The sequence below is a fragment of the Elaeis guineensis genome, chromosome 12 (assembly GCF_000442705.2).
Source record: "Elaeis guineensis isolate ETL-2024a chromosome 12, EG11, whole genome shotgun sequence".
NCBI classification, from domain to species: Eukaryota; Viridiplantae; Streptophyta; class Magnoliopsida; order Arecales; family Arecaceae; genus Elaeis; species Elaeis guineensis.
Genome location: NC_026004.2, coordinates 18,685,056 through 18,757,144, shown reverse-complemented (window position 1 = coordinate 18,757,144; position 72,089 = coordinate 18,685,056). Strand labels below are relative to the sequence as shown.

General features: G+C 38.0%; 2 protein-coding genes across 6 annotated transcripts; both read right to left on the bottom strand.

Moving 5' to 3' along the window:
• Positions 1-30,437: 30,437 nt before the first annotated feature.
• Positions 30,438-45,043, bottom strand: LOC105033486 (uncharacterized). 3 transcript variants are annotated; one of them, XM_010908317.4, is made up of 13 exons: positions 44,919-45,043; positions 44,648-44,762; positions 44,501-44,579; positions 44,320-44,395; positions 44,158-44,241; positions 43,951-44,055; positions 34,813-34,893; positions 34,646-34,710; positions 33,796-33,865; positions 33,646-33,723; positions 31,765-31,862; positions 31,531-31,666; positions 30,438-30,671 (listed from the first exon to the last, which is right to left on the bottom strand). In XM_010908317.4, exons 1-13 carry the CDS (start codon positions 44,973-44,975, stop codon positions 30,525-30,527), a joined length of 1,191 nt encoding a protein of 396 aa, XP_010906619.1. In that variant the 5' UTR covers positions 44,976-45,043; the 3' UTR covers positions 30,438-30,524. The 3 variants fall into 3 exon arrangements, with proteins under 3 accessions (XP_010906619.1, XP_019702227.1, XP_073103116.1); XM_019846668.3 differs by having other exon boundaries at positions 33,838-33,865; XM_073247015.1 differs by having other exon boundaries at positions 44,320-44,579.
• A 2,670-nt stretch (positions 45,044-47,713) lies between these two features.
• LOC105033485 (uncharacterized) lies at positions 47,714-60,033 on the bottom strand. Of its 3 annotated transcripts, none has more exons than XM_073247008.1 (4): positions 59,679-60,033; positions 51,916-52,135; positions 48,812-48,927; positions 47,714-48,239 (listed from the first exon to the last, which is right to left on the bottom strand). In XM_073247008.1, the coding sequence occupies exons 2-4, from the start codon at positions 52,018-52,020 to the stop codon at positions 47,897-47,899; spliced, it is 564 nt and encodes a 187-aa protein (XP_073103109.1). In that variant the 5' UTR covers positions 52,021-52,135; positions 59,679-60,033; the 3' UTR covers positions 47,714-47,896. The 3 variants fall into 3 exon arrangements, with proteins under 3 accessions (XP_073103109.1, XP_010906617.1, XP_010906616.1); XM_010908315.4 differs by having other exon boundaries at positions 51,916-52,089; XM_010908314.3 differs by lacking the exon at positions 59,679-60,033 and adding an exon at positions 56,950-57,094 and having other exon boundaries at positions 51,916-52,089.
• Between the last annotated feature and the right edge of the window lie 12,056 nt (positions 60,034-72,089).

Genomic DNA, 72,089 nt, shown 5'->3' with positions numbered 1-72,089 from the left:
AAGCGATCTCCATCCGGACTTCTACGGCAACCGGTCTCCATCCGGACTTCTACGGCAACCGATCTCCATCCGGACTTCTACGGCAACCGATCTCCATCCGAGCCTCTACAGTAAGCGACCTTCTTACGGACTCCTACAAGAACCGGACTCCGTCCGAACTTCTACAGCGGTTGGATTCCGGAGGAACTTCTACAATGGACGGGCCCCAGCAATCGAATTTCTACAGCGACCGACTGTCTCCGGTGTTTTCCGTACCTCTCCAGCCACCAACCTTCAACAGTGCCAGCCGACCTTCCACAGTGTCCTCCAGACTCCTCCAGCGGATGACTTCCGTCTGCAGCATCGATGCCTAAAGCACCCAACAACAGTTAACCCGTCAGCAACCTCAGAAACATCCGAGCTTCTCTTAGATTGCTGAGACAGAGAGCTATTCCGCTCCACCAGACGTCCCAACCGAGCTTCAGCCGTCCGGTCCGAACTCCCCAGCAAGTCGCGACAACGGACACCACTCCACTCTCGGTAACAAACTCCTCGTGGCCCCATCACTCTCTGACAAGTCGCGACAATGGACACCACTACTCTCCGCAACAAACTCTACGTGGCCCTACCACTCTCTGGCAAGTCGCGACAACGGACACCACTACTCTCCATAACAAACTCCACGTGGCCCTGAACGGTCCACTACCAGACAGTTACGGACGTCGCTGTCAATTGGTTACGCTCTCCCATCTATAAAAGAGACCCTCCAGATACGTTCTCCTCTAAGCTCTAGACGCTATCTCGAAACTTTGCTAAAATTTCATTCGAGTGCTCCATTTCTGTTGAGGCAGAGTACTGACTTGAGCGTCGGAGGGTCTTGCCGGAGCACCCCCAACTCCAGTTTAGACTTCCCTTGCAGGTCCCGACGGCGGCCGTGATCCCCTCGACTCCAGCTTCTCCGGCATCGGTGGAATTTTGCACCAACAGAATTGGCGCTAAAGGAAGGGTGGCCTGTGTCTTCGTAGGACCCTTGTTCTTAAAGGAGTACTCAACAGGACTATCTCCGGTCATCTTCTTCGACATCTTCTTCTTCTCCGATCAGATCCCAACCTGATGCCTCCATGAAAGGCATCCACCAGGCGATCTACGACCGCCGTGGCCAGATCTCAGCGAGATCCGCAAGCTCCGACCTCATCTTCAGTTTTTCAGGCTCCTCCTCCTCCGACAACAGTAGTCGGCATGGAGCAGTTTGACCTGCTAGTTCAACAGGTCAAGGGCCTCACCGAAGCGGTGCAGGCCATGCAGCAGCAGCAGCCGCAGGCATCTGTGCGACTGGAAAGAGCATCGTCGGAGTTCCAGAATCCGACGATCGGGCGGCCCACTTGGGCCAGTCGCCCCGTATTCTTCGGAAAGGAGAAGTAGAGGGCGGAGAGCCCTCTATCTGATCACGATTTCACCCCCGGAGGGTCCCTACCTCCGTTCTGCCAGAAGACCCTCGAGACTCGTGATCGAGAGGATATCTTGGATCAAAGGAACCGATCCCGTCGAACTTCAAGCTCCCCCAATTAGAGAGCTACGATGGGACCTCGGATTCAATTGACTACCTGGAGGCCTTTCAGACAATGATGCTGCTCCATGGCGCACCAGACGCCATCCTATGCCGAGCTTTTCCATCTACCTTGAAGGGAGCAGCAAAAAATTGGTACTTGGCACTGAAGTCGGGCACTATCTTCTCCTTTGATCAAATGAGCCACCAGTTTGTGGCTCATTTTGTCAGCAGCCGACGTCCCCAGAGAGGTTCGGAGTCCCTCATCAACATCAAGCAAAAAGAGGGAGAATCCATCTGAACTTATGTCAACCATTTTAACGCCGCCGCATTGGAGGTCTGGAACTTGGACCAATCAGTTGCAATGGCCGCCCTGAAGAGCGGTCTTCAAAAGAATGATCTTTTATTTTTCTTAAAAAAGAAGTATCCCAGGGACTTCGCTGATTTGCTGGCTCGGGCTGAAGGATATGCCTGAGCAGAGAAAACCTTCAAACTGAAGGACGAGGAGGCCGCGAAGGAGCGACAGGCGGGTGACTCCAGCAAGCCCGCAGCTGAAAAAGGGTCGAGTGAAGCTCGGCCATGTTCTCGAATTTTCCCCGGACACAAGCGTGTCCGAACTCCTCCCCGAGCTCGTAGGCAGAGAAGCCCAGACCACAGAGTTCGGCAGAGCTCTCTCCCAGGATGATTCTATAGCTACGCCCCTCTCAATGCTCCAAAAACCCAAGTGCTGATAGAGGTCAGGGAGCAGCTGCCAAGGTCGGAAAGGATGCGCCACACCTCGAGAAACGCAACCCTAACAAGTTCTGCCTTTATCATCGTGACCACGGCCACGACACGGAAGAGTGTATTCAGCTTTGAGATGAGATCGAGGAGCTCATCAAACGAGATTGGCTCGACAGATTCATCCGATGTCGGTCGGAAGGTAGGGAAGATCGACCGAGGGCCCTACCACAACCAGAGCCACCAAGGAGGGAAAAATAGCCTGAAGATCGGCCTCCAATCGGGATCATCAATACCATCTCTGGAGGACCCCGATGGGGAGCAGCCAGTGGATCGGTCGGACCGCCCAAGCGGCAGACGACTGAAGAATCTATAACCTTTACTGAAGAAGATGCCCGAAAGATTCAATTCCCCCATAATGATGCGGTTGTAGTTTCTTTAAATATTGCTGACTATGATGTACGCCGCATTCTTGTCGATAGTGGAAGCTCAATCAATATTTTATTTTACGATGCATTCTCAAAAATATCCATTCCGGATGGTCGATTAGGATCGATAAGCTCCCCGTTGGTAGGGTTCACTGACGATACTGTGCCAGTGGAAGGAGTAATAACTTTGATCGTAGTTGCAGGTCGGTACCCGAAACAATCTAGAGCGCAAGTGAATTTTTTGGTAGTAAGGGCACCGTCTGCCTACAATGCAATACTCGGCCGACCTGGCTTCAACGCCCTCCGAGCTGTAATATCGACCTACCATTTAAAATTAAAATTTCCTACTAGCCAAGGGGTCGGAGAGGTCAGAGGAGATTAAGTCCTGGCAAGACACTGCTATAACATAGCCTTACAAAGAAATGGTCAGTCTGACCCCTATCCAGTTGATGGATTAGACACCCGCGATGACCTTGCTGAAGAACGGAGTGAGCCAATTGAAGATCTTGTCTCAATTCCTTTGAATGATGGGAATGAGGAACATGTGGTGAAGATCAGCTCCAACCTGGGAGAAGAGGTACAGACACGGCTCATCAATTTTCTACAAAAGAATACGGATGTTTTTGCTTGAGTTCCGACGGACATGCCGGGGATTGATGCGGAAGTCATCTAATACTGTCTAGCTGTTGATCTCAAACATCGACCGATGAAAGAAAAAATTCGAGGTCATGCACCGGAAAGGCAGAAAGCAATAGCTGAGGAAGTTGATAAACTCCTGAAAGTCGGGTTCATCAGAGAAGTCAACTACTCGAACTGGATCTCCAATGTGGTTCTCGTCAAGAAGGTGAACGGCAAGTGGAGGATGTGCATAGACTTCAAAAAGCTGAACAAAGCCTGCCCGAAGGACAGTTACCCTCTGCCCAGAATTGACCAATTAGTGGATGCAACCTCGGGCCACGAGCTTCTCACTTTTATGGATGCATTTTTCGACTATAGTCAAATCAGGATGGCACTAGAGGATGAAGAAAAAACTGCTTTTATCACTAACCATGGTCTTTATTGTTACAGGGTCATGCCTTTTGACCTAAAAACTACAGGGGCAACCTATCAACGGCTGGTGAACAAGATCTTCAAAGAGTAGATCGGCCGCAACATGGAGGTCTACGTGGACGACATGCTTGTAAAAAGTAAATCCTCAATGAACCACGTCGCCGTCCTTGAGGAGACCTTCAGCACCCTCCAAAAATACAAGATGAAGCTGAACCCAGCCAAGTACGCTTTTGGAGTAACCTCAAAAAAATTCTTGGGCTTTATGGCATCAGGGCGCGGGATCAAAGCAAATCCGAAAAAGATTCGTGCCATCCAAGAAATGACCGCCCCAAAGTAAATAAAGGAAGTTCAGTGCCTTACTGGGAGAGTAGCAGTTCTGAATCGCTTCGTCTCAAGGTCGGCCGAATGGTGCCTACCTTTCTTTCAGAATCTCAAGCAACTGAACAACTTCTGTTGGACCACTAAATGTCAGCAAGCATTCGAAAAATTGAAGAACTACCTCGGCTCACCTCTGCTATTGGCAAAGCTCAAACCCGGAGAGGAGTTGTTCATGTACTTGATGATCTCCCCTGTGGCTCTCGCAATAGTTCTGGTTAAGGAAGAAGCAAAAATTTAACAATCGATCTACTACATAAGTCGAGTATTGAGAGACGCCGAAATCAGGTATACTAAGTTAGAAAAACTAACTTACGCCTTGTTGATTACAGCTCGAAGGCTCCGACCTTACTTTCAAGGGCACACCATAACACTGCTCACCGACCAGCCGATTAAGGCAGTTTTGCATCGAGTGGATGCTTCCAGAAGGAAAGCAAAATAGACAGTCGAGCTCACAGAATTCGATATCAACTATCGACCTCGACCGACGATAAAAGCCCAGATATTAGCAGACTTCATAGTGGAATGCACTATCCCGGAAGAAGTCGAACTTGAACGAGGTGAAGCTGACAACCCCGAGCTCCAGCCAAACTCCCCTGAGGAAAGAACGGATCTCCCTGACGGTTTTTGGGCCCTCTATGTGGATGGTTCCTCCAACATGTCAGGCACGGACGCGGACCTAATCTTGGTCAATCCGGAAGGAATTATCGCAGAGCACGAGCTGCGCTTCGAATTTTCTACGATAAATAACGGAGCAGAATATGAAGCTCTGATTGCAGGACTGAGGATCGCCAAAGAATTAGAAATAAACCAGTTTCAAGTCTACAGTGACTCTCAATTGATGGTGGGACAAATCAGTGGAAGCTATGAAGCTCGGAAAGATAGTATGGCCAAGTATCTCGAAAAGATAAAAGAGATCATCCCTGCTTTTGGCAGCTTTGGCATCAAGCAGATTCCAAGAGCAGAAAATATCAGGGCCGATCTTCTCTCCAAGTTGGATACACTGTCTCCAGCTGAACTACCCAAAGAAGTCTTCTTCGAAGTTCTGAAGTGTCCAAGTACGGAAGAACCGCAGCTTGTAATGGAGATCCGCCATGAACCCAGCTGGATTGACCCACTGGTTGTATACCTCAAAGACAGGATTCTTCCTCATGATGCAAAAGAAGCTCGGAAGCTTAGGAACCAGACCTCTCGATATATCCTTTATGAAGGCAAGCTATATAAGAGATCGTACTCTTTGCCCCTTCTGAAATATCTCCGACCTTCTGAAGCCGACTTTGCCTTGTGGGAGGTACATGAAGGAGTCTGCGGAAGTCACCTGGGGGTCCGATCTTTATCCTACAAACTGCTCCGACAAGGTTATTACCGGCCTACAATATACCATGACTTCATCGAATATGTCAGAAAGTGTGATCGGTGTCAGAGATATGCGAATATCCAAAGACAGCCCGCCTCCGAACTTACACCCTTGAGTACCCCATGGCCGTTTGCACAATGGGGGATGGATATCCTTGGATCTTTTCCTATGGCATCCGGGCAGTGAAAGTTCCTCCTGGTGGCAATTGACTACTTCACCAAGTGGGTCGAAGCCGAACCTTTGATGAAAATTACAGAAGCTAAAGTGCAGGACTTCGTCTAGAAGTCAATCATCTGTAGGTTCAGCTTACCCAGAACTCTCATTACTGATAATGGGCGACAATTTGCTGAAGCAAGATTTACTGAATTTTATGAAGACTTAAACATCTCCTATAATTTTACGTCAGTAGCCCATCCGCAAGCAAACAGCGAAGTCGAGGTGACTAACAGAACTCTGTTGCAAGGAATCAAGACGAGACTTGAAAAAGCAAAGGGAACTTAGGCAGACGAGCTTTATCATATGTTATGGGCATACTGAACTATCCAAAGACTGCCCACAGGGGAGACCTCCTTTGTCTTAGCCTTCGGAATAGAAGCCGTGATCCCGATTGAACTCAAGCTTCCGTCAGTGCGAGTCATGGCATTCGACGAGCAGCACAACTCACAGGATCTCAAGGCCAACCTCGACTTGTTAGAAAAAAAATGAGAGACAGCTCAAGTTCGGATGGCAGCCTACAAGCAGAAAGTAGCCCGCTACTACAACTCCCGGGTCAAGGGCAAAGCCTTCAGAGCGGGGGACTTAGTACTTCGGCGAGCCGCTGTTTCATAACCTCAGAACCAAGAAAAACTTGCCCCTAACTGGAAAGACCCGTATGAAGTCAGGGAGGTAGTACGGCCGGGAACATACTATCTAAAAGAGCTCAGAGGAGCAGACCTTCCGCGACCGTGGAATTCAAAAAATTTACGAATGTATTACCGATAACTTTGCCTTAAATAAAAGTTTCATATTCGCATATCTTTTCTTTTGGCATGAGCTTATAACGACAGGGAGTAGCTCCTTCAGACAATCAAAATTAAACGTGTCAGGAACAAGAGGAGAACCTCATCCCGACATAAACGAATACCCGATTATTTAGAGATCGGATGGAGGGAGAGGCCCTTGCAACGGCCCATATGCACCCCCACAACCATGTTAGGAACAGGAGGAGAACATCGTCCTAACATGAACAAGGTTGAAGGCCCGATTATTTAGAGATCGGATGAGGGGAGAGGCCCTTGCAACGGCCCTTATGCGCCCCCACAGTCATATTAGGAACAGGAGGAGAACCTCATCCTAACATGAGCAAGGTCGAAGGTCCGATTATTTAAAGATCGGATCGGGAGAGAGGCCCTTGCAATGGTCCTTATGTGCCCCCACAGTCATGTTAGGAACAGGAGGAGAACCTCATCCTAACATGAGCAAGATCGAAGGCCCGATTATTTAGAGACCGGATGGGGGGAGAGGCCCTTGCAACGGTCCTTATGCACCCCCACAGCCATGTTAGAAACAGGAGAAGAACCTCGTCCTAACATGAGCAAGATCGAAGGCCCGATTATTTAAAGATCGGATGGGGGGAGAGGCCCTTGCAACGGTCCTTATGTGCCCCCACAGTCCTGTTAGGAACAGGAGGAAAACCTCATCCTAACATGAGCTAAAATTGATTGTGTCGAAAATAGGAGGAGAACCTCATCCTGACACAAACGAAGATCTGATCGTTTAAGATCGGATGAGGGGAAGAGCCCCCTCAGCGGCTCCTCTACACCCCTACAACCCTGTTAGGAGCAGAGGAAAAATCCTCACCCAGACATAAAGAAAGGGAGAGAGAAAAAGAGAAAGCGACGAGCTACACCAGAGATAAGAAAAAAATGAACTATATCTAAGACACAAGGGACCTCGTCTCAATCAGGAAGAAAACTCTTATCAAAAATCTTCAGTCTCTAAGGGGAAACCCAACATTAGCAGAAGAAAATAGACTTCTTCAAAGTAACGAGAAGATCGGGCCCCAAGCTCGAACACCGAAAGAAAGCGTCAAACTCGAATGGCCTCGAAAAGACCTTCGATCATGAACAAAAAAGACGAATCAACACAGCGATGATCAGAAACCTTCAAACAACATCGACATCGAACAAGACAAAAGATAAGAGAAGCTCGATAAACGATAACTCAGAGCAAGAATATACAAGGTAATGAGAAAATTTTATTTTATTTCATTAGTAAAGAATGCATTACAAAAGTCTTTGAAGGCCAAAAAAAAAAAGAAACAACTAGAAAAGAAAAGAATATATGGAACAAAAGGTAAAAAAGCTCTAAGGAAGCTCGACTTCTTCTGACTTCAAACTCTCGATTCCAGCCATTATCAGAGATTGCTTTAAGTTCTCAACTTCTTCTAGTTCCTTCTTTCTTAATAGCATCTCCCGATACATTTGGTGAAACCGCCGGCTTTCGCCCTTCGATTTTCGAAACCTCTTCCTCAGAACTGCGGACTCCACCTCGGCATCCTTGACCGCCTGCTGCTCGTAGGCCAGCTGAATTTTCAGCCACTGTAGTTCGGCCTTCTTCTGCCCAAGGGCCACGGACAGTTCTTCCATGGTCCCCCTCAAGGAGCGGAGCTCGTCGGAGCCTTGAACCGAAATAGCCTAGGCTCTCTCGGACAACAGCTTCTGAAGGCGAGCAACCTCATCGGTCGCCATCTTGAGCCTCCTTCTGTAGTCATCTACTTGCCCGCACCAGCCGACTCGGTAGGCGTTGTAATTCGTCTCTACATCTTGTAGCTGCTTCTGGAGGTCGGAGAATTTCTTCGACCAGTCCCGATCGTAGTCGGTCTGAGTTGTAAGCCAGGACGAGCTCCCTTCCAATTGGTCGATCTTCTCTCGTGTGGCTGCCAATTCGACCTCGAGGGAGCTGATGTTGGAAACCTGAGTCCAAGATCGGTCGCTGGCATGTTTCTGGAGTTTCTCAAGCTCCTTCACGAAGTCGGTCTTTTATTCGGGTGTAGTCCATGAAGCCCTTTTTGTGGAGGTCCCAAAGGCGAGTAACTTCCACGGTGGCTTCCGAATGGCTCTTCCTCAGCCTGTGAAGTTTGTCATCCATCTTCTTTGATTTTTTCATTAGGTGACGAACTTTCCTTCTCAGATCCCAGATCATGGATTTCAGAGAAATCCCCTACGATAGGAGAAGAGCTTCGACAGGGCACTATTGTCGGAAAACAAGAGCGTCACAATGCAAATCATTGCAAAAAAAAAAAAAAAGAAGGAGAAAAAGGAGCTCTCTGTAAAGAGGAATCTGATTTCATTGATTGAATAATTCTTAAGTACAAGAGAAAGAGAAAAAATCGCAACAAAGAAAAAATACCAAATTAGAGATTTCAGATCTCTGGAGCAGAAGTGGAGAAGCTCGGCACCCCAGAAGGTCGGTCGTGGCAGCCGCGGCAGTCGAAGAGGTCCTGATTGGAGGGAGACCGACAGCGGCTTCAGAAGGTCCGGCTTCATCGTCGAACGCTTCATCTAGAAAGCCAAGGTCGAGTTCGAAAAATTTTTCGACCACCTTCTCCTGGCAAAGCTCGAAGCCTTTGATGAAGGCGGCCTGACCGAACTGGATGTTCATATCCCTCATCTCAGAGGAGGTCTTGAACTCCTCCACTGCTTGGGCCCGTGCCTCTGAGACTAGGGTCGGGATCTGCTCCTTCAGCTTGGAGACCTCGGCCTCTGCCTTCTTTCTTTCCTCCTCCAGGACGGCCTTCAGATCTGCTGAGGTTTGTTCCACCTTCTGCAGCGTCTCTTGGAGACTCGCGACTTCGACGACCTTCTCCTTGAGATGGGCAACTTCAGCCTGGCGACCTTCCTCCACCTGAGTTGCTTCCTTCTTGGCATTATTCATCGCCTCGATGTTGGCAATGGGTTGGTGTCCAATCTGCAAGAACAGCCAGGAAGTCAATATGAAAGTTAAGGGATAAGCTAAGTAAAGAAGCGAAAAGAAGGAGAAAGTAAATCGGCCTACCTCAAAAAAGGACCCCAGAGAGTCCCAAACCGGTTGTTCAGGATCGGCGTGGATGATCCTGTGGACGACCTCGGACAGGACGCACCTGTCGATCAATCTTTTTATTAAATCTCTATTGTTGAAAGGATTCTCCCCCGGATCCTCTTCGAAGCCGTTGGCCCCCTCAGTGGCAGCCCTGCTGCTGCGGATCTTGCGGGCCAACATCTTCTTCCTTCTCCTCCTTTCGACCCATGATGCCTCCTCGGGATGAGACTCTGGAGTGGGAACCTCGGCCAGAGGGCTTCTTGAAGAAGCTCGGGGGACTGCGGGCTAGACGTCGGAGGGGGCATCAATAGCAATGGCCGCATGGGCAGGCACGGTCGAGCTTGTCTCTTCTACCCTAGCCCTCTTTGCCGACCCTGAAGTTGCGGCGTCTTTTCTCTTGTGGGCCTTGAGATCTTTGGCTAGTATCCGAGCTGTGTCCGCATCCATATCTGCAACGAAAAAAGATCGGCACAGCTTAGAAATAGAGTAAGAGAAATGAGGAAGCAGCGAATGACTTGAGAAAAAAAAAATATACCGACAGGATTGAGAGGGCTCAAGCCGATATTAAATAAGAATTGCTCCTTTAAAAGGTCGGAGAGGAGAGGAGTTGGATAAGCCTTAAGTTTATTGGAGGCTTCAAGGTCGTCCCTTCCCAGGCTAGAAGTCCGACGGACGGAGTCCCTCAGGGAGCCCCAGGGGGCAATCCCAGCATCAGGGTCGGGCATCGGACGTAAAAGTACCTCTTCTTTCAGTTGTGGATAGAAGAGGGGGCATCTTTCAGCAACCCCTTTCTACCGAACTGGGGGGAGAAGTACCACCAGCCCTTCGTCGAAGGGTGTGCTTGAAGGTATAGAAATTTCTAAACAAGGAAAGAGTTGGCCGGACTTTAGCTAAATGATAGAGGGAAAGAAATCCTATCAAAAATCTAAAAAAATTCGGCACTACAGAAACTAGAGAAATATTTAAAAAGAGAAAAAGAGCAACAACAAAAGGTGAAAGTGGAAGTCGAAGCCCGACGTGGAAAGCTTCCAGGTATAAGCAGAAGCAGCTAGGGGAGGGGCGCTAGCCCGGTCAGTTGGCTCGAAAAGTTTAAATTCATACTCCGGAGGAACCCCGTACTGAATCCTAATCAGTGAGAGTTTGTTCAAAATCAGAGAGCTAGGAATGATGTCTGGTACAAAGACCGGACGAGATCCATCTACAGAACTAGGATTTTGGGGGGCTGGAACGGATGAACTTCTAGAACTACTAGAGGAGGAAGTGTTGGAGGACATTTTGAATCAAGTGAAAATCCCAAAAAATTTTGAAAAAATTGAGAAAAATAAGAAACAAGGCGCTCCTGGAGAAACCAAACGGACGGATCGCGAAGGAGAAAAAATAAAAAACAGCAAGAAAAAGAAGGGTTCCGGAACTAACCAAGGCTGGTCCGAGAGATGCAGAAGGGCAGCGAAGGCGATGGAGGATGACCTGAAAGGTGCCTAAGGTCGAGAGGGATGCTGAAGGAAGACAAAGCTCTCAGGGAAGAAGAGGAGAACGAAGAAAAATCTTAGGCAAAGTGAAACCCCTGAAGGAGGGGGACGGATTTAAATAGACAGCAGGGTCCGGCGCAATAATGATTGCAGATCTTCTTTGGCCAATCTACAACCACCGCGTGTCCCACTCATCGTGGCAAATGACTGACGACTGACAGAATCATTATTGCATCGTACCTGGAGCCACGCTCTAGCAGAAATTCCAAAAAAATCTTTTCGGATCGCCTCGATTTGAAAAGACTCCAGCACCAGCGTGCCAAATACCAAAATATCTGGAAACAATCGAGTACGAAAATCAAGGAGGGCAACTTTGGCTGTGAAAATTTTTCTGTACTTCCTTCATTCGAAACTCGAACTCGAAAGTAGGGGGACTGGTGTTGGGTATAAAATAACCCCAGCCGAAGTTCGTAAGAGGCCAACCCTCCCAGGACTCTTCCGACTTCCGACCTTGTGCGGCGTCTTTCTGATCTCCCCCGGTTGTCCAAGCTTCCATAGTTCCATCCGGACTCCTCCAGCAGTCTACCTTCCATAGTGTCCTCCAGATTCCTCCAACGGACGAACTCCTATCATGCCATCCGGACTTCTCCAATAATGAGCTCTTTCATTCATCTATCGGACCGCTTCAAATGCTCTCTGGACTTCACTATCAGCCGATTTTCTACAGTGATCGACTACTCTCTGAATCTCTTTAAGACTTCCTCCTGTCACGATCGACTATACTCCGAACTTCTTCCTGACTTCGTCAATGTCTGAGCTTCTCCAACAGTAGGACTTCTACAGTAGCCAGACTCCGTTCAAGTTTCTGCGGTGGTCGACCGCCTTTCAAATTTCATCCGAGCTCCTGCAAGAATCGGACTCCATCCGAACTTCTACAATGGATGGGCTCCAGCAGCCGGATTTCTACTTCGAACTTCTATTGCAAGCAGACTTCATCCGAGCTTCTACGATAAGCGGTCTCCATCCGAACTTCTACGGCAATCGGTCTCCATCCGAGCTTCTACGATAAGCAATCTCTATCCGGACTTCTACGGCAACCGGTCTCCATCCGAGTTTCTACAGTAAGCGGCCTTCTTCCAAACTCCTACAAGAATCGGACTCCGTCCGAACTTCTACAGCGGTTGGATTCCGGATGAACTTCTACAATAGACAGGCTCCAACAGTCAGATTTCTACAGTGATCGATTGTCTCCGATGTCTTCCATACCTCTCTAGCCACAAATCTTCAACAGCGCCAGCCGACCTTCCACAGTGTCTTCCAGACTCCTCCAACGGATGACTTTCGTTTGCAACATCGATGCCTAAGGCACCCAGCAACAGTTAACCCGTCAGCAACCTCAGAAACATCCGAGCTTCTCTTAGATTGCTGAGACAGAGAGCTATTCCGCTCCACCAGACGTCCCAACCGAGCTTCAGCCGTCCGACCCGAACTCCTCGGCAAGTCGCGACAACGGACACCACTCTACTCTCGATAATAAACTCCACGTGGCCCCATCACTCTCTGGCAAGTCGCGACAATGGACACCACTACTCTCCGCAACAAACTCCACGTGGCCCCACCACTCTCTGGCAAGTCGCGACAACGGACAACACTACTCTCCGTAACAAACTTCACGTGGCCTTGAACGGCCCACTACCAAGCAGTTACGGACGTCGCTGTCAATCAGTTACGCTCTCCCGTCTATAAAAGAGACCCCCCAGATACATTCTCCTCTAAGCTCTAAATGCTATCTCAAAACTCTGCTAAAATTTCATTCGAGTGCTCCATTTCTATTGAGGCAGAGTACTGACTTGAGCATTGGAGGGTTTTGTCGGAGCACCCCCAACTCCAGTTTAGACTTTCCTTGCAGGTCCCGACGGCGGCCGCGATCCCCTCGACTCCAGCTTCTCCGACATCGACGGAATTCTGCACCAACAATTTGCGATGATTTTTTTCATTGTAAATAATAAAATATTATTTAAATTATAAATTTTTAAATATTATCGATGAAAAATTTTTCATCGTTAATTAATAATACAATTGTTTGCAACAAAAAATATTTTTTTATCATAAATATTTGTTATTTACGACTAAAAATTTTTGTCACCAATATTTGAAGAAAAATAAAAAAATTTAAAATATTGAATATTACAGATTATTCGCGACGTATTCTTCCGTCACAAATAATTAACTTATTTGCGATGAAAATGACTTTTATGTTGCAAATAAATTTTATTAACCACAAAAATTTCATTGGTAATATTTGAAAAAAAATTAAAAATTAAAAAATTAAAAATTATTTGTAACAAAAAAATTGCGTCATGGATAACGAAATATTGACGACAGAAAATCTATTTTCCATCATAAAATACTGATCATTTATGATGAATATTTTTCATCACTAATATGTAAAAAAATAAAAAAAAATTTAAAAATTTAAAAGGTCCACTATTAGTGACGAAACACTTTTCATCATCAATAATTAAACTATTTGCGATGAATAAAAGAATTTCATCGTTAATGCTCAACTTTTTACTACGAAAATTTTCATTGTAAACAATAAAAAAAATAAAAAAATTTAAAATTACAGATTATTTACGATGAAAATTTATGTCGTAAATAATCCCTTATTTGCGATGAAACTTTTATTTTTCTATCATAAATAATAAAAAAATTTTAAAAAAATTAAAAATTTAAAAATTATAGATTATTTACGATAAAAATTTATGTCGTACATAATCTCTTACTTGCGATGGAACTTTTATTTTTCATCGTAAAATCTTTGATGATTTACAATAAATATTTTTCATTATATGTAAAAAATAAAAGATTTTTAATTTTTAAAAACTAGATTATTAGTAATGAAAAATTTTTCATCGTAAATCATCAAGTGCATTGGCGACAAAAAATTGATTTTCGATCGCTATTAAACCTGCTTTTAAAAAATTTTAAAAATTTAAAAATAAAAGATTATTTATGATGAAACGTTGCGCCATAAATAATCTGCTATTTGCGATGGAATACCATTTATCCGTCACAAAATCATTGATGATTTACGATGAATATTTTTCATCGCTAATATATAAAAAATAAAAAATTTTAAAATTTCAAAAACTTGACTATTAACGACGAAAAATTGGAATTTTGTCGCTAATTCTTTTTTTTACGATGAAAAATTTTATCGCTAATATTTAAAAAATTTTAAAAATTTAAAAATAACAGATTAGTTGTGACGAAAGTATTACATCGTAAATAATATGTATTTACGATGAAAATAACAAATTAGATAAGCAAGGACTATACATGAATAATTGAGATACTTATCGTGAAACCTTTAAAGGCCAAGGTAACAAAAATATATAGATCAAATGATTATACGTTACTCTTTCTTTTTCTCTTTTCTCTCATTGCCCAAAGTGATCGAGTTTAAGGCCCTCTACACCTCTATGATCATTGAACAAAAAAAATAGCTAGACTTTTTGTGAGAGGAGGAAGGCTATCTCCATCGAAGCCATAGAGAGTGCGAAGCTGCGTATCTCCATCAAAGCCATAGAGAGGAAGTAAGAACCAAGTTAGGGTTTCGAATAAATATATGCAAGCAAAGGTGTCGAATGAATGGACGTAGGTCTCCCAACTTGACCCAAGTCTGGATTTATATAAACATTTGGATTCATCATATTGCATATTTAGAGTTAAAAGGTTAGCAAGTATAACCATTTTTCATTTTGCTATAATGATCAACAAGATATTGATGCTTTGGTATGAAATTATTAATTATTTTATCGAATATTGTGCTTCTAATCTGAGGGCTAATTTAGCTAGGATATTTCTACCAGATTATCTCCATCCAAATCATATAAACTACCTACTATAAATGCTAAAACAAATTGGTTGACTTTTATGGAAAAAAAAGGGGAAAGCAAGAAAACCATGGCAAGAGTCTTCCACCAAACTAAGTTGGCTATATATATATATATTATGTTTCTATGGAAGACCCCCCAACTAAGGAGTTAAATTGCAGCACATTGCTCATGTTTATTTTCGTCACAAATTTTTTAAAAAAATAAAAAAATCAATAATTATTAGCGACAAAAAAGATTTTTCGTTGCTAATAAAATAATTAACGACGCAAATCTTTTCATTGCAAATAATTTTTTTTACTGAAAAATATTTTTTATTTTTACGATAAAAATTTTTCATCGTTAATAAGATTATTAGCGATGAAATATCCTCTTTCATTGCAAATAATATTTTTTTGGGAGGAAATATTTTTTCAATAAAAATTTTTTTTGGCGGAAACTATTAGTGACGAAAATATTTATTAGCAATGAAATTTTTTACTTCGTCATAAATTATATTTTTCATGCAATTATTAGCGATGAAAATTTATTATTAGTGATAAAAATTTTCGTCGCTAATAGGTCGCATCCTGTCAAGTCCCATTCTAAAACCCATTTTCTTCCCCGATGCCCCCCCAGTTTCGTGCGAAATTGGTCCCCCCTCCTCCTCCCGCTCTCTGCTCTCCCCCCTCTCCTGGCCACCGCATCCATCATCGTTGCCGTCCGCCATTGCCGTTGCCATCCGTCGGTAAGGTAAGGTGTTTTTTTTTTTTGTGTGTTCTCGGGGCATCGGTGGGCCGTCGGGGATGGGGGAGACGCCAGCAGGGATGGGGCTGGGGCCGGCGGGGATGAGGCCAAGGTCGGTGGGGCCTGCATCCGCCGTTGGTAAGTATTTTTTTTTGGTGTTTTGTCAGGCCACCATGGGGCTAGGCCGCGCCGACGTGGATGGGGTCGAGGTCGGCGAGGATGGTCCGGGTCGGCCCAGGCCGACAACGCCTGCATTCGCCGTCGGTATTTTTTTTTGGGTGTTTCCTCGGGCCACTGGGGGGCCGACGGGGATAGGGTCGAGTCGGGCCAGGTCAGCGGCGCCTACGTCCAGAGACTTAGACCAATTTTTTTTTCTTTTTTTTTGATTTTTTCTCGGGCCACTGGGGGTCCAGCGGGGATGGGGCCGGGTCGGGCCAGCGGGGATGGGTCCGGGCCGATAGGGATGGGGCCAGGCCGAGCCGACGGGGATAAGGCCGGGGCTTGTGGGGATGGGGCCAGGTCGAGCCAGGCCGAGGCCTGCGAGGATGGGGCCGAGCCGAGCCGATGAGGATGAGGCCGGGGCCTGGGATGGGGCCGGGTTGGGCTGGGCCGACGGTGCAGGCCGGGGCCTACGGGGATGGGGCCGAGCCAGGCCAGTGGGGATGGGGTCGGGCCGAGCTAGTGGGGATGGGGCCGGGCCTATGGGGATAGGGCCGGATCGGGATGAGCGGACGGTGTGGGTCGGGGCCGGCAGGGATGGGTCCAAGGCGGCGGAGATGGGGCTGGGCTGAGCCGGCGGAGATGAGGCCGGGCCGACAGGGATGGGCTCGAGCCGGCAAGGATGGGGCCAGGCCGAGCCGGTGGGGATGAGGTTGGGTCCTACGGGGATGGGGCCGGGTCAGGCAAGGCCTGCAGCATGGGCCGGGGCCGACAGGGATGGGGCTGGGTCGGCGGGGATGGGGTCGAGCCGAGCCGACGGGGATGAGGCCGGGGCCTATGGGGATGGGTCCGCATCGGGCCGGGCCGGCAGCGCTAGCCGGGACCGACATATTATTTTTTAATATTACTATTAAAAATATTTAATTATTTAATTAATTATTTTTTTCACTAACACAATGCACATTGCTGTTACTTGTTACAATTTAATTGTTTTATGTGCTATTTTGTATACTGCTAAAATTATAAATATAAAAAGTATTTTTATTTTAGAGAAAACTCTATTAAAATTTTTGATAAAAAAATTTTAATATAAAATTATTTTTTTTTATAAATTAAAAATTCATCTTCAAATGCATGTTCGAAGATGGTAGTTAAATTGCATTGAACCGTAGATTTTCGTTCAAGAGTCGATCTTCATCGAGATCGACTTTTAGATATCCCGTATTCGGGCATTTTAAAAAAATAATAATAATATTATTATTATTAATTGATATTTTATTTCATTATGTGGTATTCAGTAGTTATCTGTCCATTGTTCTCCAAGTATATAGTAGATAAGGTGCGTAGGCACCATATTCACATCGTATACTTAGAGAACCATTGGAAGATGCTGTCGAAATTTTTATAAAAATGAGACGAAATATCTACTAATAATAATAATAAAATTATTACTTTTCTGAAAGGGATAGGGCCACACCTGTTAGCAATGATTTGAAATGGATAGGATCGTGCATTTTTACTTCATCTTTTTTGATTAAAGAATATTTTCTGTGCTACTGTTCAGTCTGTATTTTTTAATATGTGTTGTTTTGTATAAAGTGATTCATGCCTGGATTCAGATCAAAATTGTCGTCAAAATTTGGATCGCGTTCTGTTCGAAATTCAGATTGGGATCCGGAATACCACTGAACCTTTTTTTGATTGTTAATGATTTTATGTTTATTGTTAGATGGATATCAACAAAAATTGAATGAATGCTAGAGATATTTTTTTATCTGAATATTGAAAAGGAGTTCGATATTTGATATATCATCATATAATACTTGTTGAAGAGCATATGCTACATTATGGTATGGATAAGAAGAATACGCATTGGATATGACATGGAGAGGGTGATCCGAATGAAGTAGTGCACGATGATGACGGTACTGAAGATGATAGTGATGCTGCTGGACCTGTCGAACATAGTGGTATAGGAGAATTATTAGATGATTTACATCAGAATGTTTGTTCAAATATACGAATGAGTACTACTGCATCTAAAAGCAATTCTGATCATGAACATAATATCCGACTTGAGGTAGAAGAGACTTCTGAACAGTTTGAAAAGCTTGTAAGAGATACACGAGAGCCACTTTATCCAAATTGTATAAAGTTTTTCGGATTAAAATTTTTGATAAAATTGCTTCTTATTAAAATCGTGAACCGATGGAGTCAGAAGTCATTTGATTAAACTTTGATATTGATTAAAGCAGCTCTTCTCGATAAAAAAACTTTCGAAATCATATTCTGAAGCAAAAATATACATACGAAAATTGAAACTTGATTATATTCCTATATATGCATGCAAAAATGATTGTATATTATTTTATAAGGATAACGAATGAGCAACTGAATATCCAAAATGCGATGAGCCTAGATACAAAATCAATAGTAGAAAAGCAAAGAAGATACCTCAAAAGATTTTGAGATTTTTTCTATTGATTCCAAGACTTTAAAGGTTGTATATATCCATAAAGACAGCTGAAGAAATGAGATGGCATTATGAGCAGCGAGTTCCGGAGGAGAACATACTTAGCCACCCGACTGACTTTTTAGTGTGGAAAGACTTCGATGCAAAGCATCCGCACTTTGTGAGTGACCCATGCAATATTCAGCTTGGTCTAGCGATAGATGGATTTAATCTCTTTGGCAATCTGAGTACCTCTTACAGCATGTGGCCTGTGATGCTAGTTGTATATAATGAGTCACCTTGAAAGTGCATGAAAGAATCATTTGTTTTTATGTCACTGTTGATTCTGGATCCGAAAGTATCAGATAATGAAATTGATGTATATCTACGATCTTTAATCGATGATCTGAAGGAGCTATGAAAAAATGAGATACAAACATATGATTCTATGAGTCGAAGTAACTTTAAGTTGCATGCTTCGATTCTATGGACTATAAATGATTTTCTTACATATGAAAATTTGTCTGAATGGAGCACCAAAAGATATCTTGCATGTCCAATATGCAATAGGGATGTATCCTCCTTATATTTAAAGCACGGATGGAAAATATATTTCATGGGTCATCGGTGGCTTCTTCCTACTAATCATTCTTGGAGGATCCGTTATAATCAATATTTTAATGGTAAGTCCGACCAGTGCCTACCCCCTAAGGAGTTAAGTGGAGTAAAAATTTTAGAACAACTTGAAGTCATTGAAAAAGTCTAATTTAAAAAAATATTGGATACTTGCAAGCGGAAGCGTACTGAAGCTGAGCTGAATTGGACGAAGCGAAGCATCTTTTTCGAACTACCGTATTGGAAGCAGCTACTACTTCATCATAATCTGTATGTAATGCATATTGAAAAGAATATTTGTGATAATATCATCGGTACTGTATTGAACATCCCAGAAAAAATAAAAGATGGTACAAAAGCTCGTCTTGATATACAGAAAATGAAAATCCGATCGAAATTGCATTTAGTTCATCAAGATGAGAGATTTTTAATACCACCTACATGTTATTCGTTGTTTAGTAAGAAAAAGAAGAATTTCTATAGATGGTTCAAAATCATAAAGTTTCCTGATGCATATGCTTCAAACGTATCGCGGTGTGTTGGGAACAACGACGGCAATATCTCTAGCATGAAAAGTCATAACTCCCATGTGATGATGCAACGTTTGCTTTCTGTGATTATGCATGGCTATTTGGATAGTGATGTTCTAACTACATTGATTGAGCTAGAAGTATTCTTTCGAGAACTGTGTTATCGAAAATTGAAGTTTAACTTACTTGAGAGATCAGAGAAGGATATCGTACTCATTCTTTGTAAGTTAAAAAAAAAATTTCATCATTATTTTTTGATATTATAGTGCATCTGACTATTCATCTTCCAAAAGAAGCTCTTTTGGTCAGATCAGTACATTATCGATGGATGTATCATATTGAAAAATAAAGAAATTATACAAACTTTGTCATATCAATTATAAGATATAAATATATTTTTAAAATTTAAATTTATTTTTATTTGCAGATTCTTGTGTACCTTAAAAAAATATGTGCGCAATAAAGCAAGACCTGAAGCATCTATAGCGGAAGCATACATAGCTACGAAGTGTGTCACATTTTGCTGATGTATCTTGACGATATCGAAACAAGATGTAATCGTACAGATCATAATACAGGCCGTGAATGGGGTGACAATGAACCGATGTTGTCTATATTTAAACAAATGATTCGACCTATTGGTGTAAGAAGATATGAATTTATGGACTTGAACAAGCTATCCAAGATATATTTTTATATTATAAATAATTATGAAAAAATTAAAAATTTTATTGAGTAAGTACCATCTTACCATACTGTTTAATATTTTAAGTAATTTTTTCATATTGATGTAAAATTAAAAATCATAACTTATTGCAGTGAGCACAAGAGTAATACAGATGCCGATGATCAACATAGGAAAAAATTTGTAAAATAGTTTGATGATCTTGTAAGTTGCATTAGTAATATGTTATTTATTTAATTATAAATAATATTATTTGAATCAATATAATTTTTTATATTATGGTGTAGATGAAATAAAAATATTTCAATAAAGAAGTGGATACGATCGATGAGTTGTATGATTTAGCATGTAGATCCGATCGAAGGGTTAATACTATGCATCCTGTATCATTGGAGGATTGAGATTTCACATAAGGGAGCTTGAGATGCAATGATGGATCTAAAATAGTGGGATTGCTACAATAGGATATGAAGGAGAAGAAGAAATTAATTATTATGGTGTACTGGTAGATATCATAGAACTGAAATATGGGTCCAGTAATTTTATATTTTTATTTTAGTGTGAATGGTGGCATATTAATAATAAAAAGATCGGTATTCATATCGATTCATAATTTATCAGTATAAATTTTGCACAAACATAGTACCAAAATGAACCGTATATATTAGCAACTCAAGCGAAACAAGTAATATATTTGAAGGATCTAAAGTATCAAGGTAATTGGCATGTTGTACAAAAAATAACACCTAGAGTCATATATGACATACCAACCCGATTAGAGATGAATAAAAATTTAAATTTATATAAAGATGAAGCTTTTCAGCAAGAAGAACAAATATTAGCCGAAATTTTGATTGACGAAAAACTTGTAATGGCACCTTTGAATAGGGCTGATTTGTCGTCCAAAGAAGTTGAAGCTGATTTTGTATTTAATCTTGATGAGTCGGAGGGTGACGATCAGTTCATAAATGACGATGAGATAAAAGATAACATATATATCGATTATTGTAATTTGAAGGAGGATCTACACATCGAGAAAGATACGAATATTGATGAGTAAATCTATATTCTTCGTTCAATCTTCTTTTGCAATAATGATATGCGATATAATTATATTCATTAGAATGTTATTTGATTTTTATTATTATTATTCAATATTATATTTATTTATATATTAATTATTGCAGATATGATATCAGGAGACAGATGATGACGTTCGCGTTCATAGTCTACCTCGAAGGTTGAGGCGCTTTCATCGATCTCCATTGCCGTACCGACTCCACTGTCAGAGGGTTCCAATGAGGCGGGTCCCAATGAGACGGGTCCAAGCGGTATTTTATACTTTTTATATAATAAAATTTGATTCTTTATTTTGGATCATACTAATGATTTATTTATTGTTATTTCAGGTCAATCTTCATCGGTAGTGAGGCGAAAGCGAGATCCATCGAAAAACCTCGCTCTAGAGCATTGGAGATGCAAGCACCCGGAACAGCATCTCCAGATCAAGATACCAACAGACTACACCAAACCTATTAGGGGATGGTGCGAGCCATGACAAACTGAGCTGGGCATCATATGTTGCAGTTATGCCTCCGTGACGCTCTTCGATTGGTGTCGCATTCTATCGGCTTTGAGAGAGATTTTCTACACCCACTTACAGATAAAATAAATTATATTGTGAATATTTTAATTTGCATATTATTCTTCTAATATTTGTTATTGGCAGGGTGTATTCCACATCATTGATTTTGAGGAGGATCGTATGAGGCGAGCCATGGACACTCATCTATCGTTGCGTTTCAAGGATTATCGCTATCACATGCATTAGCATTGGTATCGAGTGGTGCAGGATCATGAGGAGAAGGTGGCATGGCAGCAGCCCTATGACAGCATCACTATGGACGATTGGACTGCCATATGCCGGCATTACGAGGATCCGACATATCAGGTTACACATCTAAACTTCTTTTTTTTTAGAGTTTAATGACTGAATCATTTATTCTTAAATTAAATTTGTTATCTACTAATTTGACTGATAATTTTACAGAGACAATGTACCCAGAACGTCGTGAATCAGGTGAGACAGACCGTGCCGCATTGTGAGGACTCGAGATCGTTCGCTCATCACATAGAACACATGATAGGTAATTTTTAATTTTTAATTAGTATATAATTCTCTAGTTATTTAAAAATTTTTTAATTATTTTTTAAATTGTAAAGAGTGTTGAGAGTGGCGAGCTTCTTAGTAAGATCGATATATACTAGCAGACCCACCAGCGATGGTCAGGAGAGTGGACGATGGAGAATCAGAAACTCTTTGTAATATTTTTCAATTATTTTTTCATCACAGTCTGATTTTTATTATAAAATTAAAATAATTTTAATTTTAATTTTCAAGACCGTATGACAGACATGAGATCCCAGCCTATCTTTGAGGGCTTGATCGCACCCACAGATGATAAGATCTGTGATCGAATGCTCGATACGAGATCTTGTTACGTTAGAGGTCTAAGGTATGGGATCACTGCTCCCTTATCCTCATGCTCATCTAGGGCTGACATCCATTCTGTGTGTAAGACTCGACTGACAGAGGTGCAGAGGCAGACTGTCGAGGATCGACAACAGGCTGTCACGAATCGACAGCAGACTGAGCAACGAGCTCAGGAGTTGACTACATGCATCAACGAGTATCAGCACCTTCAGATCCAAATGATGGAGCGAATGACGTAGATGGAGCAGACGATACAGCTGATGAGATAGCAGTAGACCAGTCCGAGCTCCATCACTGATCCGAGCTCCATCGAGCGCTCTCCTTCACCAGCTCATTCTCTAGATGTCGATATTTGACGGCTTCTTCATGTATTTTTTTATTTCAAATCTCTTATAATTTTAATTTAATATAATAAAATAAATTTTTATATAAATTTTTTATTATATAAATTTTTTATTTTAATTTTTTATTTTTAATTTATAAAAAATATAATACATATAAATTAAAAATATATATTCATAAATTATTTTTTTAAAAAATATGATTAAATTATTAGCGATGAAATTATTTCTAACAAAAGATTCATCGCCAAAAATATTTTACTAATATAATTTAATTTTTCAATAAATATCAAAATATTAAAATTTTACATATAATTAATAGCAATAAATAATTTTTTATCATAAATAATTATTAGCGATAAAAATTTTTATTAAAAATTATCTTATTTACGATGTAATATTTTCATCGCTAATATTATTTAATTTTATTTTTTTTAAAAAAAATTATTAAATTAATAGCGATGAAAAATTTTCGTTGTAAAAAATATTTTTTACGATAAAAATTTTTTGTCGCTAAAAATTTTTAAAATTTTATTTCAAAAAATATTTTAATTAAATTAATAGCGATGAAAAAGTTTTCATCACTATTATTTTTTTATTTATTAGCGATGTTATATTCATCACAGATACTTTTTTTTATGATTAAAACTTTTCATCGAAGATTTTTTGACGATAAAAATTATTCATCGTAAATATAATTTATTAGTGATAAAATTTATTTTTTATCATAAAATATTATCAACGATGCGATTATTTACGATGAAAAATTAACGATGAATATTTCGTTGCTAATAACTTTTAGCGATGAAAATTGATTATTAGTGACCAAAACTTTTTATCGCTAATAACCTGTTTTGTTGTAGTGTACCCAGATTGGATATGTGATGGCCGCACACTCTTTAGGGCAAGCCCTAAAGAATATGCAAGGCCTAAAATAATTTATTACAACCTCAACATCTATAATATTTAATTTTAATAATAATTAATAAAATTTACATAATTACAAATTAAATTTCTTCAATTCTCTGATCAGATATCAATGACACTCTATCTATGCATCCGCTCACTCACAAATTTATACTATAGCCAACCATGAACATCCTATAACTCTGAGAAGAAAAAGAGAAATGGAGGAATGTGAGCTTTACAACCCAATAAAAATTCGCATAGCAAACCAATATAATAATATAATCTAAAAATAAGGATAAGCAATAAAACATAAAATCTCATATTCAATATCCGGAATAATACAAATATCCATAATTATCTGTCTTATCAAAAGAGATGCATCATCATATATTAATGGGTGAAATACTTTTGTTCAGCATTAGTTTCATGCATTATTTTCTATTTCTCTTTTCATAATCACATGATTTTTAATCTTTTTCTTTCTGATTTTGAACTAACCAACTCTATACCTCAGTCTCCATCCGAACAAATTTCTATTCATAAGCCTTTCAAAGCTATCCCAGGCATGAGCTCCTGACCGACTGTCCCACGTACGAAAGCCCATAGGGGGCTGTCCCAGGCATAAGCTCCTGACGGGCTGTCCTAGATATGAACTCCTGACCGATTGATCAATATATAAGCCCGTGGGGGCTGTCCCAGGCATAAGCTCTTGACGGATTGTCCCAAACATAAGCTCCTGGTGAGCTGTTCCACATGACGAGACTAGTCCAAACCGTATCTCTTTTTTTATTTTCATGAAATTATAATACTTTGACTTCATTTATCAATTTGAATTTACAGTGTAATCAAAACAAATATATTATACTCATATAATCATGCCATCAATCACTGATACATATACATTGATATAACATACTCATGCTTAAAAATCATATAAGCAAATAACGGTGTCTCAGACATAGCAAAATCATCAATCATGAATTCAACGATGCAAAATTAACGATACAATACCAATGATAAAATAGCATATATAATGATGATCATGTACAGAGATTTTTATCTTTACCGATGACTAATCCAAGCACAGCAATCAATGAACTCTTTGATTTATAAATTTCGTAAATAAAATATTCTACTTGACATCTTATGCAGACAGTCGCATCTCTTTATGACCCTGACCAAACATAAAAATCATATATGGAAAAATTACAGATAAACGATCCTAATAACATAAATCAATGATCTCTCTTAGGATTAACCAAGATTGAGATTTGTCTAAGTATTCGGACCCTCCACTGGTCCACAAGACTTCTGAAGAGAGAAAATCTATGAAGAGAGAGAAAATTTTAGAGAAAAAAAATTTTAGAGAGAGAAAATATAGAAAAAATTTTCATATTTTTTAGATGAAGCAATCATGATTGAAATCATCAGAGATCATATCAGGATGACTCAATATAGATCAAATATTATAAATTTCGAATAAAGATCGGACTAGGATTCACTCTACTGCACAAATTCCGAAGCAATTTCGGGTCATCTTATTTTCATCTCAAATTTATCCTAGGATCCGTGATGCAGTTAAAGAGAGAATAGAAAGATCCTAGAGAGACAAAATCCATAATGAGAGAGAAAAGATCTAGAAAGAGAAAATAGAGAGAATCTATAAAGAGAAAATAGAGAAAGAAGGTAGAGAGAGGACAGAGGAAAGAGAGGGAACTCTCTCTCATTTTCTTCTCCTTTTTTTTTTTTTCTTTTCTTTTTCCTTTCTTTTCTTTTTTCTTCTTTTCTTTTCTTTTTCTTCTTCTCTTTTTCTCATTTTCTTCTTTCTTTTATCTTCTCTCTCTTTTTCTAGCCAAATAGAGTAGGGACACGAGGGGGGAAGGGGGGGTAGCTTGTGCTCTGGTGAGGTACGATAGCACGATCGAAAGTCTGGCAGTTATGACCGACGACGATGGGGTAAGAAATGGCTAGCGGCAAGGTTCGGCTAGTGAGAAATCAAGAAAAAATCGAAAAAATAGGGGACCGCCCCCTTTTCTTAAATTTCTCTGATCATTGGCCGATCACCGACGGCCATGACCCTTGAGGAAGATAGATAGAAAGATGGGGATCCAAACCTAAGGGTGAGACACCACAAACGATGAGTCGATAATCGAAAAAGAGAGGAAGATGGTCCGACCGAACAGAGCAAAACAGGGCCTTACGGCTTTGTGGATTTCCCGACGAACCCGACGGCCGGCGAGAGTAGATGAAGTAATGGAAAGGAAGGAAAGAAAAAGAGGAAGGAGGGCCGGGGCTTACCTCTGACTTCGGTGAGATCTCCAACAAGAATTTGAGACGAACACGATGAGGACATCCACAGCTTCAACGAAAAAATTCAAAAAAAATAAGAGAAAAAATCCGGTACTCGTCGTGGCTAGCCTTAGAGAAAAGGAGAGAGGGTTTTTATAGGACGGAGGGGAGGTCGAATCCCCTCCGGATTCAGCTTCTCTTTCAATGAATTTGAGTGGGAGAAGATAGTGAAGTGTATTAATTATTCAAGTCAAAGTTGGGATTTCTGAACTAAACTAAGATATCTTGTTATTGTTAAATTTTGAATGACTTATATAAAGGACAAGATTTTGTATGGATTTGTCTATTAATGTGAAGGATTGTGATGAAGTAAGTTTTACAAAAAATAATCAAGTTGATTCTACTTACAAAGATGTTAACTTGAGTTCTTCTAGCTTCTTTAAGTTGGAGTTAATTCTTTTGCAAAAAAAGATTAGTTTGGAAGTTGTTTAAATGATTGTAAGGTAAATCGAAGGTTAACTCAAATTAATTTTAGACATGTTGAATTTTTGAGGAATGGTGAAGCTTATGTAATAATTTAAAACATAGAAAGTGGATGAAGATTTAATTTTGATGTGCTACACCCAAGGGATAGTAAAGACAAAAAATCTAAAGTTCTACTCTAAGTTTTATATAAAATTTGAAGGTTGAATCTATCTTTGATAGATCTAACATATAAGGATATTCTTATCTTTCATAAAACCTATATAATTTGATAAATTAAGATTAGAGTACACAGTAAAAGCGTGGTGGTTTAAATTGATTAGAAAAATTAATCTTTTAAATCAAAAGATATTATGACGGAATACATTAGTTGCAAATAAGAAAAGATTTTATTGATAATGGAAGGATGCTATTGATATTTTTGACCTAATCTGATCACAGATGTGCAATTTTTATCGGTAGGTCATTTCATTGCAGATGATGCTAAAAAACTCTAGATATCTCAAGTTTACTATTAATACCTTGATAGATCTTTTGTTAGTTCAAGTCCAAAATATTTTGACACAGATCTTATTTTTTTAAAATTTAACATTATTATTCGAACTAACATAGTAGGTTGAGATTTTCTTAAGATGACAGTCTACCTGTTAAATTTGTTGAAAAGTCAAAAGAAGAAAGAAATCGATAATTTTAAAGAGTGCCTGATATTCGGTCTTTGTTTATTTTTCTATTATAGGCAGTCTGAGATAATTATGAATTTTGAATGGAATGTATTGGATAAATAATTGTGGTATGTTAATACAAGTCAAAAATATTACTGCTCTTCGAAAAAATTGTGAAATAAAAAAAAAAGGGATGAGTTTGAGATTTTAAATAATTTTATTATAAAAAAATTATGAGAAATAAATAATATGTAAGATATTATCGAAAGCGTAAGAATGACATGATGCATGCATATTTTTAAAGAATATATCTCAAACAACACAACTTAATTCGAGGATGAAATTATTTTAAGGAAAAAAGAATGTAATAATCCGATCATTTGAGCCTTGGATTGAGCCCAACTTTAAAAGCCCAAAAAAATATAGGGGAAGCAAATGAAGAAGACTCCCACTGGGAGTCTTCTTCCACTCAAATTCAACGGAAGAGAAGCTGAATCCGACGACCTCCCCTCCATCCTATAAAAACCCCCTCTCCTTTCCTCTAAGGCTAGCCACGACGAGCACCGAATTCTCCTCTTATTTTTCTCGAATTTTTCCATTGAAGCTACGGATGTTCTTATTGTATTCATCTCAAATTCTCGCCGGAGACCTTACTGGAGTCGGAGGTAAGCCACGACCCTCCTTCCTCTTTTCTTTTCCCTCTTTTTCATGGCTTCGTCCATCCTCGCCAGCCATCGGGTTCGTCAGAAAACCTACAAAATCATAAGGCCCTGTTTTGCTCTGTTCGGTCAGACCATCTTCCTCTCTTTTTCGACCACCGACGCCATCATTTGCAACATATCACCCTTAGGTTTGGATCCCTATCTCTCTACCTATCTTTTCCGAGGGTCATGGCCATCGGTGATCGGTCAATGATCGAAGAAATTCAAAGAAAAGGGGTGGTCCCATATTTTTTCGATCTTTTCTTGATTTTTCATCGGTCGAATCTTGTCGCCGACCATTTCTCATCCCATCACCGTCGGTTGCCACTGTCGAACTTTCAGCCGTGCCATCACACCTCGCTGGAGCACAAGCCACCCCCTTCCCCCCTCGTGTCCCTACTTTGTTCGGCCAGAAAGAGAGAGAGAGATGATAAAAGAAAGAAGAAAAGAAAGAAGAAAATGGGAAAAAGAGAAGAAGAAAAAAGAAAAGAAAAGAAAAAGAAGAAAAAAGAAAAGAAAGGCAAAAGAAAAGAAAAGAAAAGAAAAGAAAAAAAAATGAGAGAGAGTGCTCTCTCTTTCCTCTCTCCTCTCTCTACCTTCTCTCTCCACTTTCTCTCTATAGATTCTCTCTTTATTTTCTCTCTCTAAACTTTTGCTTTCTCTTTATGAATTTTCTCTCTCTAGGATCTTTCTACTCTCTCTCTCTAACTGCATCACGAATCCTAAGATAAATTTGAGATGAAAATAAGATGATCTAGAATCACTTCGAAATTCATGCAGTAGATTGGATCCTAGTCGATCTTTATTCAAAATTTATAACATTTGATCCATATTGAGTCATCCTGATATGACCTTTGATGATCTCGATCATGATTGTTTCATCTGAAAGATACGAAAATTTTCTCTCCACTTTCTCTCTCTAAAATTTTCTCTCTTCATGAATTTTCTCTCTCCAAAAGTCTTGTGGATCAATAGAGGGTCCAGATACTTAGACAAATCCCAATCTTGGTTAATTCAAGGAGGGATCCTGGATTTATGTTATTAAGATCATTTATCTGTACTTTCTCCATATATAATTTTTATGTTTGGTCAGCGTCATGAAAAGATGCGACTGTCTGCATAAGATGTCAAATAAAATATTTTATTTATAAAATTTGTAAATCAAAGAATTCATTGATTACTGTGCTTGAATCAATCATCGATAAAGATAAGAATCTCTGTACATGATCACCATTATATATGCTATTTTATTGTTAGTTTTGTATCGTTGATTTTACATCGTTGAATTCGTGATCGATGATTTTACAATATCTGAGACATCATTATTTGCTTATATAATTTTTAAGCATGAGTATGTTATGTCAATATATATGTATCTATGATTGATGGTATGATTATATGAATATGATATATTTATTTTGATTACACTGTAAATTCGAATTAATTAATGAAGTCAAAGTATTATAATTTCATGAAAATAAAAAAAGAGATACGATTTGGACAAGCCTCATCATGTGGAACAGCCCGTCAGGAGCTTATACCTGAGATAGCTCATCAGAAACTTATGCTTGGGATAGCCCTCACGGGCTTATACATGAATCAACCCGTCAGAAGCTTATACCTGAAACAGCCTCTATGGACTTATACATGGATCAACTAGTCAGAAGCTCATGCATGAGACAGTCTGTCAGGAGCTTATGCTTGGAACAACCCTTTACGGACTTTCGTACGTGGAACAGCCAACCAGGAGCTCATGCTTTGGACAGCCTTGAAAGGCTTATGAGTAAAAATTTATTTGGATGGAGACAGGTATAAACTTGATTAGTCTAAAGCCAAAAAAAAAGATTAAAGATCATATGATTATGAAAAAAAAAATAGAAGACCATACATGAAACTAATACTGAACAAAAGTGTTTCGCCCATTAACATATGATGATGCATCTCTTTTAATAAGATAGATAATTATGGATGTTTATATTATTCTAAATATTGAACATGAAATTTTATATTTTATTGTTTACCCTTATTTTTAGATTATATTATTATATTGATGTGATATAAAAATTCTTACTGGACTGTAAAGCTCACACTCCTTCATTTCTCTTTTTCTTTTCAGAATTACAAAATATTCATGATTAGCTATAGTATGAATTTGTGAATGAACGGATGCATAGATAGAGTGCCATTGATACCTAATCAGAGAATTGAATGAATTTAATTTATAATTATATAAATTCTATTAATTATTATTGAAATTAAATATTATGGATGTTGAGATTGTAATGAATTATTTTTAACCTTGCATATTTTTTAAGGCTTGCCCTAAGGAATGTACGGCCATTACATATCTGATTCGGGTATTGGGTTCGGATCGTGACATCTATAATCCAAAAGACACAATTTCCGATCCTCAATGCTGTAGGAAACCGTAACAAAGCATTGAAAAAATTAAAAAAAAAAAAAAAAAAAAAAACTAGTTTTAAAACATGATGCAGCAACATCAAGGACATGAGAGGAAAAACAGAGTACAACTTCATAATCTTGACTGTTTTATAAACCCAGTAGGAAAGCACCTCTGATGACATGGAAACTATGATTAAACATTGGGAGGTGGCCATATCTTGGCAAAAAGCTCCTCCAGGCGCCTTGTTTGATTTGCATAACCTTCCAGCCCAGCAGCCAGAAGCTCTTCAGAAGCTGGCCCCATCGCAGATGCAAAGCTCATCTGGTCCCACTTTATAAGCTGCATCATTGCAATGCATGTGTGAGCAATTCAGTAACTCAGTCACAGCCAATAGGGAAAGATTAGAGAAAGGCCTCCATATGGATGAACTGGTGAATTTTAGCAACTTTACATGCCCCCATATGCTGCGTGAATCAGTTATTAATTTGTCAACAGTAACTTCCAAACAAGCATATAGACAAATTATTAAAACTATGTCTATGTCCCCATTTAGCTCTACTCCTTCCCAGCTACCAGACTCCATGATTGTCAGAGAGTTGCACTTTTCTTTCTGACCTTGACCTTAGCCTATGTTTGTGGGAACCGATCATCCTGACTTTATAGTGATGTATTCCCTTTGTTTGTCTCCTACAAGGATTGTCTAGAGATGGAATCATTGATATACATAGAATTAAAGAAGGATATGCTCATAAATTTTGAGGCTATCACCACCAAAAAGGAAACTAACAAGAAAAAAGGTTTCACAATTTGTAAACCTTAGCATAATCATAAAAACATTAAAATCAAAGTGTGAATGTGTCTTTGCACCTTCCCGGTGCTAGTTTGGGAAAAAGGCATACCCACAGCACATGAAACTAAACAGGTTGACCATTTGCCCCAAAAAATACATGTATATAAGGTTGCACTTGCTTATATTATGAGGTGGGGGTGCAAAGCACAAGAAAAGTAAAGGAAAGAAAAGAAAAAAAGATTCTTAAAATCTGCAGAGAGTATCTATTGACTGAATGTTTTTCAGAAGGTCTCCCACCACCAAGAAAACTAATGCCATTTTCTAATGCCCATTTGGAATTCTAATTTAAACCACACCACTTACAAATAAACAGATCCTAAATCTTGGACATGGTCATTGAAAAGTTACCTCCTCTTCAGTGAAGTCATACATCTTGGCAGAGCCTGGAGATAACTTCCTGACGTAAGAGTACTTCTCCTGAGGATAGGTCACTGACTCTTTTAGAGACTGCAATATCTTCAAGGGAGCAATTATGTAATCAATCCTACAAAAGGGAAAAGTGAACATGAGATCAAACTTTGCACTAATAATGCCAGTTATGCAACCCACACTTGAGAAATGTCAGAAGTCTGATTATCATACCCAAGGAGACTAAAGACATCCTGTTTGTTGCGCACCGCTGCTGCCATCAGCTTTGATTCATGTCCATATTTGTGAATGTAATTATATGTTTTCTTCACCTGCATTTGTGTATAAAGATGCATTACAAAACTAATTCATTGGAGTATTCGGAAAATAACTTCAGTTCTAGTTCTTCATATTGACAAAGAACTACACATCCAAGGGGCTCCTTACATCTAAATTAGCATCAAAGGAAAAAAAGATATCAAGATATTGTTATCAATATTCATTTTACTAATATGATATGCTAACATCTGAAATTATCAAAAAAGAGCTTGTGTTTAGAATATTACATATAAGCAAGGCTACACAGAAGTGAGAACATTATTACACAGGGCATTACATGAAATTAGTCTCTATAGGTCTGGATGTTTCCTGTATGAAACCTAGTTTTTAAGCCTCTGCAATCAGTTCCTCAAATTAATCCAAACTTACAAGTTATTCGCAAATCCTTTTTATCAGAAACCTTTTCTTATTTGTTTGCCAGATCTTGCAGATAAGTCACATAGTATATTTGACTGTTTTGAGAAGTTTAATCTTTTTGTTGAATATTACCCTTTTTTGAAAGAATCCATTATTGCAGTAAAGAAAAAATATTCAATACATGCATGCATGCATGCATGCACACCCATTATTGCAGTAAAGAAAAAATATCCAACAAATACATGCATGCATGTATGTATGTATGTATGTATGTATGCATGCATGATGTATGTATGTATGTATGTATGTTTATGATCTTTCTTGTGACTGGCCAAATATGAATCTTTGTTTCTATGGAACTAATCCTGAATTCTTAGTGTTAATCTATCTTCCTGATGCTAGCCATAGGTTTTCTATACCTTGGGTCATTATAAATTTAAACATCATGGAAGCATTTAAACCAGTACATCACCATTAACAGGAACATCACGAAACAACAAAATAATTGAGAAAATGTAACATCTTATGATGATAATTTGCATAATATGTTTAGACTCTATGCTGTCCAAAAGGTTAACTTTATGGATCATAACTCGCCATCTGATGAAGCCTTAATCCAAAAGCAGTCAGTTTCTTCAAAATGTCTCAATATCATAGACTACTTGTGGTCACAACAAATGGTATCCTCTCAATCATTCTAGTTAGAGAGGTAAGATAGGCCTTTGAAGATGATGCTCCAATTGAGTTAGAAGGCAGGTGTCCGATGACATCAAGGCCTATATCACTATTTGATCAATGCGAATGCACAATCCACTATAGCCTGCATAATGGTTACTCATTTCAGACCGAAGTATAGCCCAGCCCAGAATCCATCTCAGTGCTGAGCCTCAGCACATGCTCCGGGGCTTGGCAATGTGGACAAAACTTATGCATAAATGTATACATTACACATATTGTATACATATAGTATATATGTGTTTTTATGCACCTCTAGATATATAATTAGTTTATGCATCAGCCACTATCAACTAAATGTGTGGTATAGTGATGTATCTACATGGTACCCCACTAATTAATAATTGCATTTACTCCATGTTCTTTTTTTTCACAAATTATACAAAGAAATCATTGTGAAGCAGCAAATCACCAACATAATTGATGTCCATGTTTCATGAGTTTCTAGCTAATAATCATTACTTTGAAAAAGAACAAGGTTTCAACTGCCAGACTCAAACAAATGTTTCTCACAGTTTGGTGCAAAAACAAGGTGTATCCTATGAAGATTTTCGCACTCTCTTGGAAACGCATCTTAAGGTGGTTTGACTTTTACCAGGTATAATATCCATGCACATCCAGCCCAACTAAATACTCATGAAATAGAAGTGAAAAAATTAAAACGAAAAGAAAAATGAAACTAACCAAGGCCAATCCAGGATCTTCTCCATTTTTGGAAGCAGCTTCTATCTCAGGATCACCAGAATGATTACGAGCCCAATCCTGTTTTTTGTCATGATTGTTTATATAAAGAAATTTGAAACAATGCACTATTTATTCAACAGTAAGAGCTACCCTGATGCGCCCGACAAAAATCTGGATAACAGATGCACCTGCCTGAGCTGCAGCTGCTGCCTGAGAAAAGCTGTATAAGAGTGATCAAGATCAGAAAGGCCTGAAGGGGTATATAATTCTAGATAATCCATGATAATGGGAATAGCATGAGAAAATGACTAACACTATTCCCAAATTCAGTAGATTATAATACATTTTAAAAGGACTTACAAGGTTGACCAGATGTGCTACGATATTATTTGTTTGGTCTCCATTCAAAAAGTAGTGCTGTCAATAGGCCGGGCTGGCCCAAGACCTAGCCAAGAAAAACTGGGCCTGGGCTCATGTTTTAGGCCTGTGAGCCAGGCTTGGGCCTGGAGATAAAATCCTGAATCATTTGCTAGCCGGGCCCAGGCTGGGAACTCAGGGAAAGATGGAACCTATTTGGAGCCTGGCCTGGACCGAAAATATAACCCAAGCAGGGTCAGGCTTAGGCCTGGTCCAGGCCAGGCTGGGCTAGGCTCAGGCCTGAGATTTACGCTTGGGACTTTCTGCAGGCATAGATCCAACCCAGCCTGACCTGACCCATTGATACCCGTACTGAAAAATAGAGAAGTAAGACAAACAAGGAAACAACAAATGTTTAAACATCCACTACAATGTTCATAAGCAGGAAAAGATGTACATATGTATGCTTTTATGTATGTAGTATGCCACAGGACATTCTGCTAGGACCTGAATCCATGGTAGTATGTATATCTATTTATATATGACAAAGTGTAAAGTAGATAGTGGTATCCACTAAAGCGATCTATAAATAACCTGGAGATAACATCAGCATGTATTCAGTAATATGGAACACAACAATTACCTATAAACGAATGTTAAATGAGTTTGTATTCCTTCAGATTCCAACAACCTTGAGGCTTCTATCCCCTGAAAAAAGTTGCAATCAGATACAGAACATCAACCAATTTCTTGCAATTTTGAACTTTCAAGATGATGAGTATGAGCAATGCAATTAACTGGATGGCTTACTTGCCAAGTTGAAGGAATTTTAAAAAGTAAACACTGTGAAGAGACTTCCACTTCATTGTATAGCTTCAACAGCTCATGCACCTGCAATGTTTATAAAAAAACAAATAACCACATAGCATTTGAACTATAGGGCATACACTTTAGCAGGTTATTTAAATGATAAGGTATGTAAGAAGATATTTCTATGAACTGGAATATAGAGAAACTGAGCTGCATGACCAATTTATCAGCTTTAGGAAAAGTCATCCTCTGGAAAGGAAGAGGAGTTTTCATTTGTAGATCCGAATTAAGACAGTCTATTACTGCTATCCTCCACTACAGAGTTAGTCGGTGGATTGAACCATGTCATGGAGTCATGCCATAGATTGAACCATCTAAATTTCATTGAAATGTGAACATCAACAGTACTGTTTTACCCTCAAAGCAAAAAAGGAAAAAAGGCATTTTATCTTGCACATAAAGATCTTGGAAACAAGTTGACTGAATTAAAACTATTGCACCACTATACAGAATTAAATAGCACTCTAACAAATAATTCATAATGTAGGACTTTCAAATCTCAAAGAAAGTAAGGCTGTAAGGGTATCACAGACTTGCTTAGAAACTAATTTGGAATTAAAATCAAAATCTTAAAACATGATCAACTAGATGGCCACATGACAAATTACAGAATAAGAAAAGAAAGAAAATCCAATGTTAAGATTGTTACTAAAACTAAAAAATAAATAAAGAACCTAATCTGTCCTTAGACTCACTAAAGTCCTTAAACCTCATGTACTCATCATAAGACCCTTTAATTTATAAATTTGAAGACCCCAATATATGAAATATTTCTACAATTTGATTTCACAAGCGTCTTGAGACCAAGCAAGATCACTTACGTAATTAAAAATAGAAGGTTTATTTAGTTAATATCAAGAGTAGGTCAAATATGTCACAAATATGTTCTCTTTTCCAAATCAGCAAAGGATTGGCATGCAAAGGTTGAGAAGGATAGGACAAGAATGTCAAGCCATGCGGCACGTGCCAGTAGTTATGGAGGTAATAGTCAGAGAAAAAAGAAAAAAAAATAAAACCAATGTTATTCAATAATAAATGGTAGAGTTTTGATGGAGAAATATAACTAAATTTTTGGATAAATTAATACAGGAGTGAAAGTGGAATGTGAAAATTGCATAAACATACTGGTCAAGATGGTCAGTTCAATTTAAGTTGCTTGTCCGTTAGATTCAGCTTGATTTAATCATGAGACGGCATTTAGTAGCATATAATCCTAACAAAATTACATGTAATTTTGCAACAGCTAATCAGATTACATTGTTTGTTTCACCACTTTCACAGGTAATGCTGCATTACATGTAATGCAGTATTACCTCTTTTGTAATGCAGCATTACCTCAAAAAGAGGTAATCTGATTGCTAAGGGGGAGGTGGCAATGTGATTACATATAACCTTGCAATCTTGCAACAAGATAACTTCAGGACCAAAATACCCCCATCAAAATAAATTAAAATCTATATTAAATAAATTATTTGTAGTCCCAATTGGTGAAAATAAAAAAGAAAACATAATGGGTGGTTCTGGCCGATGATGTCACCGAAAATGGTTGATCTCGAAATTAAATTGTCTCTCTAGAAAATAGACAATAATCAATAAGCAAGGATGAGGGTACTTTGAAAAAATTAGCTTATATTCCATATAATCTAAATTGTATATCAACCACTACAATATAGGATTCTCTGTTATTTTACAACAACATTACTGCACATACCAAACACTACAATATAGGATTATCTATTATTTTACCAGGTAATTACATTCCCTCCGCAATCCCATTACTATAGCAACATTACCTATGTAGTGCACCAAACACCTCCTAAGTGATATACACCAAGAAACTTGAAGGAATCTTAGCAACCAAATAAACTCATGGGAAGAGATACTTACTAAAAGAATGGCAAAAGATAAATGATATCAAGAGGCCATCAAAAGTGTAAAATGCTAAGGATGTAAGTAGTAAAGTGAGCAAATGGCCTATGATGTGATTTATGATAGATATATTTAGGGTCCAAAAGAAGGTGAGAAGCATCTCCTTACATTAGCTATGATGAGGAAGAGAATCTAGATTTGAAATTGAGTTAGGTGCCTTAAAATAAGAACAATATGGATTCGTGCAAAATGGTCAATTTAAGGAAAGATAAACAAGTTATTCTCATAAGTTACTAAATAACTAAACAAGGAATATGTACTGGAATATATTTAGAATAATAATAAGATATCTATATACCACCATTCAATCAAGATAGTTGAAGATTTTTTTTTTTTCAAAAAAAAAAAAAGCTTTTAGAAAAGAATTCCAGAAGTTAAGTACTACAAAATTGAAATAATCTGTAGTGAGATGATTGAATTTTCTATAAGGTTGTGATCATACTGGGGACTAAAGCCCATATCACTTTACAAATTTCATAAATGAATTTATTTCAGAAATTTAAGCAGATGATATGCTACACTTTGTAAGTATATGAAATGCCATTTTATCATGAACTTAGAAATAAAAATTGCTTAAAATGGTCTTAGAACACCCACAAACCATGGTCATGCCCCCTCTCTCACTCTTGTTTACTATGCCACTTAAAACTATTGAGTAACATTTTGTTATAGTTTCCTACCATCAAATCTTGTTCCTTACCCACTCTAGTTCCCCTTTTTGGCAACATCCACTCTAAACAACTCCTGTCTAGGCAATGATAAAATGTACTCCTATTTTCATGAAATAATCTTTAACTTTCTCTCTCACATGAAATAGCAACAAGAAGATGCATTCATAAGCTTTTGTATCATCTTACCATGAATCAACCCTATCTGAGTAACAGATGCATATGCATGTGCCTGAAACTACTAAATATTAATTAGGTGCACATGCACCATAAACATACATACACACCCACAATCAGTTTCTTAATCTACTAATATTTATTTTTTTGCATGATTTGTTCACTCTAAGAAGACCTGGATGTTATTTAGAAAAGCTTACCTTGAAGCCATATTAGGATCATGAACCAAGAAGGAAAGCTCCTATATCAAGATAACAGGAAAGGCACCTAGAAATGGGAAAAGAAAACAAGGGAAGAACATAGAAGAGAAAAGAGGAGAAGATATCTGATTGCTTTGAGGGAATGAAAGCTCCAAAAGCCTCAGGCTCTTCTCAATTGTTTAGCTGAACTCGTGGACTGTAGGGCACTACATATTTACATGCTTACAACTAGTTGTCATTTAAGAACAAGGATGATTTGAGCTGTGGATAAGAGGAAATAATCCCTTCTCTCTTCAACTATAAACCATTATCAAGCGTATCATACAAAAGATATCTAACATTTTTACTGAACCCTTTATAAAAATAAATGACAGCATAATGAGTATAAATATCAAATTATAAGATACTATGAATTACTGTTATAAATTATTGGTGCACTGCATGTTAATTTATGGTAATAACTTTATCTTTTCTTAATATTCTCCATAGTCATATATATTTTCATCTTTCCACCACTTACTTTTTACACTCTCATTCTTCCTAGCATTCCTCCTCCTCTAGGCTTTTCCTTTTTTTTTCCTGACAAACCAGGGAGAACTCTGCGCATTTGCAGAGTCACCAATTTTATTCAAAAGGTCTGTACATCAGAGAATATGCAAAAGGAAAACCCTCAATGATTACAGAAGCTGATCAAATCTCAAAAATGTATCCCTAAACAGAAAGAACGGAGCAAGAAAGACAGAAAAATCCTGGTAATACATGAAGGAATGCAACCAAAACCTGCCATTCTGTTCAAAAAAAGAGAACCTCCGCTGAGACAACAGATCAAAAAACCAATAATCTTGCCGCAGCAGCCCAAAAAGTTCAGGTGATCGGGGTTTGGGAGGAGCAAGAAGAAACTCAGAAGAGGAAAACCAGCTAGAGAGTCGCATTAAAGGTATACAGATAATTCTTCATCATAGTCTCATCCAAGAACTCCAACATAAGGCAGCAAGAGCAAAAGCCACCAGTTGCATCGGAAATTCAGAGGGAAAAATCAATTGGAGACTCTGAAACTATAGTACCTGAGAAAAGTGACCACAGAAAATCACCCAGAGTGTATCGCCATTTTCTCCACCGACCAAAGGGACCCAGCATATACACATCTCGGCCATAAGATGAACCATAGAGTTTAGCCCACAGTAATAAGAAACCAGACATATCATTAAACTTAGCAAGAATTGACCAATTTGAAATAAGACTAAGAGCTTTAGCAAAGACACCTCCATGATATCCATGCAAGTGAAGAAAGATGCACGTATTTCTCTCATTCCAAATGGACCAGCAGACAGCTGCCAAGAAGCAAGTAATAGCAGGTAACAAGGAACCATGAAAGTATTTATTGATCCGGAAGGAGAAAAGATCAGCCAGATTTTTAGGGGGAAGGCAAACCAAGAACTTGGCACTGATAACATGCCAAATTGAAGCAGCAAAGGGGCAGCCAAGAAAAAGATGGTCTAGTTTCAACTGCCATGTCAAAATTACCGCAATTACCCAAGAATTTGCCAAGCTTGACAAAGAGGACAGCCCTAGTATTAAGCTTGTTTGAGAGAGCAATCCAAAGGAAACCTTTAACCATAGAAGAGGTACAAGACTTCCAAATGTTTTTGGCTAAAGGCCACTTAATTCCTCTTCTCACTTGAAAGTTATATAATGAGGAAGTTGAGAACACTCCTTTTGAATCAAGGAGCCAAAAAATCTTATCTAGGTCAGTGGAAAGAGATTTATCTTGAAGCAAGGATAAGAGAATATCCTTTTGGGCTAGCTGCTGAGGCGTTAAATTGGAGAAAGGAATGTTCCAAACCACAGTGGCATGATTATAGAGTTTTGCCACATTGGAAAGTTTGGTTCTGCAAGCCTTGTAAAGATTAGGAAACAACCATTTGAGAGGGGCATTGCAAAGCCAAGAATCCAACCAAAACAAAGTGGCAGCCCCATTTTCAACAAGAAACCTACATCTATTCTAGAATGGGGGAAGGAAGGCAACAATGTCCTTCCACAATCTAGAACACAATTTCCCAAGCCTCCAACACAGCGAAAGCTTAAACCTTTTAAAGTAAAAACAGTTAAGCAATTTCCTCCAAAGGCCCGAGTCACTTAATAAATATCTCCAACCCCACTTAGCAAGAATAGAGTTATTGAAGAGCTTGAGATCCTTAACCCCAAGGCCCCCCTCATCTTTCGAAAGACAGACCTTTCTCCAGTTGACTTTGCAAACACCGCTAGAAGCCATGTCCGCACCAGCCCAAAGAAAACTTCTACAAATTTTATCAATTTGATTGCAAACCCAAGAGGGCAACTTTTACAAAGAGAGAAAATGAGTTAGGATTGAAGAAAGGATAGAATTCACAAAAGTTAACCTACCCCCAAAGGATAACAACTTCCCCTTGCACGAAGCCAGCCAAGCTTCAACAAATTGGATTACCAGCAACCAATCAGAATTCTGCAGCTTTCCCACTTTCGAAGGAAACCCAAGATGATTAATAGGCAAGGAGGAAGCCTTGCAATTCAACCAGGAAGCCAAGTCCACCCCCCAAGAGCTAATGGGACCAATTGATGCCACGAAGCTTTTCGAATAATTAATAGAGAGGCCAGAGAATAGCTCAAAGGAATAAAGAATTAATTTTAGGACCGCAAAGGAACTTTTTTCACCTTGAGCAAAGATTAAGGTATTGTTAACATATTGAAGAATCTCTCTCCCTTCGATACCATTAAAGATACTTTCCATTTTGGCAATGGCAATGAGCTTCAAAAGAAGATCAACCACCAAGGAGAAGAGGTAAGGGGACAAAGGATCTCCTTGCCACACTGCTTTTTTATAGGTGAACCAGGCACCTTGTTCCCCATTGGCACAAACTGCTACCTTGAATGAGAAAAGAATATTTTTAACACAGCTGCACCATTTTGGGGGAAACCACGATAAAGAAATCAATTAAATAGTTCAAATTCATATTATCAAAAGCCTTAGAGACATCCAGTCTGTATAAAGCACCCAAAGATTTCATTCTTCTGTAGTGGCGAATAATTTCATGAGCACAAAAAACATTGTTAAGAATAGATCTCTCTTTGATAAAGGTAGATGCCTTGCAAGAACTTTAGAGATAATTTTAATACAAGAGTGTATCAGACTAATAGGACTAAAATCAGAGGGACAAGAAGCTTCATCCCTTTTAGGGATGAACCAAAAATAACATAATTCAACTGAGAAAGGTCCACATTGTTATCATACAGCTGAGGAAATAGAGAGATGATATCAGGAGCTATAAGGTTACAGAATTTCTGAAAGAAAATCATTGAAAACCCATCCGGGCCCGGGCTCTTGTCACAGGAAAAATTGAAGACAGCGTCTTTGATTTCATCTAGAGAAAACAGCACATCAAGAGCTTTTGACTGAGGGAGGTTGGAAGGATATAAGGATCTCCAATCCAACTTCACCAAAGGCTTCTGATGTTTAACAAATTTTTTTTTTAAAATAGCTGGTGAGGGTCTCAAGGATCATCTTGTGCTCAATAAATTGGTGGCCCTCCTAAGAAATGTGAGAGATCCTTTTTGTGGAAGTTTGCGACTCGATGGAAATAAGAAGTATTTCCGTCACCCTCTTTGATCCATTTGGTCTTGTCCCTTTGTTTCCAATAGATCTCTTCACCTTTATAAAGGTCAAATAACTCCATCTTCCCAGAGGACCCAGATTCCCTTTAAGAGGAAGTAAGATTTTCCATTTCTTCTTTGTAGTCAAGAGATTGAACTTTCTCTAGAAAAGTCATTTTCTATTGGGCCTCGAGAAATCAAGACTCCAACCCTTGAGGAACCCTCTAGTTTTACGAAGCTTTAGCACCATATTTTTTGCCTCATCTTCAGACAATTGCCTTTTCCAGACTGAGGCAATGAGAGGAAGAGAGTTACAAGATAACCTGCTATGATCGAAATGGAAGAATTTCCTAGGTTTCCAACAACTTGCAAACAACAGCTTCAAAGGAGTATGATCTAAGCAAGAATTGAGAAGATGAGTTTAGGAGAATTTGGACAAAGTAAGTCCCATTCCTCAGAGATGAGAAACCGGTCAAGTTTAGCAAAGATAGGTTCCTCCTTTCTATTACTCTAGGCAAAATCTTGATCCTTAAGAGGAAGATCAATTAGCAGAAGATCTCTAATGAGACGGTTGAAGCCGAGAATAACCTTCCTAGGTTGAGAGTTTCCGATTCTCTCAGACGATTTTCTGGTGGCATTAAAGTCACCACTGATAATCCCAAGGCCCGAAAACATTGACCTGACTTTATGAAGCTCATCCTAGAACAAAGGCTTGAGGTCATGATCTGTAAGGCCGTAAATAGTGGTGAGGGATCAGGAGAAGTTAAGAAAAGGGTTTTGTCAAGAAACAATGATAGAGAAGGTGAGGATTTCCTTCCTAACAAGAATAAGCCTTCAGAATCCCATCCCAAGAGAATGCCCTCAGAAGAATCGATGGCATCCAGACTACACCAAAAATTGGTCTTCCCACCAGAAAGGATCAAAGAACAATGGGCTTCACAGAGTCCAATTTGGACTCCTGCAATCCAACAACAAAACAACCACTAAAAGAGATAAGATCATTAAGTATCCACCTTTTAGATGGATCACCAAGACCGCCAACGTTCCAAGTTAAGATGGACATGAGAACTGAAGAGAGCTCGAACAAAGCAAGACAAGAAAAAAAGCAGAGGAGAAGCCATACTAGAGGGAGAAGACCATGTCATCATTAATCATTTTCGATCTCCGCCGCTCTATCTTTTTCCATGTGAAGAAAATCAATCAGCTTTTGGGCATCACTATCAGTGATTTGGAGGCCGCACAGTCTACCCCATTCCAAAAGAGTTTCAGGATGAACACCATGTAGTGGGACTTCTACTGCACAACTGAAGCTCAAGCATCCTCTTGGATTCCATCCTCAGCCCGGTCGCCACCAACTCCTTCCACCGCCTAGAGGAAAGAAGCTTGACAGTGGTCGATCTCACTGCCAACTGAGCTTGAGTCAAAGGCACTGCTAGGACCTACAACAGGATGAGGCAAAGGAGCTTTGGATGTCCCAACTTTAGCCTCACAAATGGAGGGCAAGGATGACATCTCCACCACTGGTAGGGATGGTAATTTTAACCGATTCGCCAGGTATCTGACCGGATCCGAACCCGTTCTATATAACCTAAATATATATCCTCTTTCAAAATTATAATAAATTTATATTGTTTACATGTATACGACCTGATCCGACCAACCCCTCTTAAACACCCAACCTGATCCAACACGCATCTCTACTTGAACCGACCCAATCCAATCTGATCCGAGACGGGCACAGAGTAGATATGGGTATGGGATTTTTACTTGTAGAATGATATGGATATGGGCTGATTTGTCCTAGATCTGACCCGTTGCCATCCTAACCACTGACAGCAAAGCAAGGTCCATGTTCAGCAGGGTACCATCTCAATGACAGATGGCTACCGAGATATATAGGAATCCAGCAGCACCAAAAGAGAGCAATCAAGTCCACACCCTACCTGATGAACAGGTGTGGTTGACCCCACCAGCCCAAGGAGGTCACGGGAGAGAAGCAAAGGGTCCATTGCAACCAACCAGTCAACCAAGGAGGTCTTTCCCTTTTATACTTCATTTATTTTTACTCCTTGTCTTCTCCTTTTCCTTTTTTCCCCAGCAACCAACTAGTCAAAAAGGTATTTTCTAGGCAATTGAGGTTTTCCACTGTTTAAGGACTTCCAGCCAAGGTGACAACCTTTGCTCGTACATGCATATCCAAAGACTTACAAATAGTTAAAAATGACACAGGCATGATCTAAATGAGTAAATTTTAATTATGCTTTCCATTAATGATCCTCACCAAAACACAAACCAGTTACATCAATGAAATACTCGTGCTGATTACATAATCTTCTTTGTTTGAGAAAAAGAAAAATAAAGATTAGAATAAAACATAAAGATTAGCTTTCTTTTCTCCAAATTATCCACCATACAACAACTTTCTAATCTAGTTTCAAAAAACAGATAAAGTAGCAAACTAAGGGATTTAATCATACTCTTTGAATGATGCCTGTTGTATCATAAGCCAAACGAGCATCCACTTCAGTCGACACCCGCCCGGGGACTAATTTTGCCAAATCAGCTCCGACATGCACCAAAGCCTGCCAATCCACAGAGTTATACATCCTCTCATCATAAATGATCCACAAAAACAGCCCTTGAGAAATTCTATGACAATATAAGAGGAAAATACAAGCACGGACCTTGTTAAAGAAGCATGACTCACGTTCGCTCGGATTCTTCTTTTCATAGCATTCGCTATCCGCTAGTGCTGTCTCTATAGCATTCTGCGATCAAAATCCTTCCCTATCAACCTTCTTATCAAAATAATTTCATGCAAACTACGACAACTTTAAAAAGCTCACTTTGAACTTGGTGTCGGGAAGGCTACAAAGACCCAAGAGGAACGAAGAGCTGACAGTAGCGGCCGTTGGCGGAAACCTACATTGCATGCAATGGATGAAGGAAAATAAAAACCTTCCAACAACCACCTTCGGAAAAAAAACTGGGAAAAAAAAAAACAATTTATATTGGAACAGGGCATGCCTTTCGAAATCATCGAAAACAACGGTGTCTGGAACGAGCTCGCTGAAGCTCGACACGGCATCCAGCTCGTTGCTGAAATCTTGAAACCCAGAGATAATTGGGATCAGAAAACTAAGCTCGAAATCGAGGCAAGAAAGAGGAGCTTACCGGAATCAAGGGCCGAAGAGGCATTGCCGGCGGCGGCATTGACTCTTGGAATCGATCGCTTGAGGTGCAAGACGAGAGCTGGGGGCGATAGAATCGAAGAATTCCATCTTCCCACCTGATTGAGAGTTAGAAATAACCAGATCAAACCCAAAAAATTGGGGAAAAAAAGAGAAAAAAAGAATTCAACCGACAGAGAGGGAGAGGGAGAGGGAGAGTGAGAGAGAGAGAGAGAGAAGGGGGGATGAATTAGGGATTGGAAGAGGAGAGGAACCTTGGGAGAAGGAGGCACCAAGAGAGAAGGGGAGAAGGAGAGAAGGAAGACGGCCATTTCCGATCCCAGTCGGAGCTCAGTGAAGAGTTTGTTTCGGAGCGAACGAGGCGGGATTTAAGGGGAAGGAGTTGAGAAGAGAGAGCGAAGAAGTGGAGTGACTATTTTACCCTCCATAAATAAGAAAATGTCCTTTACGAGGTGAGCATGGGATGGGGAATTGAAGAAATGAAAGGAATATTATTGGGGTTTAAGTAATTGTCTCTGGTGACTCGGACATCGATGAAATCGAGGGAAGCTAAGATGGTGGGGGCCACCTGAAATTGGGAGGGTTTGGCCATTGAGGACGTCGTCTCCGCCGGAACCGTGGTCGAGTGGAGGGGGGCTTGAAGCGCCGCTTACAATTATATCTATCTATCCATACATAGAATTATATTCAACAAAGCAGAAATTTTAGATGGATCTCTCTCAGAAAAAAGTTTTTATTTTATAATTTTCTGTTTTCAAATATTAAGACAAAAATAAAGCTGGTGAAACCAAGGTTAGAACAATGTTCGCATTCGCTGCCAACATTCAATGCCCGGTGACTTAAAAAACATACGCCTCGTTTATAAGGTCCACTTTGTAAGATGATGAGTTGTTATTAGGATCGAAAATAGATCAAATTAGATTGTATCAATCTAATCTGGACCGTGCTAAAAATTATTTTTCAAATTTTAGATTGAATTTAGATCAGATTATTTTTGAAAAATTCAATCTGACTTAAATTCAAGCTCAAGTTCAAGACCGATCAAAATTTAGCCGAGTATGTCTGAATTATACATTTTGACCGAAAATTAGGCCGGTCAGAACTTGATTATAATTTTCTACATCAATATTGTGCATTATTTGTACATCTACCCTTCTATATCTTCATGTTATTAGCTTGAATATGTAGCTGTTTACCCACCATCACGGGGTGGTAATGTGCTGGTACAAAGTGCTAACAATATATATTTTTATATGGTTTTTAAGGACCGTACGTTACCCAAGATGTTAGGCCTTCTCAGCGTATGAAGTGTCTGTGCAACGCTAGCTGTGACATTGGGCTAACAGCCCCCCTAGTGCGCTAGTTTATATAGTGGAATTGTAATAGTTTGTTCGCCATAATAAAGTACTTTACCTTTTCTGCCCAAAAAAAAAAAAAACCAATAGAAGAATGGTGGCAAAAAGGGAAACCAACAGAGTCAATAAACTAATTCCTTGAGCAAATTTTGATCTAGCAGATGAGGAGGATGGACCCACCTTGGAATTGAACTGGACAGGGTCAGGCATCAAATTAGACTCACTATTGGGCCTAAGGGCTTGGGCTCGAGCCCGAGCCAGTCCAATGACATACTCGAGGCTTTATATTTAAGCCCCATTTCGATCTAGTTCGAGCTTAACCACAGTATGATCCAAAGTAGATCCGGTCCGAGCCTATTTCCAATCCTAACTGTTACAAAATATTAAGATCGAGCTCAAATGGCAACAATGAGAACATCTATTAAAAGTTTCTCTAAAAGCATGATTTTATAAGATAATTCTTATTTAATTCACATTTATACATGATTTGTGAAATCTTTCGTCTTGAAAAATCTAATCCTTTAAAGAAAGTTCCTTGGGGTGCCAATTGGATTAGGCCAGGTCGATATAAATCCATTCAAAAATTTATCAATCTAAATATAACCTATTTAATTTAAGGTATGTTGGGACCATTGAGATCAAAATCCTATAGGAATCATCAGTTTGGGCCAATACAATCACTTAAATCAGATTGAGCTAAGCCTATCTTTATAAATACACAAAGAACCATTATAATGAACTGACTCGAATCTCATAGGGAGATTTTCTTTTCACCCAACAGATTTTTTTTCTTTCTATAAGATTCAGGCCAGTCCGTTGTAATGTTTCTTTAAATATTTATAAAATAGATTTAATCGAGCCTCATTTAAATAGTTGTATTAGTCTAAACCCATAATTTTTATAAAATTTTAAGCTCAATCATCCAAACAAACTTTAAATCGATCAAAAATTTGGATATAAATAATACCTATATATTAAATAGGTAACTTGACACGACCCATATAATTCGTTTATTAAACAGATTAAGTTAAATGGGCCAAACAGATTAAGTTGATTTTTAATAGATTAGATAAATTTAAACAGATAAAATGGGTTGGGTTAAATTGGCCTCGAAAAGATTGTGAATAAATAAAACAGATTTTAAATAGATTAAATTGATCATATTATAATCAAACCTAATTATTAAATCAAAATGGGTTAAACAGATCAAAGATGTAACATTGAACCCCATCCATATAATAAAAAAAAATTTAGATGAGTCGATTCATTTATGATCTAAATCTATTTATATCAAAACTCAAATATGCTAAAAATGGATCCTTTGCCGGCAAGGTTGACAGGTCAGATTATAAATTGCCGTCTCTACCCTCGATGGACATTGCCAAAGACACCACACGGAGCAGAGTCCTAATTTCTCCCATATATATATATATATATATATATATATATATATATATATATATATATATATATATATCTGTGTGTGTGTGTGTGAGAGAGAGAGAGAGAGAGAGAGAGAGAGAGAGAGATGATATGAGCCGTGGCTTTGATTTTGTTCAGGAGTATTCCAACATTCTGCGGTTCTTTTTTCCTGAAAGGAAACAAAATTGCCTTTTAACTTTTAGCAAGAAAAATTACCAAAAAGCAAGATCGAGAATAGAAAAATTATACTTTCCAAGGCTCCTCCAGCCACCTTTTAGTTACAAACTGGAACATTGAGCTGGGCAAACTGACCTTTGTTCATGAATATCTGATGTTAAAATGTAGTCACAGCAACAATGAATTCAGCTATGAAAAATACATCACCACTACTTCAAGTTTCTACCAACATTCTACATTCAGTTGATGAACAAATATTAAACTGCACTACAAATTCATCATGCATTTGAATTGCTAGATGATAGCGCACCATCATCTAATACAAGTGGAGGGTGGCTACAAAAACCTTTTGTAACAATTTCTCCTCTTTGCATGCTCATGTGGAGGGCTCTCTTCCTCGATGATGATTTAGACATTATTTCCTTGACCTTCTGCCCACCCTCTTTATTTTCTTTCACCTCCTGTGACTGCTGTGCAAGACTGGTTGGAGGTGGTGGCACATCACGGCCACTCAGCTGGCAGTAAACTCTCTCTACAGTTTCACTGATCTCCTTCCCCAAGCCCCCGTCATCAAGAATCAGCTCCCAAACAGCTTTTGCAGCCTTCTCAAGAACTGGCATTCTGCAAACTTGCATAATTGCATACATATTAACATTTCTTTTATCAAGTGCAAACACATGAATTCATGAAGATTTTTTTTTTTTTTTTTTTAAGTGACGTTCAAAAAAGAGACTAGAAAAACTGAAATATAACCTCAATATTGTGCAATTTCCTTTTTACAGCAAAACATATCAAAGAAAAACAATCATTTTTCATAGCATACAAAAACTGATTGTTTGCACTATTTTTTGGCCTCCTGAACACAAGCCCAGAAGACATATTTTAACTATAACTGACACACTCCCAAGTCAACATAAAGATACAAAACTATTCTTATTTAGATCACCAGCTAGTGGATACAAATGGAGATGATTTCTATAAAATGAAACTAATAGCTTCCCGAATCACATGTTCTCGTCCTCCATTTTGAAAGAAAATTATAGCTAGACATATGTTTCGATCAAATACATTTCCTCAATAAAAGAAAAATGAAAAAAAGAGGATAATTGCCCCTTTTCTTCGAATTTTTAATGCTGGGCATATAGTTTAATGAAATGGAATTTTCTGATACAATAAGAAATGCTATTACTCACTCAAGCTCTTGCCGGAGTGCATCAAACAATTCCCTCTTCGTCTTTTTCTCTGCACCAGGGATATTAAGAACCCTACTTTGCTCCACCATTCTGATTGTATTATTTTTTAATTCTTCCTGCATCGAAATGCCAAACAGATTTAAGAAAATTACATCAATGTGGCTGTTGATCTATTATTTTTTTTTTGAGCTGTTGCGCTAGTTTCTATGGTGTAATCAAGAAGAAATGCAATAAGTTTTTTGCAAACACAACTGAAGCAACGTTCTGAATATTCAACTGCCGGAGCCAAAACAGTTTAGCTAAAAACATTGGGCTCGGGCCTGCATGCCCAGTTCGAACTGTCAAAGTATCAAGAGAAGTGGCTGAATGTCATCAACCGAGGAAGAAATACAAGATTTATTGGCAGTTTGATAGGTGTTTTCGTAAAATTTACAAACCATGCTAAGATGGAATTGACCTGTAAACATGGGTAAGCCAAAGCCTCAGAACTAGCCCTTTAATGGTGCCTTTATAATTTGCTCAATATAGAGCCAAACTTGGCTAGCTGGGGACTAGCTAGCCTAAGATTGAATGGAAACCAACAGCAATCACCACCATGTAGAAAACTCACAGAGACAATCTTCCCCTAAAATCTGTCTCCATTCTGTTCAATCAAGCCCCATTTTCCCGCTGTAACCCTCTACACTCCCACAGCACCAAGACAAAAGAACCTTAGTGCAAGATATATGGCGTAGCAGAAAAAGTTTCCTATCACTATCATGCCTACCTACCTTAAGGCTTGAGCCATCTCATCTGCGGTGTTCATGGCTTTAGTTTCAAAGCAAAGAGGACTTGATGAAGGTTCTTACTATGTTCCAAAGTAAGATAATGGAAAAGTTGTTGTTGGCATGATAGTGGGGGAAAAATCATCTTAGTTCAGTGACAAATGATAAAATGCTAATTCTAGGTCTGCTTCCAAAACCTTCCTCGGACATACTTCACTGTCATTGCATTCTGCATGGGTGCTCAATTGGGACAGCCATTTTTATCATAACATCTGCTACCATAATCTCATCTTGGTGCACTTTTGCTTTTGTTTCTGGTTAGGTGGACCTCCTGCATCTGTCAGAGGAGTGGAAGTCAGTGCCAAGCTATGTGCTTTTATCCACCCCCTTGTTATCATCATGGGAATGTATGTGGGTATCATAATGAATGCAGCAAGAGATGCCAGTGGCTACAGCATGGTGCTAGTGCCAACTTGAGAGCTGCACATAAAGGGAACATGGTTCTCAAAATAGCCAAGAGGAAAAAACATGTAACAAATGTTTCAGGTGTCTCATTGAGTGCTCTTGGCTAACCATGAGAGGAGACAGATGGTACAACTCAAGAGATGCTTGTGGCTGTTTTGATAGGGAGATAAGGATTTAATGTCTCCTAGAAAAATTATTAGTTCAGGCAGAAACTGATAATGAAGTATACAATGTAAGCTAGCACAAGACGCTTTCATTAGCACATTAATAAACAAAACAAGTTAATAAACAACTCATGGGTGATATATGGGATGCCAATGACTTTGTAATTGGGTCATGGCGGAAAATCTGTTGTTGATGCCACTTGAATCTATGGACAACAAAACATGTTATTAGTGTAACTTCAAAAACTCAAGTGGGTCAAAATAGCATGCTGGATTACTGATGACTCAGATCTTGTTTTTAATACATTAACAAACAAGACCTAAGGTAGGATGGGCATGTATAACAAATATACAAGGAGGTTTTGGTGAACAGAATCTTTGCCAAAATGTTTAGTAATACCTAAGTATCATGGATAGGAGTTGCGATAGAGAATTTGGGAAAGCTTGCAATCATATAAGTTGAAGCACCTAATAATAATGATGGATAAATGAGGATTTAATAAAACCAACTACCTATTGTCAGAACATGGCTCCATAGTTATGGACTTATGGTTATGATCTCGATACATAGGAGATGCACGAGCTGTCAAGATGTAAGGATGATGAGTCTCCCAAATAATTTAATAAATTTTAGTTTTGATGAACTTGATCCAATGCCCTTGGACAAATAAGCTTGAAAGACTTTATCAAGGCCTTTGCTTAGTTGCTTAAAAACATTATTTCTCAATCTCTATGTATAACATCTATCTTAGCTACCATCTAATTACAACATGTCCAACTAGCAATGGAGGGAGCGAACCAAGGTCATCTGGAATGGAAGCCTTCTATCTTCACAAACTTGTCTTCAAGGAGACTGCTGCCACTGAGTGGGTTAAGGAATTGATGAGGATTTGAACATTTGCTTTCCAACATTAGGTCCAACAACACTTAAGAAACTAGTGTCATATGAGCTAAGATCTATTTCAAAACTTCAAAAAGGCAGAGTATAAGTGATCTTCAATTTAAATAAATATAGGTTAATTAAACAATAATGCAAGCATGTGAAAAGAGGGGGGAAAATCAATGGGTTGGATCTTCACAAAAAATTCCAATAAAGTTTATTGCATTTATTTTTTTCATGTTCAAGGCTAGTTTTCCTCAAAAAAGGAAAAAAAAAATAGAAGAAGAAAAGAAAGGTTCAGAGGCTAGCCTGGATGCCCCTTAGCCAATTCATCCAATAGTAGAGATGCTCACTTTTCTGCTTTGGCCTAACAATTGAATCCCACATTGCGCTGGGAGACGTTCCTTTTTTTCTCCTTTGGTGGGGAGGGTTCAGGGGTTCATCTGCCTTTTTGCGGTTCTATAAAGTCGATAATCATGGTCATAAGCAATTTTTTCCATTTGTCAATTATTGTGGTTGATAAAATCCATGATCATGATCACACATAAAGCCTTTCCTAATGTCCCGACTATTATCTCCTACATATTCAAAAAAAGATTACATGCTTTCCACAATATTTAGTTCTCTGGTACAGCAATGACAGGCACTAGTTTTACTAGTTAAAAGGTTAAATTCATGTACTCTCCCTTTAGGTAAATACCATGATAAAACCAATACATACCTCATAATAAGAAACTAAGGCTCCATCCGTCAAAAAGGAAAAAAAAAATTGAAATGTCTTTGCATTGAATATTGAATTTCAATAAGCAAAGTTGGGATTGATGGACTTACATTGGCTTTTAGCTCATTAACAATCTTCAGTCTAATGGCATCAAATGTGCCATCACTCATTAAAGATTCAAGTACGTCTTTCGGTGTCACCACATGAGAACCCATGATACCTATACAAAATATCTGCACCTCCTTTACCTCAAGCAAACTGATAACACTGTCTTAAACTTTCACCTACAACAGCAGTTTGCCAGGTTGATCACCAGAGAAGCACAAGGAGCTATTTCACAAAATAATGATAAATTTAACAAATGCTTATTCTGAAAGACAGAACACCATATAGAACAAATCCAACTCCAACACACTAAAGTATTTGAAAAGAAATAGGAACATGTTAACAAGGGAAAATGTCTGGTATTCAATAAAATTAAGGAGCAAGTTTCAAAACTCAGAATATACTAATAAAATAATGAACTGGTTATGAAATAGGCCATAGATTTTATTAAAAATTGCTTTTCATGGATAAAGTGCAATACAATTAAGAAAAGGTATCCTCTAGCCCAAAAAAATCAAGTATAATAGTTCAATACTAAATGATATGAAGAATATTGTCACTGGGGCCATAGGTAAGGATATAAGCAAATAGAGATTGAGCGACTCAAGCCTAGCTCAAGCTCAGCTCATTTTGTAAATGATCAAAGCTAGAGCTAGTTTATCTAATTTTGAAACTAAATTCAAGCTGCTCACAAACAGCTAATTTAAGAGATCTAGTAAGAACATGAGCTCATATACATACAAAATAACACAAATGTAGATGTAGATGTACACATCTATATCTATATATATAATATATTAAAGGTGAGTCCAGAGCTCTCCTAGCGCGCCACATGTCGAGCTATGGACTCTCCATAATGGTTTTTTTTTTCCCAGCAGCAGCAGCACCTTTTTTTTCTTTTCTTTTTCTTCGAACCCTTCCCGAACCCTAGCAAACGCCCATCTCCTCCCCGCTCTCCTCACTGCCACCTCCCACCAATCTCCGCAGTCGCCTTCCTCCCCATCATCACCGGTGTCGACCTTCCCCCTCCAATCTCCCTCAAGTGCTTTCCTTCCCACAGATCTCCGAAAAAGAGAGACACCAACTAGGTTTCTATTGAAGCATTACAATCTATTTATGATAGTTTAATGCAATAATATGTATTATATATATAATGGTTATATAGCAAACAAAGAGATAGCTAATAAAATATTTGATGATTTAAACTATAAGTTCTACATATTAATTTTTTTCGATTTTCTCCAATATCTTGTAAGTATATATTTTTGAGCTAACTTTCATAATTACATGTCCACATTATAGTTGAAATGCATAATTCTCTATATAAATTATATTAGATTATAACAATTATATTATTAAAATAAATTTTATATAAAAACAATAAATAAAATAATATATAATATATTAATGATTTATTTCAATATGAGCTCAAATAAGACAAGCAAACCAACAACCAAAAATTTGATTTGTGGCCCACGTTGTAATAACTTCATCATTTTTGTCTCTTATTAATACAATATTAATAATATAAAACTACTTGATAGAAAAATAATTTCATTATTTTGCATTGGATTAAATAATCTTTAATTATGAATTTTATATTTTTGATAGAAAATTATAAATTTTGTAGTAGGTTCGAAATATCTTTTTATTTTAAAGTTAGTTTTAAATATTTACATTTGTTTTAGAAAATAATATCATTGTTTTCTAATGATAAATAAAAATTTCAAAGGGGGGCATAAGTTGAGGATATTGTTTTTTCCAAAACATATTTTTGGTATATTCTAAAATGTTCAACTAAACCAAGAATCTGGTAGTGCATAGATGAAAGAAAATTAAAAAAAATTAAAATTCTAGGCCAAACCAAAAGAATAGGCTTTTTGGTAATTAAAAGAATAGACTTAAGTTGGGAATAAGTGATGATGGAATCATTTCAAGTTTTCAACACTATATGGGTGATATGGTGGGTACTTGATTTGCTTACTGCTGAAGCCTAATAAGAGAAGAAGAAAGAGGGGCACAGGTGATTTGGCAATATTTCTTGGATATTGTTGGTTGCACATAAAGAGAAAATTGGCCAATCTTCTAGCTTAATAGAGACATTCACCACCTGCCATAGAAAGATTCGGGGAGAAGGAATACAGTTTCTTTATTCATTTCGTGGTGTCGGGGGCGTCTCTCCCATCAATATCCAATATTGATGAATATTAAGATTGAAAAATAAAAATACCTTGCAAACCAATTATGGATGTTAACATCTCATAATTAGGTTAATGCATAAGCCTCAAAATGTAAGTTTCTTCTCTCTCTCTCTCTCTCTCTCTCTCTCTCTCTTTTGGGGTGGAGGGGGGAGTCTTTTGGGTGACTCTACTCTAGGTCCATATAGTTTTGCTTAAATATGGCAGAAAGAAGGGACAAGCACAACAGAGTGGAAGTTGAGAACAAACAGTTGAGAGGAGGGAGGACAGTATGTTCAACCGGAGGGGGGAAGCTGGGGGAAATGGGCCAATGATCTCCATGTGCCAATTATATTGGAAGAGTACGAAGCTAGGGAGTATGATCTCCCCATCATCCATCTAGTCCCACCACTGGAGCCAAAGCAAACTCTAGCTAAGCCCATTTACCAAGGTTATGTTGGCATCACTGTCAGTTTTTGTTTTCAAACCTAAAAACAGAACAATGTTCTTTCTTAATTCAGACAATAAATACAGGTTTGGAAGTCACTGGTGTTTTTTGTTTTTCATAATAAAAAGCAAAAAAAAAAATGTTCGGTATGCATGAAATAAAAATTCATATATAGATGTATTTCTCCACCATTTTATCAAACCTGGTCATTCTACTAAAACATAAAATTTATATGTTATACAAATAAATTTCATATGTATTTTGTAAGGAATCTACTTCAATGATCATTGAAGATATTATAGAAAGCTAACCATGCTTTAGTAATGTATGTCCATAAAAACATCAAAAAGTCTAGATGCAAGTCCAAATGAAACTTCAAATCATATATAGTTCTCTTTGATTCTTCCTTTCCTATATAACATTTGCTATGTTATCTTGAACTTAGGTGGCCATACGACACGATCAACTTTCTGTCACATTTACTCGAATCTGCTCTTGCAGTGTAAATCAACATATGCAAAACTAAAACCAACAACACTTATCCAATATAGAGCGTGAATAGTTATATCCGAGGTTTTAAATCCCGTAGGACCAAGGTGTTCTGGTTTCTGCACGGAACGGGACGTCCTGTTGTCCCGTTCTGTCCCGACAACAGTCTCGATCATGCATCCCAGTGGATATCCTCCATCTTTCTTTCCTTCTTCTTTTCTTTTTTTTTCTTTTTTCTTTTTTCTTTCTTTCTTCTTTTCTTCCTTTTTCTCTACTTTCTTTACCCTCCTTTTTCTTTCCTTTTCTTCTCCCTTCCTTTTTTTTTATTTTTCTTCTTCTTTCCTTTTATTTTTCCCGTTTTCTTCATCTTTCCTTCATTTCCTTCTTCTCTCCCTGCAAGGATGGGTTTCAGAGTCCTAAGCCCGTCCCGATCCTGTTTTCTCACAGAAACAAGATGGGACGGCTGGGATGCCCCCCATCCTGCAGGGATATAAAACCTTAGTTATATCCTCTAAACATATCTATAATATAAGAAGCTAGCTATTCTAAGACCGAAAGAACGTGCAGGTGCCTACATAAAACAATAGCTGCATTCTTATGTCAAAGCTCAAATCAAATAATCATAAATATTCCCTTAATTCGAAATATGTATGTAAATTTACATACACAAAAAGTTTAAAAAAATCAAATAAACCACAAGTTTAGCAACTCAAACAACATGTATTTTGTAACACCTATATTCAGATTCAACTTTTAAAGCTTTTTATTCGAGTCATGAGCAACTAAATCACCGGCAATCTCCCAATCAAATCTAGATTGAAAAATATACATCAAAGAAATATTTTACTATTTCAGTCCTCGATATCAAGTATACATAAATAATACAGAAAAATCATATTTTCATGAGACCATCCTAATGAACAAAAATAATAAACAGAGAAAAGGATATTGTGATTGGAACTTACCATCATGATTCACCTTTTTCCCCTGAATTCTTTATACTTTCCAATGTAAAACTTATGCTCTCTTTCTAAATTAGTATAAGATCTTTTTCGATCTAAGGGTGCGAAATGTCCTTAGATCATTAACAAGAATTATAAAACAAGAATAAAACACATTCACAAGCAAATTAAAATAGCAAATACATTAAAGAAATAATCAAACATTTCAACAAAATTTACATGGGATGGAAGCCAGGCTTTCTAGATAGTAGGAAAGACAAGCAACAAATAAATGGTAACAACTACAATAACTGCCCTTAAGGAAAGACTGAAAAGAACAGGATGGGAAAGAGAAGAATGGGAGGGAAAAAAGAGGAAGGAGTCTGGTTGAATAAGATTTTCCTTTCTTTTTCTTCAAAGGGAGGGAATGGAGGAGAGGGGAAGAAGAGGAGGACTGGATCTTGGCCTATATCGGTTGAGAGACTAGATTTATGCCAAATCTGGCCATGGCTAGACGAAGAGGAAGAGATCTAGGGTTAGCAATGTGTTAGAGTGTAGATTTGTACTTGACTTAGCAAGGTTGTCCAAATAATAGGAAATGAGTAATTAACAAAGAGTAAAAAAGTACAATAGTAATTGTTGAAGGAAGGAAAGAAGGGGAAGGGAAAGAAAAAAAATGGAAAGAGAACAAGAGGCAGGAATGTGGTTGAATAGGATTTTTCTTTCACTTTTCTCAAAGGGAGGGAATGGAGGATGTGATATGTGGCCTATATGGGTTGAGAGACCTGATACATCCTAGATGGGACCATGTTTGGTTGAGTATAAAGAATGGAGTGAAAAGGAGGGAGAGAAGAAGAGGAGTTGAACTAGGGTTGGCAGTGGATAAGGCCCAGAGTTGAACCAGATCTAACCACAATTGGAGAGGAAGAAGGAAACGAGGAGGAGAAGAGAGAGAAAAAGGAAAAAGAAGAGAAGAAAGCATACCTTGATGCTAGCAGTTAGCCAAAGAGATGGAAATAGTAGAAAATTTCCCCCTTGTGTAAGCTCAAAGGAACCTCACCATCACCATGAAGAACTTCATAGGAGTGGAGTTGGGAAAGAGAAGCAAATAGGAGTGGTAAAGAGGAGATGGGGCATTGAACATTATCAAAAATGAGTCGTGGTTGCACTAGAAAACAAAAACCGTTCACAAGTTTCTTTTCACAAAAGTGAATGCACTTTTAGTCAACTTTCATTTTTCTCAAAAACCGGGACTGTATTTTCAAAATAGAAACAAAATGTCTTACCAAACATCTTTATTGCCTTGGTTTTCTAGTTTTACATTTAAAAAATAATTAAAAAAAAAAAAAAAGACACCCATAGAATGGATACCAAACAGGTGCTCAACAAGCAAGTTGAATTTGTGACAAATTTCCAAGCCAAAAATGAGCTGCTTAAAAAGACAAGAAGAGCTCATTTGTTTGACAGTCCTAATTGCAAGTAAACTAGGTTTTCAACCAAAACAAAAGGATTAGGGCTTGACTTAAAGGCCATGTTAATGGGACAGGGAGAGTTTTGGTGAAGAAGGGTGAGAGGAACCCTCATAATTCAATTCCAGAGGAAAGGAAGTAGTATTTTAAGCAACAAAAGTCTTTTTTTTTTTTGCAATCAAATTTCACTATTTTTACATGAAAATTTAAATAAAATATTGAAGAAGCAACAACTAGACAGGAAAGAGAAGAACTCTTCCTTCACAAGGGTTAGAGATGATAAAAGTCACAATAGAGAGGAAGAAAATTATTGGGATATAAATGGGGCTGAGAACCGTTTAGAAATGGTATAAAACAAAAAATAAGCCCATTTTAGGAGTTTGAAAGGTTTCCTACAGTTGAATGGACCCAAAGTGCATGGACTTTGATACGAAAAGTTGCAAATGGATTGTAAAAAAAAAAATGCAAGTACTATATAAAAACTTACAAGAGTTTGGATTAGAATAGTAGACTTGTTTTTGAGTTTGAGTTGTAGCTGGAATCTTATTTCTCCCCCATGTTCAATTCAGGTTTAAACTACTATCATTCAACTGTAGCCCCTGTAATAATTTCTTCCATGTATTCCTAATATTCCATAGCCATGTAGAATACTTCGAGCTTCTTTCGTGATTAAAGGTAGGTCTGCACGGTCAAAATAGAATGACATGGATGGTGAGAAAGATAATATGAGGGTCTCTCAAGGTTGGGACCTCCCTATTGTCACATAGCTCTAGGTTTGTCTTCAAGGTGGGGGAGGGGGGTGTTGGAGGGGAAGGAAGGATTCTCTAGGACCTCTGACTGGCAGATTCACTTGCATCATTTATTCACTCTAATTTTATCACCTATGCAAGTGGAAGTTGTAGTTTGGAGAGGCAAAAGAAACATAAGATGTTCTTGAGTAAAAGCAAAGGGCCCTCTCGATCTTAGATCAAACAAGAACTTCTCATTGAGAGAAGAATTTCTGAAAATTGACTTTTTTTAAAATACTTTTTGGAGAGTTATCATCGGGCTGCTCTTTGTTTTGCCACTGGAGCTATGGTTTTATTCTCTAGTGTGGGTAGTTTTGGTTCATAACATCTAACATTTGTCTTCACTTAGTTTGCATTGGATGGTCAGCTTGATTCCTTTTATCCATCACCATCTCCCTCTAGATTGGAATTGATGTGGTTACATGCCAAGAGTGACGGACATTTTCTCCTCTGCTGCACGTGAGGTATTGTCCGCTCTGGACCGACGTGTGCCCGCTACAGGGAACCACAATCGCCGTCCCTCACGGTTTTACCCCGCAAAAGGCGTCTCACGTGGGTAAGAGAGAGTCTGCACTTTTAAGCAGTAGACACTCTTGACTGCAACCGATATGAGACTTTCGAGGTTAAATCTCCCGATGTCCGACCCACAACACAACCCTCTCCCAGTCAAGAGGGGACTGCGGCAAGTGCAGGGACGGGTTCCCCTACCTGGCACGTCATGATGTGGTTACGTACCAAGAGTGACGGATCTTCCCCCCTCCGCCGCACGTGAGATATTGTCCGTTCTGGACCGGCGTGTACCCGCTACAAGGAACCACAATCGCCGCCCCTCACGGTTTTGCCCCGCAAAAAGTGCCTCACGTGGATAAGAGGGAGTCCGCACTTTTAAGCAATAGACACTCTTGACTGCAACCGATATGGGACTTTCGAGGTTAAACCTCCCGATGCCCGACCCACAACAGGAATTATTAGTCTTTTTTATCACCTTTTCCGACTTAAACGGATCCCATCAACACTGCCTCTCATTTAAGCCCTCATTTATCTCATGGCATTTGCTTAGTCTACAATTGGGTTGCCTTACAACTTAAGATTTTCATCTCAATTTTTTTTCAATCAAAAAGCTTTCTTTTCCCAAGTAAATTCCGAAATAATGAGGAAAAAAGTTTTCTCCTACCAAAAAAAAAAAGGTACGAATACATTCACAAATATTTGTTCTTTCGAACTATTTGGAACTTCTTTTGTTGAATTACAAAGTTCCATCCTTAGTAAATGAATCGCAAATTTGAACTTACAATTACAACCGTGTAAAGTGGGATTCATCGGACGTAATGTCGCTTTGCCAGAAAAGAAATCCAACAAACCCAAAAAGATAGTTTTTTTCCAACAATATCCGAGGAGTTCCACCAGAAAACCAAAGAAAAGAAAGCAAGATTAGATCAAGAGGAGAAGAACTAACCAGATGAATCCTGCTATTATCTTCTCCAGGGGGTCAGAGATGCGACGAGGAAGGAGAGAACCCTCCCATGAGATCGATTCCCCACCACCTGTCCCCTTTCCGATTCCCTTCTTTTCCGCCGAGAGCTCCTCCACTTCCCCATATGTAATCCAACCGGCGACGAGTTCGGATCGGAGGCCAGACCAGATGACGGCGCCCCCAGTGGTGGTGGGGGACGCTGGTCGGACGGAGAACGACGGCCCGGCGGACGGAGAAGGGAACAAAGGAGACACCATTGATAATATTTTCTTTTTGGTGAAACATTGATAATATTAAGAGAGCATGCTCTTGGAATTTTTTTCATGCGTTTCGCTTCTGTTTGCAAAGGAAATAACGGAAGATATGCCATGTACCGTTTGGTGATGACTGGTCTAAGATCACGTTGATCCGAATCGGTGGTCTGGTCATCAGTGATTTCAAATGACTATATTTGATAAATTATGATTTAGTAATTAAAAATTTTGGATATCTATAAGTAATATATTTAGTATTTTATAAAAATTCAATATCACTGATTATGTAATATTAAAATTATTTATAATATATTTCATAAAAATATATTTATTACTTATATATAATATATGATAAATAAAATATTACTATATTTATCAATATATTAACAATTAATAGATTCTATAACAATATATTTATTGGTCCTATAAATTATTAATTTCATAAGAATATATTAATTATTATTATAGAATTAATTTTTTTATTTATACTTATAATATATTATTTATTAATTTGAATATTTATTTTGATTAAAAAATAACATAAATAGAAGTAATATATTGAATATTTTTATTATATAAATATAAAATATAATGAGATATTGTTATTTTAATTTAAAATTATTATTGAATCATAATATGAAAATAATATGATTAATAATATATTATAATATAATATGTATCATAAGTATAATATATAATATCAAATATAATACAATATCATATATACAATATTGATATAATATATTAATGGTATATTGATATACCAATTTTTTTGTTAGATCGAGGAGTATTTTTATCCTTATATTTTAATTCAAGATTACTGTCTAAAGGCGATTTTGAATTTTCGATATCAGTAATGGATATCCCATCTAGAGCTGCAACTGGGCTCATATTGGCCCGAGGTCCATCGGATCGGCCCAATTTCAGGCCAGGCTTCGGATTAGGCCCGAAACAATTCAAACCAGGCTCAAGCTTAATTATGGAGCATGTTTATCTTTCGGATTGGGCTCGGATACACTTTTGATCTAGTCCGAACCCGAGTCAAAGCCAGAAGTCCCATCCGAATTATTTCCAAATCCCATGATGCATAACATGCTACGCAATTTTTTGTATTTCAACAATTCCCAATTGCACACCATCCACCGTGCATATGCTTCAGGATTTTCCCTGGTCGAATGCTTTCTCTCCATCTCTCTTAACTACCTCTAAGCCTCAGCCATCCCCAAAGATCCCCAAGGGCTCCCGGCATCCTGTTCACCTTGGTGTAGAAAGGCAAGATAGGCTCCATCTCACCACCGTCAATGGCCACCGCGCCACCATCATCGTCTCCAATGACCCCATCCTCATCGACATCCTCACCATAGCCCATAAATAGCGTCGACATCTCCATCTCTAAAGAAGCTTTCCTTCGAACAAAATATTCAAGAAAACCACAAGGCGACGCTCCCGCTGGGGCAAAAGAAGAGGGAGGAGATATAGAGGGAGAGAGAGAAAGAGCTATTATACTTTTTTTCTCCTCCTCCATCGTATCAGACTGTCATCTTCATCCTCATCTTGTCGAAATCCTTGTCCAATGGCAGAATCCAAAAGCAGCCACTCTATGATTCCATTGAGGAGCTATCCCAACTGTTGATCTCCCTATTGTTAGAAAATGCTACGATTTCGTACGTGTAGTTCAAAATTTTTTTTAAAAATCTAAACAGCAGAAATAAATAAATTAAAATAATTTTAATTTATTCACATACTAGATCAGATCTGAAAATCGTAGTAAGGATCTTGATACGAATAAGTGCCCACAATCTGAAATCTGAAACATAAAAACAAATGGTTAGAAAAATAAATGGAGATCAAATCTTCATACCTTGGATCTTGCGGATGTCCCGAGTTCTAATCGTAGTCACGTACGCATCCGATCTTTGCTGGTATCATACGAAACTGTCTGATCGGAGCATCGAGATCACCGGTGTGCTAGTACCTTGCAGATCTCGCTTCTCATTCTTGGATCTAGATCTCTTCTTCTAGATCTTGAAAAAGAGATCGCTGCACGAACTCTTTCGTGCAGATCCGACGGGATCTGAACCAGATCATCATGAAGAGAAGAAGAACCCTTCTTCTTCTCTTCTTCTCTCTTTTTTCTCTTCTTAGATCTGATCTCTATCAGATCTGAGCATTGGGAAGTAAGGGAGAAAGGGAAAGAGGCATTTGGGAGGAGAGAATGATGTAAGAAAAAAGCTCATCTACTATTACACGCACCCTCTTTCCCTCTTCTTATTTTTTTGTCGCACCAACTTATCATATCTCATGCACACCCACCTCTTAACGCCCTAAAAGATCAAATCCCCTTTGATCTAAGCCATTCAAAACCAAATCAAAGGTTGGAAGGGTGTTGAGATAAAGTTCATGCTGCAAGAAAGAAATCTCCACTCATTAGCGCACGTCCAGATTTTAAAAATTTTTTATTGCACAAAAATATGTCCTTAAAAATCCTAATTAGATAATTTTCATCTTATTTTGAATTATATTCAAATAAAAAAAATTGAAAGAAAAGAGAAATCCAAATAAGGTGGGGCGCCACCTATTGGCGCCCCCTCTCCTTCACACATGCAAAAATAAAAGGGGGCACGTTTTTATGCGCTCCCTCCCCTTCTTTTCATGATTTCTAGATAGAAAGTTTTATAGGATCAAGACTCTCTGAATCAAGGTTCATCTAGTTCAAATAGAGCCTCAATTGGGTTCAAATCGAGTCCAAAATGAGCCGAATCCGAAAAGACTGTCAAGCCTGATCCAATCAAGCCTGAAATTCAAATCTGATTTGGATAATTGAACTCAATTAATATTAAATTAAATTAAGTTTAATTAAATTAAATCTGATTTAAATTAATTAAGATTTAATTTATAATTTAATCAGTCTAAAAAAAATTACAACACTTATAATTAAGTCCCTGCGCTAACAATTAGCAGCTACCAAAACTGTAATGCTTATAAATTAGCAGTTTCTAAAATTCAAACTATCAATCTGATTGATAATTTGAATATGATCCAAGCTATTGATCAAGTCATACTCTTTTTGTATATGATCCCTCAGATTCTATTCTATCTGATAGTGAGACATATCGTGATCTCCATCACAGTATCATCGAAACTCTTTTCGATGGACTGAAATGATTCCAACTTACTTTAACAAAGATCGTTGATCCAAAAATGATCTTAGTGAGTTCTCACGATTCATCAGTGATATCTAGCAACATGTAATGGCAATCCAGTAGAACAAAAAAAAAGTTAACTCCTAAGTGCAGTTAACGTGTGATACAATTTCTCTATCGAGAGTCCCGACTTGACGGAGGTCATGGAGAACTCGTCAAACTCCATCATCAGTCATATGCTAGATTGGCTCGACTCAAGTTTATTTGTGAATCTTATGAAAACTTTTTTTCAGTATTCACACTTACTCTGGTAAGAGATTTTCTAAACTCAATCTTACGAATCGTATAGGACTTCTCCTTTTCTACCAAGATCGATAGATTCTATCTAAGTGCATTCTACTCCAGACAGCGAATCTGAATCTACATAGCCAACATACACAGTAAGGACCCATATGGCTAGGGATCAAAAAAATATATGGTCAAACTATGTAGCCTCGCTGTGAATAGCCAATACACTGCAGGTTAAAGAATCAGTCACACCACTGCAGCATTGAGAAAGATCACTAACGAGTGAGTAGACATCCAAGTGATTTTTCATATTAGTCACGCTCAGTGTAAGTTATTCTCTAACAACCACTTGCACTCTCATCCCAGTATTTTTACACCATAAACTCGAGACTCATCTGCCCTAAGAGAGGTGATCCGTGCATCAATCTTAAATGGATTGATCACTATCTTCCGTGACGATCCTTCGATCGAAAGTATTTAGAAATTAATCATTAGTGATGTATGTCTTAAATTCTCAATATCTTGAGAATATACAAAATTATTTTTGTAAAGTTTTAGGATAAATCATGGACACATAAACATGATTGGTTATAAAGACTGTCCATCAAGTATAAAATATGTCCTAGAGAAAGATATATGTCAGCCAAGATTGACTTTTAGGACATACATCCAACAAACTCTCACTTGCACTAAAGCCAATCTGCCATATAGTTAAGCCCCATCTTCTGAAGATAGGCTTCGGTGTTTAGCTAGCTAAGTAACTTGGGCCTACCATTATTATGTGGAGTCTACTCTTTGTACCTTCATGTATTTCTATTTGAGATAATCGCATATATCTCTGCTCTATATGCATGAACTTCTGGTGAGACCCTGGCTCCTTAGCAAAAGCTATAAACCATTATCTTTGCAGTATACATCAGTTCCACAACTATCATAAGAACCAGAACACATCCTGTACATCTACAGCGTATTTAGCTTCCATTGGTCGATTGTTTAGAACTCTTCCAATAAATCGAACAAATATAACTCAAGAATACATACTGATGTAGATATTCTATATCAGTATTAGTGTATCCTCCCACTCTTAGCTCTAACCCTTTTTTAAAGATGAAGAATAATCTGTTAGTGCTTCTCAAGTACTTAGGGATATTTTCACAATAATTCAATGCTCCCAGCTTGAATTCGACTAATATCTGCTCGTGACTTTTACAGCAAGATATATCAAATCGAGTACATAACATGACATATACCTATGTCCAAGAGAATAATGGATCCCTCTTGAAGGTTTTAATGCTGAACCCTTTCAGCACCTCTTCTATGTCATATCTGTGAAAACCAAACATCCTTTTAGGATCTATCTCTATAGACTTTTTATTTTCAAAATATTTAACCTAGGTCTTTGAAAAGAAAATTCTATATATAACCACATCACAACCGATGCCAGCATGGAATCCTCCTACTGACCTTCATGTAACTACATGATTCCTCATGTTACGCCGTTATAGATTTTTGGGATCATCCCTATGTTCCCAATCTCTCTCGAAAAATACTTTCTCTGAATCTTTTGTAAAAATATCAAGTATCTTTCTAAAAGATGGAAGATCCTACTAGATCTATAAGGTGGAGGAGTTGTTACATATACTGGCTCATCTTAAATAGATTATACAGATCTTGTGACTCTATTTTTAGAGATTTTTTTCTGAGTTCATCCTCCCACTATTTCTAAAAAAATAGCATAATTGCTCACAATCATATTGTGAATCACTGAGAAGAGAAAGTGATATCTCAAACACCTTTTGGGATACCCTATAAATGAGTTCTCACAGACCTATCCTCTAACTTGTCCACCATATCATATCTTATATGGTGTGGTGAAACCAACTTTAGAGAAAATCTAATTTAAATTTCAAAAATTAAATTTTATTCTAAAAATAATAATAATTAAACTAGTAATATTCATGATGGACTGGACCATATCTCATATAATGCCATCGCTCCTCGTCTATACACCATTGAGCTAAGGTGTACAAGGAGAATTCCATCATGAAATTATGTTATTCTCTTTAGATAAATATCAAATTTTTTAATTTGGTATTGCATCTTCGATCTAATCGAAGTATCTTTAGAAATTTTTTGATTTATCTTTTCTACTTCATATCTGAATTCTTTGAACCTTTTAAAGTCTTTCAGATTTATATCTCACATACATACCTATACCATGATGCTCATCGATAAAAATAATGAAGTAATGACAACTTCCTAGCCTAACTCATCAAATGGGCCATACACATCGTATATATACTAGAATAAGTATCTCAATGGTCCTATTCCTTTGACCCACAAAGGATGGCTTGGTCATTAATCCTCAAAGAGATGATTCACAAACTAGATATGACTTAACAGTTAATGAGCCCAAAGACCTATGTTCTCGAGTCAGTAAATCATTTCTTCTCATATATGATCTAGCCAAAAGAACCGTATATATACTTCAGGTTATGTAGATTTGATCTCTCAGACCCAATGGCATTCACTATTTGCTCAAATAATTTTTACAAATATATCACCATGCAAATGATAAAATTAAATCCAAACAGTATTCACCAAGATTAGGTGCTCACGGTCTAATGTAACTTTTGCACCATTGCCGATTCAAAAGAGTCACTTCACCTTCCCCTAGTCTTCTTCCTTCTTTAGACCTTATATTAAAGTGCGTAATATGCACTAGAGTCTAATAAAAAAGAAAAATCATAGGATCAATTTTGAGCAATTCGACATATCTTCCAAAGATGTGTCAATATTTCTTTAGGTTCTCCAAGTATGTACCTCTGAACTTTTTAAGATTCTCTAGTTACTAGCATATTGACCAATTTTGTTAAGGTGCTATAATATTTATTCATATAATAGTTTCATAAACTATCCATATGATTTAGAAATTGCTGGATCAAATCCATTAGTAATTTCTTATGCATGGTTATGTCAAGCTTTTTAAGCTCTTCAATATCTTTGATCATCGATTGTGAACAAACTGTCCATCACGCATCTCATACACTGTGCGACTCTGATCATCTCATAACTATTACAGATAAAATCAGCATGTCATTAGCAGTCTATATGTCCTTATGCATATATTGAATTTCATCAACTATGAAGTCCAATTTATAGCACCTAATCTAATTATCAATGTCCAACCATTTGTCAAGTATGGCTCGTTGACTATGGGTTGGACAAGCTGATGATATTGGGTTAACCTGATCAAGAATATGACTTAATTTTTAAAAGCTAAGAACTATTCTTAGATTTTTAAGCCAGAATATGTAATTGATTTTGGTTAGGTGGTTAATATCTAAGATTCGAGCTAGAGTGTTGGAAGTTGAAGGATTGATCATAGAAAGTAAAGATTTAATTAGATGATTGTAGTTATAATAGTTTGTTTTAGAGACTTAAAAAATGAACAAAAAAGGCTCTCACTAATTTTTTTGAGTCTCTCACACTCCTCGAGTGGAGAAATAAAAATTCTAACGTGATAATAGGTTCTAGTAGGTGCTGCGGTCCCATCGATGTATGGCACCTCACCTAACAGTTATTGGTGACATGTATATTAATGCGTGGATAACTTTTTATCCAGATGCTTCTCTAAGCATGTTGCAGCGACTTGGTCTCTAAGTCCTGTGGCCTCATCTAACAATTATTGGTATATTTTTTAGTTAAGTCCGACCCATCATTCACCAACGAGTGCAAAGCCGTCATTAGATCCCTCACCTAACAGTTATTAGGCCCAACCCCATCTTTACCTCGGGATATCTGATGCCAATAGAGTGATTGTGCCTTCCCGATGCAACCAAACTACTGTAACCAGTCGAGAACGATTAATGCCAGAAAAGGCACCCGCATCTCTACAATGGTGGAAGATCAGTAGACTTAATATTCAGTGAGAAGATTTGGATTCAGATCTCTTCTAATTAGTCACATACATCTGATGTAATGACTAATATGGTTTAGGTTAGCACATTTCATGTCTGACCAACCTAGTCGGCATGGATGAACTCGAGTCAACAAGCAACCTAATACAAAATATAATCTCCCAAGATGGCCAGATAAGTAAAAATGAGTGGGGGTCTCTCCGTTGCTTTTCTTAGACACCAACGAATTGATCAAGTAAGACAACAAAATTAATTAAATAACCATCATCTAATATTTATCCTAGATATCAAATTGGTTGATTAGAATTAATTAGATTAACCTATAGACCCAGGCTTGAACCGTTGAGCCAAATTTGGTCTTAACTTAATCAATTCACATCACATGTGAATCAATTTGATCAACTACAACTAAATTTAATTTTAAGCCCCTTTGACCTAATCCCAATCAATTCTTGATTAGGTTGGATTAACTGCACAAAATCGAAAAGAGTTCTAATCTAATCTAATCAATGATTCTAGTTGTAGTTTAGTCTCTAAACCTAATTTGTTCAACCCATATCTGGAAGCTCATATTTTATGTATTGAAATTTAGATCTTAAATTTATAATTTCAGATCTTATAATTTTAAATCTTAATTCTTAATCAAGTGCATTATGTATATGGGTTTGGGTTTAGATCTCGAAATATTTTCTAATCTAAACCATTTATATTATATCTCATACAATATCGCTATTTGCAGAATCGAATCAATTTATCCTGGTACATGAATTGACTTGTCACAGTGAGTCGACACATACTGAGATAAATAGAAACCTATAGATCTAGCCTGCACAATTAAGTCGGTCCATCAGTAAATGAGCTGACCTATCAGGATCTTGAGTCGACTCCAACAAAAATGACTCAACCCACCAAGCACTCAAGTCAACCCAATTGAAAATTGAGTCGACTCCACAGACATACCAGTCACAGTTTCATACTCTCATGCAAACAAGCCTAGGATTTTGGATCTAGGATTTTACAAAAATTAAGTTTTAGATCGGGAGTCAAACAATACATCAAATATAATATTAATTGATCTAAAATACATAAACATACATGCATAATCTGATTTAAATTAAAATATGTCACACATATATTTTTTTGTTCGCTATTTATCTTCATAGGAAACATCACAGTCAGCACCCCTACACGTCATAAGAGAGAATCGATTGAATGGACGAGAGAGGGACTTTAATCCCTTCATCATCTTATGACCGGACAGCCATGGTGACTATCCTAATTCAATTACTAAGCTACTAAAAAATTTAATCTAACATATCACATATGTAATCAATTAAAAATCAGATCTAATTATCTTTCACATGTCAAATATATAAACAATAACTATGAATCTATGCATGTAATAAAATTTCAGCAAACACACCAGATCCAAATTACATCCTAATTAAAATATTCAGATCTAAAATTAATTTCAGATCTGAATAATTCATGATTTATTTCAGATCTAAAATAATTCTGTAATCATATTACAGTATGCATAAAAATCAGATCTAACTTTAATCGATGTTCTACATCATTCTAGGACAACCGTTTAGTATAACAGGGGTTATACCAGGATAACCTTATTTTAGAATGATGTGATCATCTAACTAACCTTCAGATCTAATTTTTACAATCCAAATATCAGATATGAGGGGGTTTCATATTTGTATCAGAATCTGGCTCTGATATCACTGTTAGAAAATACTAAAGTTTCATACGTGTAGTTTAAAAAAAATTTTAAAGATCTTAGTAGCAAAAATAAATAAATTAAAATAATTTTAATTTATTCACGTATCAGATCAGATCTAAAAATCATAATAAAAATATTGATACGAATAAGTACCCACGATCTAAAATCTGAAATAAAAAAATAAATGGTTAAAAAAATAAACGGAGATCAAATCTCTATACCTCAAATCCTACGGATGTCCCGGGTTCTGATCATAGCAGCGCACGCGTCCGACCTCTGCTGGTGTCTACGCGGAGCTATCTGATCAGAGCATCAAGATCATCGATGTGCTAGCACCTTGCAGATCTCGTTCCTCATCTTTGGATCTAGATCTCTTCTTCTAGATCTTGAAAAAGAGATCGCTGCGTGAACTCTTTCGCTCAAATCAACGGGATCTAAATCAGATCACCATGAAGAGAAGAAGAACCCTTCTTCTTTTCTTCTTCTCTCTCTTTTCTCTTCTTAGATCTGATCTCTATCAGATCTGGGCATTAGGAAGTAAGGGAGAAAGGGAAGGAGGCATTTGGGAGGAGAGAATGATGTAAGAAAGAAGCCCATCTATTATTACACGCACCCTCTCTCCCTCTTCTTATTTTTTTTGTCGCACCAACTTATCATATCTCATGCACACCCACCTCTTAACGCCTTAAAAGATCAAATCTCATTTGATCTAAGCCGTTCAAAACCAAATCAAAGGTTGGAAGGGTGTTGAGATAAAGTTCATGCGGCAAGAAAGAAATCTCCACTCCTTATTAGCACACGTCCATATTTCAAGAATTTTTTATCACACAAAAATATGTCCTTAAAAGCCCCAATCAGATAATTTTTATCTTATTTTGAATCATGTTCAAATATAAAAAAAATCTGAAAGAAAAAAAAAATCTATATAAGGTGGGGCATCACCTATTGGCGCCCCCTCTCCTTCAAATAGGACCTCAATCGGATTCAAATCGAGTCCGAAATGAGTTGAATTCGAAAAGGCTGTCAAGTTTGATCCAATCTAGCCTGAAATTCAAATCTAATTTGAATAATTGAATCCAACTAATATTAAATTAAATTAAATTAAATTAAATTTGATTTAAATTAATTAAGACTTAATTTATAATTTAATCAGTCTCAAAAAAAATTACAACACTTGTAATTAAGTCCCTGCGCTAACAATTAGCAGCTACCAAAACTGTAACTTTTACAAATTAGCAGTTTCTAAAATTCAAACTATCAATCCGATTGATAATTCGAATATGATCCAAGCCATTGATCAAGTCATGCTTCTTTTGTGTGTGATCCCTCAGATTTTATTCTATCTGGTAGTGAGACATACCGTGATCTCCATCACAGTATCATTGAAACTCTTTTCGATGGGCTAAAATGATTCCAACTCACCTCAACAAAGATCGTTGATCCGAAAATGATCTTAGTGAACTCTCATGATCTACCAGTGACGTCTAGCAATATGTAATCGCAATCTAGTAGAACAGAAAAAAATAAACTCCTAGGTGCAGTTATCGTGTGATACAATCCCTCTATTTAAAGTTTCAACTTGACGAAGATCATAGAGAACTCGTCAAACTCCATCGTCAGTTATATGCTAGATTGGCTCGACTTGAGTTCATTTGTGAATCTAATGAAAATTTTTTTTCAGTATTCACACTTACTCTGATCAAAGATTTTCTAAACTTAGTCTTACGAATCGCATAGGACTTGTCCTTTTCTATCAAGATCGATAAATTTCATCTAGGTGCATCCTACTCCAAACAGCGAACCTAAACCTACATAGCCAACATACACAGCAAGGATCCATATGGCTAGAGACCAAGGAGACGTGCAGTCAAACTATGTAGCCTCGCTGTGAATAGCCAATATACCACAGATCAAAGGATCAGTCACACCACTACAGCATCGAAAAAGATCACGGACGAGTGAGTAGACATCTAAATGATTTCTCATATTGGTCACGCTCAGTGCAAGTTGTTCTCTAACAACCACTTGCACTCTCATCCTAATATCTCTACACCATAGACTCTAAACTCATCTGTCCTAAGAGAGGTGATCCATGCACCGATCTTAAATGGATTGATCACTGTCCTTCGTGACGATCTTTCGATTAAGAGCATTTAGAAATTAACCACTAATGATGTATGTCTCAAATTCTCAACACCTTGAGAATATACCAAATCATCTTTGTTAATTTTTAGGATAAATTATGGACATATAAACATGATTGGTTATAAAGACTGCCCATCAAGTATAAAACATATCTTAGAGAAAGGTATGTGTCAGCCAAGATTGGCTTCTAGGATACACATCCAACACCTATGATGTCTATCAGATCGTTTATGCCAGTGAGCTCCTATGCCAATCTTAATGGAATTCTAGTAGGAGGATGAATGGGAATGGAGTGGAGGCCGAGCGACCAGCAGCGTCCCCACCGCCTTCTTTGGAATGAAAATTCTCTCAGGTCTTCGACGAACGAACAGTCAGAGAAGAGGTCCAAGAAGGTACGGTGTTTATGCTCTCAATCCATTCAAGATCTGCTCTATTCAGAAGGTCTTGTGGTTCTTGATGGTCTAGACTAGAGCTTACGATTCAGGTCGGGTCTCGAGCTCAGGCTCAAGCTGGCCCGATTGAATTCGGACCAAGCTCGAACCTTAAGTTTTAAAATATTTTTGAACCTAAGCCCGACTCAAAGTTCGAAAAAATATTTTGAGCTGGACTCGAGTAGAGGTGTGGCCCAGTCTAGCCCGATTCATTTCCAGCCCTAATCCCATTATTAGATTGGAGGGTGATTGGAGGAATGGAGGTGATTTGAAATCACTACTACGAAAGATCACTATGGTTGGTGGCGGATTTAGTTAAGTAAACATGAGGCCAATTGACCCAAAAAAAATTAAAAAAAATATTATATATATATTAGTAGAAAAAATTAAAATTGATCTCATTAATTTTATGAATTGACCTCATATCTCTTGTAAAATTTTGAAGAAGTAAAGGATAAAAAATACCATATCAAAAGAATA

Bases quoted from the DNA above. Each gene is read 5' to 3' on its own strand.
- LOC105033486 (XM_073247015.1), bottom strand. From the start codon at position 44,975: ATGGCCGTCTTCCTTCTCTCCTTCTCCCCTTCTCTCTTGGTGCCTCCT. The intron at 33,866-34,645 runs GTAATTGTTGTG...ACTCTTATACAG, and splicing joins CATTTAACATTCGTTTATAG to CTTTTCTCAGGCAGCAGCTG. The intron at 30,672-31,530 runs GTAACTTTTCAA...GCAATGATGCAG, and splicing joins ATGACTTCACTGAAGAGGAG to CTTATAAAGTGGGACCAGAT.
- LOC105033485 (XM_073247008.1), bottom strand. From the start codon at position 52,020: ATGGGTTCTCATGTGGTGACACCGAAAGACGTACTTGAATCTTTAATG. The intron at 48,928-51,915 runs GTAAGTCCATCA...ATTTCGATGCAG, and splicing joins TTAATGAGCTAAAAGCCAAT to GAAGAATTAAAAAATAATAC. The intron at 48,240-48,811 runs GTGAGTAATAGC...GCAAGTTTGCAG, and splicing joins GCACTCCGGCAAGAGCTTGA to AATGCCAGTTCTTGAGAAGG.